The following is a 72,089-nucleotide window of genomic DNA, read 5'->3' as shown; positions in this document are numbered from 1 at the left end:
ATAGCTAAGGTAGTGGACGTAGACTTTGGTTGAGAAAGTCAAACCACTCTAAATCGCTGTGCAATTTCTTTCAATTTTCTACAAAAGCTTCCACCAAAATTTTTATTGCCAATTCACCCCCCTCTTGGCCAATTTCGTCAATCGATTAACTCAACAATTAGTATCAGAGCCTAACTCATTTGAAGGTTTAATCGCCTCTTGAGTCGATTCGGGAAGAGTTACATTGATAATCAAAGTCATCAATGGCCTCTACTTCAAACTTTGACTCCGGTCTCGATTCGATGCCCGTCAACAAGCCTTCTTTCTTCAATGGGGCTAATTATGCCTATTGGGAAAATAGGATGATGTACTTCATTCAAGCAAGTGACATGGGAGCATGGAATGTCGTAGAAGAAGGATACTTCAAGCCTCTCACTCATCCAAGATTATGGAGTGAATGAGAGACAAAAATGTTCCAGCTCAACTCCAAAGGCATCCATATCATATTTTGTGCTCTTGGACCAGATGAATACGGAAGAGTTTCATCTTGTAAAACTGCCAAAGAAATATGGGACAAACTTCAAGTCACTCATGAAGGTACCGATGAGGTAAAGAAATCTAAAATTAGTATTCTAACGCATAGCTATGAAAATTTCAGGATGAAACCAAATGAAGATATCAAAGCTATGACGGATAGATTCTCAACGATTGTCAATGGTCTCAAATCATATGGAGAGATCATTTCAAATGAAAAGCTTGTGAGGAAGTTAGTCTACTCCCTCCCAAAATTGTGGCAATCAAAGAAGACGGCAATCATCGAGTCTAAGGATCTAACATCCTTAACTCTTGAAGAGATAATCGGTTCACTCCTCACTCATGAAATGATGCTTGAAGATGAGGTGGACATTGATAAGATTGAAGAGACACTAAAAGAGAAGGAGAAGAAGAAAAACATTGGAGTTGCTCTCAAATCCACAAAAAATGAGAGTGATTCGAATGAAGATGACGATGACGAGGAAATGGCATTGTTTGCCAAACGGTTCAGAAAAATGATGAAACTTTACTGAGGAAGAAAATTCAAACGAAATAAAGGCCTCAAAAATGAACCAAAAGAGAAGGACCCGATCATTTGCTATGAATGCAAAAAGTCGGGGCATGCAAATATGATTGCCCACAACTGAAGAGAAAGGGTCAATCAAAAAATAAGCACAAGGCTCATATGGCTACATGGAGCGATGAAGAAGGTTCCGATGAAGAGCAATAAGAAGTAGCAAACTTGTGCTTGATGGTATTCGGGGAAGATTCTAAGGTAACCTCTAACTCATCTGATTTTGATGATTTATCCTATGATGAGTTATTAGAGGAATATAATGGGTTGGCTACGGATTATGAGAAATTGTTTTTAAAATATAAAAATGATGTTTCAAAATTGAAAAATAAAAATAAACTCATATCCAAAATCAACAACGATCTTGAAAGTAAAATCAAAGATTTGCAAATCAAACTAGAAGATTTTGAAAAGAAAAATTTGGATTTGCAAAATTTACTTTCAAAAGTCAATGATGATCATCAAAAGAAAATTGATGATCTTAAAACTTCTTTTGATAAAGTTGGAACAAAACGTTTTGAAAATGGAGAAAATTCAAAATCCAACTTTGTTAGAAAAAGTTTTAAAAATTACAATTATAGAGGTCCCCAAAGAACCTCTAATGGAAAAATCGTTAGAAGTATATGGGTTCCTAAAGAGCTCATTACTACTAAAGATAAGGATATTCTACACAAATGGATACCTAAGGGGACTAGGATTTTAGAAACTAATGAATATGGACCCAAAAGAATTTGGGTACCAAAAATTAGAAATTAATCTATGTTTGTAGGAAAAGGAGCATTGCTACAAGGCACGGGAAACAAATCCAAATTCATGGTACCTTGATAGTGGATGCTCAAGATACATGACCGGAGACAAAAACCGGTTCATTGAGCTTAACGCCAAAAATGGAGGAGAAGTGACTTTTGGTGATGATTCAAAAGGTCACATTGAAGGTATTGGTAGTATTGGTAATACCTCTTCCATACAAATTAAGAATGTTTTATATGTGAATGGATTAAAGCATAATCTATTGAGTATTAGTCAATTTTGTGATAAGGGATTCAATGTCATGTTTGATATTAATGGTTGTAAAGTCATTGACATTGCATCTAATCGGATTATGCTTATTGGTCATAGAATATGAAACATATACATGGTGCATTTAGATTCTATTGATATGACTAATTTGTGCCTAGTTGCTAAGGATGAACATGATAGTTGGTTATGGCATAGGAGACTAGGACATGCTAGTATGAGTGTTTTGCAACGGCTAACTTAAGGTGATTTAGTTCGAGGGTTGCCTAAGCTTAAATTTGATAATGATAAAATCTGTGATGCTTGTACTAAAGGAAAACAAAAGCGAGTTTCTTTTAAATCCATTAATGACGTATCAACTAGTAGAGTATTACAATTGATCTATATAGATCTTTTTGGGCCAACTAGGACTACTAGCTTGGGTGGAAAACAATACGCATGTGTCTTGGTAGATGACTATTCTTGATATACTTGGGTTCTATTCTTAAGTACTAATGATGAAGCATTAGAAAAATTAATCACGTCTTCAAAAGTAATCCAAAACGATAAAGGTTACTCTATAACTAGGGTTAGGAGTGATTATGGCACTGAGTTTGAAAATCTTGGATTTATTGAGTTTTGTAATTCTAATGGTATTAGTCACAATTTTTCAGCACCTAGAACCCCTCAACAAAATGGAGTTGTTGAGAGGAAAAATCGAACTTTAGAAGAAATGGCTAGAACCATGCTTTGTGAAAATAATTTGCCAAAATATTTTTAGGCGGAAGCCATAAATACCCGCTTGTTATGTTGTAAATAGAGTAATGATTAGGCCTATTTTAAAGAAAACTCCATATGAAATTTTCAAAAATAAAAAACCTAACATTAGCTATTTTCATCCTTTTGGATGTAAATGTTTTGTTTTAAACAACGGTAAAGAAAACCTTGGCAAATTTGATGCTAAAAGTGATGAAGGAATTTTTATGGGTTATTCCTTAAATTCTAAAGCTTATCGAGTATTTAATAAAAGAACTTTAGTTGTAGAAGAGTCTATACATGTTGTTTTCGATGATAATCCCCTTCCGAGGAAGGATTCTTGTGTGAATGATGATGTAGGTATTATAAATACAAATGAAGTTAGACATGACGTTGAAGAATCATCATCAAAGGAAGAAACAAAAGATGGGGTAACTCATGATCCTCTTGAGAATCCAACCATTAAAGAAAGGGAAATATCTTATCCAATAGAGTACAACTATGTCAATGATGGTGATATTATAAGTGATCCATCCAAAGGAGTAACAACTCGATCTTCTCTTAGAAATATTTGTAATTATGTTGCATTTACTTCATGCATAGAGCCTAAGAATATTAAAGAAGCATTAAAAGATTAACATTGGATTATGGCTATGCAAGAAGAATTAAATCAATTTGAGAGAAGTAAAGTATGGACATTAGTTGAAAGGCCTAATAATAAATCTACTGTAGGTACTAGATGGGTACTTAGGAATAAGCTTGATGAGAGTGGTAATATAGTGAGAAACAAGGCTAGACTTGTTGCTCAAGGGTATACTCAAGAAGAGGGCATAGACTATGATGAAACATACGCTCCCGTAGCTAGGATGGAAGCAATTAGAATGTTATTAGCATTTGCATGTTTTCATGAATTTAAATTATATCAAATGGATGTTAAAAGTGCATTTTTAAATGGTTTTATAAAGGAAGACGTGTATGTGGAACAACCTCCAGGTTTTGAAGATTCAAAATTTCTGGATCATATTCTTAAATTGACAAAAGCGCTTTATGGTTTAAAACAAGCTCCTAGAGCTTGGTATGAAAGATTGTCAAATTTTTTAATTGAAAAAGGTTTTTCAAAAGGGAAGGTTGACACTACATTTTTTTAAAGCACAAAGGTAAAGATTTTTTAGTAGTTCAAATTTATGTTGATGATATAATATTTGGTTCTACTAATGATGTTCTTTCCCAAGAATTTTCTAAGCTAATGCAAAGTGAATTCGAAATGAGCATGATGGGGGAGCTCTCATTTTTCTTGGGACTCCAAATCAAGCAAAGAAAAGATTTCATCTTCATCAATCAAGCTAAATACGTCAAAGACATGCTTAAGAAGTTTGGACTGGAAAATGGCAAACCTCATGACACTCCAATGAGCTCTTCAACAAAGCTTGACTTAGATGAAGGAGGTAAGTGTGTAGATGTTAAATTATATAGGTCAATGATTGGATCTCTACTTTATCTAACTGCAAGTAGACCGGACATTATGTTTAGTGTTTGCTTATGTGCTAGATTTCAATCATGCCCTAAGGAATCACATTTACTAGCTGTTAAGAGAATCTTTAGATACCTTAAGGACACTCCTAGTTTAGAACTTTGGTATCCTAGAGACTCTAGCATTAGCTTGCATGCTTTTTCTGATGCGGATTATGGAGGATGCAAATTAGATAGGAAAAGCACCTCCGGTACTTTCCAATTCCTTGGAAATATGCTGATTTCTTGGTTTTCAAAGAAACAAAATTATGTTGCATTATCTACCACTGAAGCCGAATACATTTCAGCTGGTAGTTTTTGTGCACAAGTTTTATGGATGAAACAACAACTTTTTTATTATGGAATTGAAGTTGGTACCATTCCTATCAAGTGTGACAATACTAGTGCTATTTGTCTCACTAAAAATCCCATCCAACACTCTAGAACTAAGCACATTGAAATAAGACATCACTTCATTAGAGACCATGTCACTAAGGAAGATGTAGTTCTAGAATTTGTTGATACTTTGCACCAATTAGCGGATATCTTTACAAAACCTTTAGACAAGGAAAGATTTTGGACACTTAGGAGAGAATTAGGTTTGACCAACCTATCTTCACTTAGTGTTTAAAATAATTTTAGCACTTTTAAGACTAAATGAAAAATGCTAATTTTTTATTGAAGTCATTGCTATTAGTTAGGGGGAGTTTATGATTCTTGATGAAAAATTAATTTTATGTTCAAATATCATTTAAAGAATAATTTGATTGTTTGAACATGATTAATTTTCAATATATGAGTTGCCAATACCACTAGAGAAAATTAATTTAGCATTTTGTGTGTTTAAAATCAGATTTTAGCATTTTGGTGCAGAGGAAATCGATACCCCCATGAGGGAACCGATTCCCCCTTTGAAGGGGAACCGATTCCCCCCACAGGGGAATCGATACCCCCTGGGGTTCTGGATTTTAACACGGGCAGAACCTTTAAAACCTTTAACCCTCTTCTTCTCTCATTCACGTCATTTCTCCTCTTCTACTCTCTTCATATCTCTATTTTGCCTCAAATCAACGATTTTAATCGGAATTCACTTCAAACATCATCTTCTAAACCTGCTAGCATCATTAAAATCGTGCAAACAACATCAAAATCCACTCAATCTCATCTTTCAAGGTAAAATTTTCTAAACTCTCTATTTCATTGATTTTGAACATAGGACTAGTTTTAATTAGTTCTAGGTAGAAATAGTGATCGGGCATTGATTGTTTAGTGATTAGAAACTATATATTACAACTAATTTCATCAAAACCACAATAATTTTCCAAAATATTTAAAATTTTCGAAATTAAAAAAAATTGTTTTTCAAATTATTGTGTTTTGATTGAATTATGTTGTTGTTATGAAAACTATACATATATTGTTTTTCAAAATCTTATTTTTCAATAGTTTTCAAAAACTTTACCAATTAGGATTAAATTAGAGAACCTTGAAATATTGAGGACTCAATTGAGTTTTGGGATTGATTGAATTACATACATGTGTTTTCTAAATTACAGGTTATCCATTCTATTCCGATTTCCTAAACCATGTTCAATCCTAAACGTGCTAGGCCATCATCTAGTCGCTCACACCGTCAACCAAATCCACCTCCAAATCCTCCTCTTATTCCTGAAATTCCAATTCCTAATCCTAATCCAGTTGATCCCAATATAACGATCCAAAACTCATCCTCCAATCATCCTGGTCCTAGAAATCATCATTTTTGGTATTATCAATATTTCGACTCTTACAAAATTAGAGAAGAACGTATCCCTTCTCGTCAAGCTATGTTATATATTAATTTTAAATATCTTCCTCTTTTACAAGAGTGGAAATTTGATAAACTCTTTGAGCTTGAACCCATTGTCTACCATCAACTTGTTCGTATCTTCTATTCTAATGCAGTTTGTGTTAAAAGCCGAATTGAAACCCAAACCATAGGAGTTCATTCCTACCTCCTAGGAAAATTCTTATATATTGACTCGGCTTATATAGCCAATGCATTTGGATTAGATAATGATGGTATTTCAAATGAAAAATAAATCTTAGAATCTCGTTATAAAAGAAGGGATAGAGCAAGTGTCTTAGACCTTCATGAACGTTTTCTTCATCTAATGATTTCTTGGTGGTTTCGACCATCTGGAGGTCGTTATTCTACTCTTAGAGCCTTGGATCTTTGGTGGTTACATTGTTTCGAAAACAGTATTAAAATAAACCTACCCCATATCATTTTTCTGAAATTGTTGAAACCGTAAATCTTGTTCCTAACAAGAAACTCTGTTCATCTCTAGTTTACGGTTGCATTTTGAGTAATCTATTTTCTAAAGCTGGGCTTAGAGTAGGTCTAGATGCCTCCTTTCCTCTAAAGAAACAAATTAATCTTCTTTCTTTATCGAGAGCGGGATGGATAAAGAATAAGGAAACCGGTGAATGGGTTCAATCGTCTGAAAATACTCTGAGAGCTAGTTCTTCACGAGCTCAACCAGAAGCTGACGACGATCACGAACTTCAACAATTAATGCGAGACATCAATGAAGCCGAAGATGAGCCTGAACAGCCCGAGGAGCAAGCACAACAAACGCAACAAATGCCTCCATATTTTCAATCTTTTATGGAGACATTCGATTTCCGATATGCTACCATGTATTCGCGCTTTACTTCTATAGAGTCCCATTTATCCATAATAGAAGCTCGATAATTAGAAATCCTCCGAGAGATGCGCACAAACAATGCTTCGATGAATGAACATATTGATGCACTCTCACATGAGATGGCCGCTATGCGAGCTCGTTTTCCTCCTCCCGATCCGGATGTTTAATTCTGTGTTTAGCTTTAGAACTTTGAACTAAAAGATTATTGATTCAACATTTTGAATATTTTGGATTGTTTGATTTTGTGGATTGTTAGACTTTGGATTTGTTTGGATGTTTGAACTTATATATTGTGTGGTTAAATTTATTCATTATTGCATCATTTACATCACTTTAGCAATATGAACAATTTTGCCATATCACAATAATTATGAATATTGATTATGGAACTAATGGCTAACATTTCTCTTGATTGTGATCTTAGCAGCTTAAACTATATATATTCAATTGGCTATATGATTTAAAACCTTGTTTAAAATCTTTTACAAGTCTTTTTGATTTAACAAAAAGGTGGAGAAGTGTTAAGTGGTTTAAAGGGGGAGAAGTGTTAAAGTAAGGGGGAGTAATTTTTCAAAAACGTCGTTTTTGATTTCAAAATCTTAAAATTACTAAAATGTTTTGTTATATCAAAAAGGGAGAGATTGTTGAAAACATTTTGATATTTCGATATAACAAATTAAGTTAAATGAATTTTAAGATTTTCCAAAAAGGTTTTCTAAGTATATTCGATATAATTATTCGAATATCAAAATATTACTCCAAATCTTTCAAATATCATTTTTAATCCTTACTCAAGTGTAAAATTAAGTTTTAATCTTAAAATAATTTCAAAACGATTTTACAAAATATTTTGAACCATCTCAAAGCCAAAAATTCTAGATTGCTCAGAGGGAACCGATTCCCCCCCAAGGGGGTATCAATTCCCCCTGAATGGTTTGGCTCCGAGAATTCCAGTATGCTCGGAGGGAATCGATTCCCCCCTTTTGTAACGGTCAAAATATTTGAATTTTACACTTAGGGAACTGATTCCCCTTAAGGGGTACCGATTCCCCCATGCTCCAAACTGTTTTATTAATTGATTTCATTCTAAAACGTCTATATTATCTTCATTAATGATCCCCAACGTTCAGAAGTGATTCAAGGTGTATTTAAGCAAGCTTAGAAGCCATTGATCAACAACAAGAAACATCAAGCAACTAGAATCAAGAGATAATCAAAGAGAAAGCATCAAACCTCAAGTTTGAGCATTTTAAGCCTATTTTTCATTCAATATTCATTTTTCTTTCAAGAACACTTATTGTGCTCAATTGTATTCATTCTTGAGTGTTCTTTTCTTTGTTCTAGAATTGTGCAAACAATCTACCTTGTGAGGATTTCCTTGTAAGTTTGAAAATTTGTATTGTTCTCTTTGGGAGAGAGTGTTCTCAAGAATTTGGGGTATAATTCTTGAGGGTTTGTAAGGTTACTCTTTGTCCTCAAAAGAAAGACAAATTAGTGAATTTATGGAAAATCCTTAGTGTGGATAGCTAAGGTAGTGGACATAGACTTTGGTTGAGAAAGTCGAACCACTCTAAATCGCTGTGCAATTTCTTTCAATTTTCTGCAAAAGCTTCCACCAAAATTTTTATTGCCAATTCACCCCCCTCTTGGCCAATTCCGTCAATCAATTAACTCAACACATTCCATTAATCTTTTTCAAATTCTCAACACGCTCTTCCTCTGACTTGGCTTTGACAATCATATCATCGATATAAACTTCTATTTATTTATTCATCATGTCGTGAAACAATGTTACCATAGCCCTTTGATAAGTTTCCCCTGCGTTCTTTAGTCCAAATGGCATCACTTTATAACAAAATGTTCCCCATAAGGTGACAAACGTTGTTTTCTCCATATTATCAAGGTACATTCTGATTTGATTATAGCCGGAGAAACCATCCATAAATGAGAATAGAGAATTCTTAGCAGTATTGTCCACTAATGTATATATGTTTGGCAAAGGAAAATTATCCTTTGGACTGGCTCTATTAAGATCTCGATAGTTAACACACATACAGACTTTACCATTCTTCTTTGTTACAGGGACAATATTTGCTACCCATTCAAGGTATTTGGCTACTTTAAGAAATCCATCATCAAATTACTTTTTTACTTATTCCTTGATTTTGAGTAGAATTTCAGGTTTCATTCTTCTCAACTTTTGTTGCACTGGCTTACATTCTGATCTTATTGGTAACTTATGTACTACCAATTCTGTATACAATCCTAGCATATCTTCATATGACCAGGCAAATACGTCCTTATACTCTTACAGCAATTTAATCAAATTCTATCACCCTTTATTAAATAAAGTGATGCCAATCTTCACCTCCTTTTTATCCATATTAGACCCCTAGATTTAAGATCTCAATAGGTTTCTTATGTGGTAGAATTTGCTTATCCTCTTTTTCCACCATTTTTAACAACTCAGAAGGTAAATCACATCCTTCACCATAACCCTCAACTTTCTCATGACACATAGGCTGCTCAAAATCAATTTCTGGGTCAGTATCATCGGCATCTATGTCATTGATATTTGAGTTCTCTAAAAAATATTTGAAAACTACATGTAATTCTTCCGCAGTCCAATTATTTAACTCAAAGTCCGATGATGCGAGGTAAATGCTCATAGCTTTATTTTCTACAGATTCATCATTTGATATGATATTGATACTCATTTCTTTCAAAGTATCTTCAACAATCAGTCCTTTGCTCTGTTGATTCTCTTGAAAAGTATGTCCTCCAGACACAAAAGTATTATTTAATGGTGGAAAGGTCATTGGTTCCCATGTAAGGTCTTCTCCAGCTAACTTTGCCTTTCTCAGTTCTTGACTCTTTCTAATGCCCCTCTGTCTCTCTTTTATTATCAGTTGATATCCCAAACCAAATCGATCTTTTTTTGGGGATAGGAAGAACTAGATTAATTGGTCCTTGCAAATGATTTCCTAATCCTTTTCCAGCCTTTACCCCTTTTTCCTAAGGTCATTATGAGTCCTATTTTTGTGCAGTTCGAAATTTTGGGTTTAGGCATCCTTTTGCTCTCATTCACAAATGTTGCGTTGACAAATACCAATGATCTGAAAGAGCACTCAATAACTTCTTCATCCAATTCAACATATGGAGCAGTGGTAGAGACTGAAGCAATGATGTCTTCTTCAGTATTAAGACATATCAGCCTACCATCTATTACAAATTTTACTTTTTGGTGTAATGTGGATGGAACTTCCCCTGCTTGATGAATCCAAGGTCTTCCCAACAAACAATTGTAAGTGGGTATAATATCCATTACAAGGAATTCTAGCTCATATGTTGTTGGACCAATAGTTAAGGGAATATCGATTTTTCCTAATACCTCTTTCTTGGTTCCATCAAAAGCTCGGACAATACTCTGACTACTTCTTATGAGTGTGCTATCAATTGGTAATTTCTTCAAAGGCACTAATGGCATTACATTCAAAGTTGTGCCATTATCTACTAACACTCGAGATAAAATATGCCATTTGCACTTAACTGTAATGTGCAGAGCTTTAGGGCTACCATTCATCCCAGAAGGAATTTCATCTTCGGAGAAAGAAAGGAAATTGTCAGCTTGTATATTTGTAATCAACCTGTCCAATTTGTTTACAGACAATTCCTTTGGTATAAAAGTTTGATTTAACACTTTTAACAAAGCATTACGATGTGCTTCAGAGCTTAATAAAAGTGTTAAAATTGATATACAAGTTGGAAATTTGTGCAACTGTTCAACAATACTATATTCATTGTGCTTGAGAAACTTCAAGAATTCTATAGCTTCATTTTCAGTTACAGGTTCATTGATGATAGTTTCATCCTCTTTTAACTGTAGCTCAACCTCTTCATTTCCTCCCATCATCTCCTTCATTTGGCATTCATAATTCCATGGACTTTGCTTGTCATCCTTATAAGAAAATGGGGATAGTGAAGTGATGACCACCTTTGGAGATTTCTTATCTGGTACCTGAGTCCTTGGTATGATAATTAAAGGATGATTAGAGTTTTAAACCAATCTAGATGATCCCTCAGAGGCGCAAATATCCATTTCTTCTTCTGATACTTTCTTGAAAAATTCCATCTCCTTTTCATCCATCATTTTTTGTATTAAAACCTGAAAATCTGAGCATTGTTGTATAATATGTCCTTCATAACCATGATAATGACATATATTTCCACAATTTAATTGTTCTACTGACAGATTAGATTTTAACAACCCAACTTTGATCATTTGAGTCCATACCCATAACATAGGTGATTTTACTTCACTGAGTTGCTTTATCACCTTCTTTCATTTTTCCTCTATAACTACATTGATCCCTGTTCCTGTATGATTTAGTAATGGGTTTTGAGCCACATTTAGTTGCACTTTATCACCAAAATTTATGATATTCTTTGTTCTTAAGCTTTGAATAATTCTTTTGAATGTGATGCAATTTTCTATAGAATGTCCACGAGCTCCTGTATGATATTCGCATTGCAAGTTATCATTGTACCACTTAGGATATGGGGGTTGTATGGGTGATACATGATAGGGTGATATTATATGTTTTTTCATATAATATCTGGTATAATTCCTTGTATGCCATCGGAATTGGGTCAAACTGAGGTTTCTCTCTTTCCACCCTTGGTTCCCTTGTCCCTTGTTTGGCAAAGTTTTGTGTAGAAGATCCAATATCCTTAGGTCGAGACACTGTAATATTATTGGACTCATATTTCCTTGCATCATTTACCTCACTTTCTTTCTTTTTCAAAAATGGCTTCTTGCTGAATTCACCACTATCAAGTTCCCAATCTTAAAAAAACATAATTGACTCATCTTCTTCAATGGGTGGATGTACTTGTATAGCTATGTCTCTTCAACTCTAGACATATTGTCTAACATTTTCCATGCACTGCATTACCAGTCGATTAGGTCTTTCTTGTTTGTTGAAGTAAGCCTAACTGCAGATTCTCATAAAGAACTTTTCATGGTGTATTCTCTTCACATGATTTCCTAGGTTTGAGTTCTAGGTTGACTATATGTTGGGTTTGGCTCTAAGGTAAAAAGGATCATCAAATTGTCCTTGTTGGTGCCCCCTTGGGCTTTTAAACCCTTAATCCTAGTCCATTACAGACTTTTAGATTGAGTTCAATTTGAAGGAACACACTTTCTTATGTTTATACGGAGGTGAAAATCATACGAGGAACATAAGGTGTGAGCTCAAGGAATGGTCTCTTATCCCATACGGAGGTGAAAACCAAACAAGGGAGTAGTTTCTCATTCAAGCTAAATGGTATAGAGCGCGGTTTTAGCTCATGTCATGATAATGCAGTGCACAGTGTGTGAGGAAAACCAGAAAAGAGAAAGATAATCATATAATCACATAACTCACAAAATTTACTCCTCGATTCCAATAAAGACTTAATTAATCTGAAAACACTAACAGACAAGTTAGTACAACTATTTATACAAAAATGGATATTAAATAATCAAGGGATTAAAAACTAAATTAAAACAAACTTAATTTTATTGCAAAGACAATTAATTAATAAATTGGTGGTTGAACTCTCTTTTGTTTAAAAAATCCCCAGTGGAGTCGCCAAGCTGTCGAGACATTTTTCTACCCGGCGACGTAGAGTGCAAATAGTACACCCCAAAGAGTGTAACTAGTCTCGAAAAAGTAAGTGTTTATCCTCCTTGAATCAGATGAAACGCCAAGTTGTAGAGTCGCCACCAATCTTTTAATTTGGTAAGATTGGTCACCAAAATGTCATATTATTCTAATAAAATTCCTAAGAATAATATTAAAATAATACAACTCGGGTCTACTTACCAGAAAAATGAGTTCAGGAGTCGGTTACGTATGGGGAAGGATTAGCACCCCCATAACGCCCAAAATTAGTACCGGTGTTTATTTATTAGTGTCTTTGCAATAAATTATGAATTTGTTCTTTAAATTTAAATTTACAAATAACTTAATGTAAATAATTACTAAATAATATTTAATATACATATTAATAAGCCTATTATAATATTTAGTATTAAAACTATATAGATTAAATTATAAAATTAATGAATCTAATATAAAATATAAAGACTAATAATATAATTAATCCTATAATAATAATAAATGATTAAAATATGAAATAATAAAATTAATTAACATGATTTAAAATATTATTAAAGCTATGTACTATTAATGTAATTTACCCTAAATTATTAATACGGGATATAAATATAAATAATTAAAATATAAAGGACTAAATAGGTTATTTTACCTAAAATATGTATAAACATGATAGGGACTAAAATACAAATAAAATAAAATTAAAAGATATAGAAACCTGATTTCGGTGATTATAATGGAAGATTACAGAATTGAAAGGATCACGGACATGGTTTGCCCCTCTTCGAATTACACAAAAGCCCTCCCTTAAACGGTATCGTTTTAGGGAGGTATAAAAATACCGTAACCGGCCATTTAGGCCATTTCTTCTCATTTCTTTCCTTTCTTTTCTCTCTCTAAAATATGAGAGATTTCATTCTCTCTGCCCTCTCTCTAAACACACTCCATCGAAGGGATGCTAGCTACCAGCGACCACCGTATGCCGTCAAGTCTGACCACCGCCAGCCACCATCCATGATGGCCGGAAATCAGAAAGTTGCCCCGAATTAAAGTTCTCATTGTCCTCTAGCCGATTATGAACCCCTTTTGTCCTCAAATCTCCCTAATCGACCTATATCTGGGCTTATATCTCCGACGTTTCAACTCTCCGAAAACATGTGGATGCTCTTACTGTTGGGTAAGATATCTCGATCTCTTCTCTTTATTTCCTTTCTTGGTTTGTGTTGGTTGCTCCTTTTTTTTGTTCGAATGGCTTTATTGTTTCTAGATTTCTCTGTCTGCTCTCTGTTTCTTATTGTTTGTCGTTCTTGTTGTTGTGTTTGTGTGTTCTCTTTTGTTTGCAGGATTGGTCGAGTCCTTTTATAGGGCTCAAATCTTGGCTGCAATGATGAGGCTTCGGTGAGGTGTGTGGCTGCCATTTATCTTCTGGAGTTTTCTATTCGAGGCGGTGGTGGCGTGGCACGGCTGACTGGAGCATTCGGAGGCGGCGGCCGGAATAGGCCCTATGGTGGTAATGATATCCTAGGGCTTCTGCTGGCTACATCTGGGCCCTCGGATTTACTTTGATCGGACTGTTAAGATCAACTGGCGGCTGAAGGAAATGTGATAAAACCCTATATACTAAGCTCGGGCCTTCTGGTCATCTGAGCCTGGATCTTGAACCAGGTCTGGGCCTAGCTTGGGTTGTTGGGTTATTTGGGTATTGTTGTATTTGGGTTCTAGTTTGGGAAAATGGGCTCCGGGTTTAATGTAACTGGGCCTTCATGTTATGTAATAATAATAGTAATATAATAAATAATGAAAACGAACAAAAACTAGTGTCTACAAAGTATTCAGAAGGTTTCATTTGATGCATTGCATTGTTGTAAGTGAAGAACATATTTGTGTTAGACTAGTGAGGAAAAGCTAGTTGGACTTGATTTGATTAGAGAAATCAAGGAAAAAATATGATTGATCTGAGATAAATTAAAAATACCTTTCAATCAGCATAAATCCTACGTAGATTTAAAGGTAAGGACACAGTTTTCGGTGGACAATAAAATCTTTCTTTAGGTGTCGCTTTGAAAGAAAGTGTTGGGCTTTGGATGCGAAAAAAAATTGAGTTAGTGATTGATTGAATCGTACGAGGTGTTGGAGAGAACTAAAATAGTGTCTTATCTATTGGTATTGTCACCTAAGGTAATATGTATCTATAATGTGTTTCATGTCTCGATGCTGATAAAATATAGCTAAGATCCTTCACATATTATTCTGGTGGAGTATATCGATGCACGAGAGGTGAAGTAACTCTGAAATAAGAGTTCCACAGGTAAAATCATTGCTAAATTTCTGATATGAAAAACCTTTCGGCTTTTCTCATGGCTTCAAACGCTGTCCTATTCTCCGCAATAAACCCACACCAGAAACAAACAATCAAATGCAAGCATTACTAATTTCTCCGCATGATTGGTAATTGAAGCCAAAACTCAAAGCCTGCAAAATTGTTTAATTAGCCCCACGGTTAAATTTGATCGGTACAATATTCTCCTTGTTAATGGACTTGTCACCACCAAATCAGCCGGCTAGGCGGCTTTTACTAAATGCCAACTTCCCCACGCAAACAAAAAGCTATCTTTGTTAATGGTGATTTTAAATAACACCAGTGACTACTGACCTCTCCATCTTCGTTCTGCAACGGCGCCTAGGAGCAAAAGCTATCAAATTTCAGCAACCCCTATTGCAGTAGTTGGACATTTGTTGTTTCTAGCAGTGACAATCCTTGTAATAGTTTGGCTTCTCAAGTTCCGTTAAGGCCTTGCTTTTGAATCTGCTAATAAATCCTAGATTTTCAATGTGAGTTAAATCTGTCTTCTTTTCTTGTCAAACTAAGATTCAGTTGATTTGTATGGATCAATTTGATTCTGCATACAATAGACAGATCCAAGTTTTCACTTTTCTTTCCCTCGTATCTGCAGCTTCATCCATTTCTAATGGTGATTGGATTCATATTAATGGTTGGAAAAGGTAAGTAGTAAGCGTAAACGCTTTTTTTTTTTTTGTATCTTGCCGTTGTTTCGACTCTTTATTTTTCTTCAAATATATATCTATGTTTAACATTCATGCAAGATACATTTTCTGATTGTGTAAAAGAGAAAGATTTCGTTGGAATTAAGAACAATCTTCGCATATTATTTTTTTTTTCCTAAAAATACTCCTTTTTCACTGATACCTACTAAAGAGTAAAGACCCCATCCGGAGGGATTCTCCTACAGAATAATAAATCATTCGACTGATCATAAACCCTTTACAGAACCTTTAATAAACTCGAGATTTGTTAGGACTAAATATATTAAACTTAAGAGATTTATTAGGACTAAATATATTGACTGACTGTAGCATTTTTTTTATAGCTTTGTTGATTTACATATAGTATTCATGACTTTAAGACGAACACAAGAACACACAAAGGATCAATATATAAACTCATTTTAAAAATGGGGTCAAGTGCACTTGCCCCTGCCTGTGATATGTAATATGGGATATTTTGGAACCTCTTCTTCATCTTCAACCACACTCTTTCTGTAAGACTTCTCCTTCATCTTCATCGTTGAAATTACAGATAAATGACCATCAAATTATCAGTTGCACGATTCTTCGTCTAAATAAGAATGAGTGAACCGTGAATGATCAACACTCAACATAACTCATTTATTTCTCAGCAGAAATGTCATTGAAAAGTGATTTGCATCATATTAAGGAACATCCCAAAAGCTTTTTAACTGAACATATACCCTATAAAACAGCAATCATGGAATACAAGAATCCCAGAAGACAGAGACATGAAATTACAAAGAGCAGTCCATGTAACATTCCAAACCATAGCTCTTGGTTGTGGCATCTTTAGGATCTTTGTGATTTTCAAATTCCAGGATGAAACCAACTGTCCTAATATGTACACCTTACATTCTTGGCTAGGCATGACTCATGAGCGCCATCTGCTTATTTAGTTTACAGGTATCTAAATTCAATCAATATATTAGTTATTAGCAACTTGAAACAAACATATATCCCAATCTTCTTTCTGCTGTTTGTTTTTGCAGTATTTCCTTGGTTTTTTCTCCTATGTGTTCCCAGGTGCGAAATCGTACAGTAGAGCAGCGTATCGGCCATGGCACACTTTTGGTGGCTTGGTTATTTTCTTGTTGGCAATCACCACGGCGGAGATGGGATTGCTTCGTAGATTCCTTTGGTTAGAGCTTGTTCGAGGCCAGGAAGCGCTTATCATCAACTTCATCGGACTGTTGCTCTTCCTTTTTGCAGTTGCTGTTGGCCTCACTTTTGTTCTCCCAAGATAACCTTTCTGCTGGAAAAACATAATTTTTTTAATTATCACAATCTATTCTCTTGATTCTATTTTGGTCATCCAACTATTTTTTTTCACACAATCGTACTTAACGTTACATTTTGGTTCTGTTTTGATCATCATTCGTTAAAAAACTAAATGTGATACTCACGTGTCATGAGGTAATGTCACGTCATCGTTGAAAAAAATTAGCATGTCAACAGTTCTATTTATTTTTTGACGACAATTGATCCAAATAGAGCCAAAATATAACGATGGATAAGATTTAAAAAAAATAGTTGAATAATTAAAATAAAACCTTGGAAATAAGTAGGTGACTAAATAAGTAGCCTACCCTTTTTTATTATCATTCAGTGGACAATTTTATGAAATAATGATGAAAACACAGGACATAGTTTTCCATGAAATAAGCCATGCAAATGGACTTTGGATTTTAATTCATGATGGGCTTCAACAAATAACCACATAGACCAACTTGGATATAGCCGAGTCCACTTTCAACATTTTTTTATTCCTTTTGGGCAATGAAGTGGGAATTTAATCTTGTCATATGATGTGTTCAATAACATCAAAGAATCTATTCTAGGTAGATTAATAAGATCTTGTCGAATGAATATATATCTTCTTCTGTCTTGTCCACATTTCTTAACATTCCATGCGGTAGGACTAGAATTATAATAAATCTGTATTTAAATTTACACTTAATAATTATATATATGCTATGTAATGCATTTGAATAAAATTATTTAGTAAACAAAGAAGAAAAGATGCAATATATAAGCAAACTAGAAAGTAGAAATACATTTAGCTTTTTTATATTTTCTATCTATATTTGAGTTAAAAGTTTAAAACACAGTGAAAATAGGTATTTGGTATGGCAATTATTAGCAATACAAGGAATCTGGACAAGAGGTAAAGGTTAAATAGAAGCTCAAATGTATGTCTCACCATTCATCATCGAGTTTTCAACTTGCATTATCATCGTCTTAATATTCGATTGCCCAAATCAATTTAAAGCAAACAATAGAATTCTTGTAATTAAAAATTAAAAAAGAAAGATGGATGATAAAGATAAGTAAAAGAAAATCGAATGAGATAGGAAATCTCAGTTGAAAACACAAATGAAGACTTGTCATCTTAGGGGTTGGACCCATTCCCTTTTGCCTATAATTTTATTCTTTCTCGGCTACTTGCTTGCTTTTTACACTATATATTTATTCATTAAAAACAAGAAGAACAGCTCGGCCCACTTAATTAGTATTATCAAAACATGAATCATATCTTTGATGATCATAATTAAAACCGAGGTTGTGAGAGAAACAAAACGGTAAGCTGTCCTACGTTAAGAATGTATTCCACCTTTAATTAATGAAAAGAAATAAGATATTGTTTATGGCAAAAAGGTGATAAAAAAGTAATATAGTCAAAGAGAGAAAGGTTCTTCATTGTAGAAAATAATAATTGATGATATCCAAACAAATTAAAGGAAGTGATTCAATAAGAATTTGGAAATAGTATCTTAACAATATTCACCCAATTGAAGAAACTATTCCCAATTTACTTTAAGGTAAATTACACTTTTTCTTACCAATGTATCCATTTAGATTTTATCTAAATCACTTTAAAACTCATAAAACTCCAAAATACTTTATAATGTTCATCATTCGATCAACATACAATTAAGATATACAACTTGGTTCCTCCCCACCATTGGGATTCGGAAGAAGATGCATCATCATCGATAAATCAAAGGTAATTCAAAACTATGAGTTTTTTCACGAAAGATGAAAGTTTTGGGGTCATTTTATAATTTTTAGAAGAAAAATGTACGGTCATAATGTAGTTAAGTATTTAGCGGAATTGAGAATTAAGTGAGTAAATTGAAAATATTTAAACTTTAGTTAGCAAAATAGGAATAAGAAGAAAGATGAGTGATGAAAATTGCAATTTACTCATTATTTTATTGTTTTTTGTTTAATCCTACACAATTTTAGTGGAACCAAACATTTGACTAATTTTGTTATACATGGAGAAGGAACAACCCAAGACATGATTCCTTGGTATGAAAACTCAATGTGTTTGATTCCAAATCAATATTTTGCTTTTAGGATTATATTATATGTTACATCAACCAAAACACCACAGCACATATGTTAGATACTCAAGATTACACCAAAGATTTGATTAAGATTGTTTTTAGACATGCATTTCCACTTGCCTTTCACATTTCAAGTTCAACATACATGCCTACTCCAAATTTGTCCATATTTTTTTTATAACCACCGGTATATGATCTATTGATCGACTAATCAGGATCGGATACTACAGAGGCAATGACGACCATCCCAACCTAGTTTGCTCCATTCGCAATCGTCAGGATTCGAACACCTGATCTTATTTAAAGGATCTAGTGTCTCAACTCATTAGACCAACCGATTGTTAATACAAATTTGTACATATTAACAATACGGTTCCCACGTAACTTGGTGTCCAATCATACTTTTTTTCTATGATTTATCGTTTTAAGAAAGCAAAAAGTACAATTGCATTTTAATTTCAATCTGTATTTCGTGAAGTTGGAGTAAAAAAAGAGAAGCGATTACAGTCATGAACCATGGGACATCATTAAGGGACCAGTCGGGAATCATTAAGGGACCAGTCGGGACATCACATGGCACAATGAAAGCCAAAAGAAAAGAGTGAACAATAGGACCACAACAGAGATCAAGCCTGAGACCATCAAGGTAGTCAGGGTCTGGCCATAAACGGATATATAATTTTATATTATGGATGAATTTATAAGATTTAAAAGGACAAGTTTATAAAATTTTGAAAAATAAAAATAAATCATAATAAAAATATAAAAAATATATCTAAATTATATAAAAATTTAAAATTCACATTGATAACCTCTTCATCCACCCCTAAACCTGGCTTGAGAGACCCCAGGGCCTGGGTTCCTGTTGAAGGAAGTGTGGAACTGACCTTGTGAAAGAAACAAGACATGATCATCGTTTTTACTCAACAGAAGAAAAATGAGCTTAATTCAATGTGATATCCCGAAACAATGAGTTATAATTTAAAATGGTATTTGAATTTCTAAATATTCTAATTAAGTCCCAAAAGTATTTACATTGTATCAATCCCATTTTTTTTCCTTTCAATGTAATTGTTATTAGATGTTTAGTATCGATTCCTAAACTGGAATTGATCTCCACATCAAATCAAAAGTCAGAGATTTAAATCTAAATTAACAGATTAAATTTACGGGGGGAAATTAATCAATACATACTAACAATTTTTAACTTCAGTTAAAACGGTTTCACGTTGTGACAAATTTAAAATCTGACTTGTAAGCAGAAGACCTTGTGTAATTAATCCAAAAGATAATTTACATCCTTCTAGGGGAAATGATGCGTGTGGGGCTGCTAATGCAGCAGCAAGCGCACATGGCCGACACCACATCTCCCACACACTTTGAGTGGGCGCAGTAAAATTGCTTAAGATAAAAAAAATTAAGGAAAATAATGGTGAAATTCAATTAATAGAAAGACTCTTAATAATACAAAGTATATTTATTATGCATACAGGATAAATAAATACATTAAAATTGTATAATTATTCTGTTTACCATGGATGAAGTTAAGAACTTCTACAAATTAAGTTTAAAAAACTGTAAATATATTAAATAAAAATCATCCTAATACAGTCATATTCACAATGATCAAATATTGTCCTTGAGTCCTTGGCTTTTGGGTACACCATAAATGGTCCCCGTGTAATCTCCAACTTATTCCATCAAAAGATATTCCTTTATAAACAAGACCCAACATCTTCCATTTCAAATCTCATTATTATTACAAAGATATACCAACTCTTCTTTGTCCTTTTCTTTTTTTGTTATTTCAATTTTTTATTAATTTATTTTTCCCTCATATCATTTCCTTATTTTAAAAAATCTAGCAAATATGCAAACATTAAACCGTACCGACTAACATGCCTACTTGTAGGGGAATGAATTGGTCTTCCCTTTCCAAATCCTGAAAAACTCTTTCTCAATCTCATTTTCTCTGCCATTTTTCCGAAAAAAAAAAGTGGGAAACCAATTTTTTTATGTCGTTATTATAGAAACCAAGTGAATAATAAAAAAATCAATTTCAAATAAAATATATATTTAACTTCGTATGTTTATGTCGTGGCTATGGAAAGTTATGACATGTTTGGTTAATATTTCAATGGAATCACTGATGAAATTAATTTAAAAAAAAAATTAAAAGCGTCTAACATCGAGAGTGATAGATCGATCATATTATGAATATCATGTTGGGTATTTAAAGCAACCCTAATTACTATAGATAAATATATCTAAAAAGTTTATGTGTTATAGGAAGTAGATCGAATTGGTCTTTCTGTTATTAACTGGATTAATTTCATCTTTAAATTATTAGAAAATACAAATAAATCTAAGTATCTAATCCAATTAAATTTTATCAATTTAAATAAAGTATAATGATAAAGTTAATTACATTTTATAAATTTAATCATTAATATTTTATTAACTAAATTTTATCCAGTTAAATTTATATTTTTAATAATAGATTTAGTTGTTATGCAAAAAAAAAATTGATGCTACAGTTACTTGTTCCGATGGTTGTGCACACCTAGAGTAGTCGTAGCTGTAAAGACTTTTATACCATATGTTCACATAGTCAAGTAGTGCTAATGAAAGAAAAAAAATGATTTCACACATTAATCTTACAATGTGTTATGTATGGCTCATAAAAAGTCTCGTTGTGGGGTTACGAATTATGTGGGTTGGGGGTGTGGGGGCGCAGCCCCCGCGGTACGGTACATGGTTAATTTTGTAATTATGTACCAGGGTTTTCTATTATAAATAGAGATGTAACCTAGACCTAAAATATCATTGAATAAAAATTCTAGCGCCGCCTAGGAACCGAGGACGTAAGCACATTGCCGAACCTCGTAAAATTCTCGTGTTCTTTCGTTTTCTTTACCCGTTTTCGTCAACAATTAGTATCAGATGTCAGGAGCAAAATTCGAAGTCGCGAAATTCGATGGTCAGGGTAACTTCGGATTATGGCAAACGAGGGTGAAGGATCTATTGGCGCAGCAAGGGATCTTGAAGGCTTTGCGATCTACAAAGCCGGCGTCGATGGATGAGGAAGATTGGGAAGAATTGCAGCAGCGAGCGACAGGAACCATACGATTATGCTTGGCGGACGAGGTCATGTATCACGTCATGCATCTATCGTCTCCAGACGAAATTTGGAGGAAGTTGGAAAGTCAGTTTATGTCCAAATCCTTAACGACAAAACTGTATCTGAAGCAGCGGCTGTATGGGCTGAAGATGCAGGACGATCACGATTTGGCGCAACACGTGAATGTCTTCAATCAAATCGTTTCTGATCTGGCTCGGCTTGATGTGAAAATTGAAGATGAAGACAGAGCGATGATTCTGTTGTGTTCGTTGCCTCCCTCTTACGAACACATGGTGACTACTCTTACATATGGGAAAGAGACTATCAATGTTGAGGAGATTACTGCAGCCTTGTTGGCTCACAACCAGCGGAAGCAGAATGCAGGGGAAAGCTCTCAAGCCGATAGCTTATATGTCAAGGGTAATCGAGATCGTGGACGGAAGCCAGAGAAGGCAGGGTCCGGGAAGCGGAATTCCAGATCCAAATCCAGGGATAAGAAGACGATTCACTATTACAAGTGCAAGGAGGCGGGACATATGAAGCGAGACTGTCCGAAGTTGAAAAAGCAGACCGATGAGAAGCGTGATGGCTCATCCAAGTCTGTGAACGTGGTCGAGGATGATACTTCTGATTGCAGTGAGGGTGATATGCTTTCTATTTCAACGACACAATTGACGGATGCTTGGATTCTTGATTCTGGATGTTCTTATCACATCACGCCAAATAGGGAATGGTTTTCGACATACAGGCCGGTTAATTCTGGTTCGGTTTATTTGGGTGATGATCGATGTTGCAATATTGTTGGTATTGGTGATGTCAGAATTAAGATGCACGATGGCTCCGTTCGGACGTTGAGTGGTGTTCGACATATCCCAGACTTGAAGAAGAATTTGATTTCCTTGGGCACTTTGCACAAGAATGGTTTTATCCCTAAGGCTGACGAGGATAGGGAAACCATTCGGATTGTTAAAGGAGCATTGACTGTGATGAAAGGCAAGATGACTGCAGGGAATATCTACAGATTGTTAGGGAGTACCGTTGCAGGTGGAGTTCACTCTGTTGAGTCCTGTGATGATACGACAAAATTGTGGCATATGCGCCTTGCTCATCTTAGTGAACGTGGTATGGCAGAATTACACAAGAGAAACTTGTTGCATGGTGTCAAAAGCTGTAAGCTCGATTTTTGCAAGTATTGTGTTCTTGGTAAACAGACTAAAGTCCGTTTCAAGACTGCGAAGCACACAACTCAAGGGATTCTTGATTATGTACATTCTGATGTATGGGGGCCTTCCATGACATCGTCTTTGGGTGGATCTAGGTACTATGTTACTTTTATTGATGATTTTTCACGGAAAGTTTGGGTGTATTTTTTGAAACAGAAATCTGAAGTTTTTGAGAAGTTCAAGTTGTGGAAAGCTGAGGTAGAAAACCAAACAGGACGAAAAATCAAGTGTTTGCGGTCTGATAATGGTACGGAGTACACAGATTCACAGTTCCTACAATTCTGTAAGGAGCATGGGATTCAGAGGCATTTTACAGTGCGCAAGACACCACAACAGAATGGTGTTGCGGAACGAATGAACAGGTCGTTGAATGAAAGAGCCAGATGTTTGCGGTTGAATGCGGGGCTTCCCAAACACTTCTGGGCTGAGGCTGTTAACATGGCGTGTTACCTTATCAACAGATCGCCAAGGGCATCGCTGGCTGGGAAAGTTGCAGAAGAGGTATGGACTGGTCATGATGTTAGTTTTGATAACTTACGGATTTTTGGTTGTCTTGCTTATGTGCATGTACCTGCTGATGAGAGATCCAAACTTGATGCAAAATCGAAGGAGTGCATTTTTCTGGGTTACAAGAAAGGTGTCAAAGGATTCAAGTTCTGGGATCCAGTTGCGAAGAAAGTTGTGATTAGTAGAGATGTCGTTTTTGATGAACAGTCTATGTTGCAGCAGAAGCAAGACACGACAGTGGTAGATTTCGAGCAGTTTCCAGTTGAGAAACCAGAAACTTCTCAACCGACTTCTGGTGGTTCCACTACGGATGATGCAGGATTATAGTCTCGCCAGAGACAGGGTGAGACGGACGAATATAAAGCCTCCGAACAGATTGGGTTTTGAAGACTTGGTATCTTTTGCACTTACTGTTAGCAGTGATGATCCAGTTACTTTTCATGATGCCGTTACTAGTCAGGAAAACGACAAGTGGATGGCAGCCATGGTTGAGGAGATGGAGTCTTTGAATCACAATCGCACATGGGAGTTAGTTCCCCTTCCTGAGGGTAAGAAGCCGATTGGTTGCAAATGGGTGTATAAGAAGAAACCAGCAGTAACAGAAAAAGAGGGGGAGAAGTTCAAGGCTCGTTTGGTAGTGAAGGGTTTTTCACAGCAGAAAGGAGTTGATTATGATGAAATCTTTTCTCCTGTGGTCAGGCACACTTCAATCCGAGCAGTACTTGCATTGGTGGCTAGTTGGGATTTGCATTTAGAGCAGATGGATGTTAAAACTGCTTTTTTGCATGGTGATTTAGAGGAGCAGATCTACATGCGGCAACCTGAAGGTTTCACTCAACCTGGAAACGAGCATTTAGTTTGCAGATTGAAGAAATCTTTGTACGGGTTAAAACAGTCTCCGAGACAGTGGTATAAACGGTTTGACTCCTATATGATCAAGATTGGCTACAACCGATGTGAGTATGATTGTTGTGTCTATGTTAAGAGCCTTGATGATGGTTCTTTTATTTTTCTATTACTGTATGTTGATGATATGTTGATTGCTGCGAAGAACATGGATGATGTTATCGGTTTGAAAACTTTATTGAGTCAGGAATTTGATATGAAAGATTTAGGTGCTGCAAAGAAAATTCTTGGAATGGAAATTTGCAGGGACAGAGACTCAAGGAAACTGCGGCTATCTCAACGGGGTTATGTTGAGAAAATGCTAGAAAGGTTTGCGATGAGCAGCGCGAAACCAGTTAGCACTCCATTGGCGAATCACTTTAAGCTCTCATCAGAACAGTGCCCTAAGACAGATAAGGAAGCTGAAAATATGGCAAAGGTTCCGTATTCTAATACTGTTGGCTACTTGATGTATGCGATGGTATGTACTCGTCCTGATTTAGCTCATGCTGTTAGTCAAGTTTGTAAGTACATGTCTAAACCTGGTAAGCAACATTGGGATGCAGTCAAGTGGATCTTTCGGTACTTAAAGGGTACTGTGGGACATGGAATTGTTTTTGGGAGTCAGCGGGATAATCCTTTGGTTGTAGGATATGTGGATTCAGATTATGCAGGTGACTTGGATAATAGAAGATCTACGACAGGGTATGTGTTTACTCTTGGTGGAGGGCCTATTTGCTGGAAGTCTACTGTTCAATCTGTCGTGGCACTATCTACAACTGAAGCTGAATACATGGCAGCGGCTGAAGCTGCAAAAGAAGCTTTATGGCTTACTGGTTTAGTGAAGGAGTTGGGTGTTCAACAAGGTGGAGTTCAGTTGCTTTGTGATAATCAAAGTGCTATTCACTTGGCTAAGAATCAGGTGTATCGTGCTAGAACTAAACATATTGATGTAAGGTTCCACAAGATCAGAGAGTTGGTTGCATCTGGAGAGGTTTTGTTTCAGAAGGTACATACTGATGAGAATGCCGCTGATATGTTCACCAAGCCAGTTACGACAGACAAGTTCAAGCATTGCTTGGACTTGTTGAATGTTTCGAGTTGTTAAAGAAGCAAGGTAACCCAACCCACATTGAAGTTTCCAAGGGGCAGGATATTCGCCAAGGTGGAGATTTGTTATGTATGGCTCATAAAAAGTCTCGTTGTGGGGTTACGAATTATGTGGGTTGGTGGTGTGGGGGCGCAGCCCCCGCGGTACGGTACATGGTTAATTTTGTAATTATGTACCAGGGTTTTCTATTATAAATAGAGATGTAACCTAGACCTAAAATATCATTGAATAAAACTTCTAGCGCCGCCTAGGCACCGAGGACGTAAGCACATTGCCGAACCTCGTAAAATTCTCGTGTTCTTTCGTTTTCTTTACCCGTTTTCGTCAACACAATGCATATGAAATAAAGATATCACCTTTAAAAAATATTAATACCATTTTAAAATAATTAACAATCTTTTAAAAGAAATTGATACCCATAATTTATCATGTTCACATGAATTTTTTTTATATATTGTTTTTAAATTTTAACATTATATTTTAAGTTTTTAGCAGTCCCTAAACAATTGGAAATATTATGAAAATTGAAAATTTTGTTGCAATGTAACTCAAAATGAAAGGTGAGTATTCTTTTACTTGCAACTCTATGCTACTCAAATTCGAGCGTTGAAATTTGAAACGATTATGTTAATGTTTTTGGTAAATTACATAAACGATCACTTTCGTTTGAGTTTATAAACTTTTTCTAACTGAATTTTAAAAAAAATAAGATTTTGTCACTTTTGTTTCGTTTTAATTAAGATGTTGTCACTGAAAGTTAACGGTCGTTAAATCTTTAACGGTTTGGTGACGGACGTGGCACGGTAAATATATAAAACTAAAATTACATCATTTCCACGTAGATAATACGTGGATTAAGTTTTCATGTCTTTCCCTTCATATTTGTACACTTTTTCTTACTAAATTTAAAAAAATATAAGTTTTTGTCACTTCCGTTATCGTTTTATTTTTTGTCATGTCACTTGGACGTTGAATGTCGTTAGTTTGATAACGTGGCCCGTTAGTGAAATTGATTAAGTTTTTATTTTAACCACTACACTTTAGACAAAATATTGATTATGAGTGTTTTTGTACATTCAAATTAGTTTAGGGACAATATTTCAATTTATCCCTTTTTTAATAGGTTTACTTCTTAATCTCATTGTTGTTTATCTTCTTCCTGCTTCTTCTTCAGACATCTATGCTTTATTGTTCCATTGCCTTCTTTCAATGACTCATGTTGCATTTCAAGAATAATGAAAGATTTTCAACTTCTGAAAACAAATAATAATACCAAAGTTTAGAGAGAAAAAATGAGAGGGTAGACATCTAGAGATAAAATGAAACTGTGTAATCTCAGTTATACAAACTAAAATTCAATTTCCAAAGATTAAGATTACAGAATGTCCAACAAGGAAAAAGAAGACAAATCAATGGACCCAAATAACCCAATAACCGGATATCGCTCTTCGTGGTGATTTTCCCTTGAGAAAGCGTCTCCGGTTAAACATAATTTATAGATCCAAGCAACTCGATAACTAGATCCGTAAATTCATCCACTAGACTCTATCCAAAGTCCACGACATTCAATGTCGAATCTTTTTTTTTCTCAAGAATAAGTAATTTTCTGATTCTAGATCCCTATGAATCACCGTTAACCCTTGCGGCCTGCACAAACTGTCGTGCCACTACGATGACTTGATCGAACAACTCACCGTCAGAGCAAAACTCCAGTACTAAATGAACACCAGTTTGATCTTCATAAACATCGTGAAAGTCAATCACGTTCGGATGCTACGAAACGTTCTCAATGATCTTTCGCATCACGGGATTTCGTTGGTCAACAATGAGTCAGAGATGGAAACATGGTATTGTATCATCAATAACGTCGCCACTAAAGAAGCTCTAGTTTTTTCAGCTTGAGGTGGTGGAGTTGTCGTGGCGGTGAATCTTTTTAGAGTTTAATGGCAAATTCTTTGCATTTTTCATGGTATTCATTACCTCTTTTTTATACATTTTCTTACAATTATGAATCCACCTAATTTGACTTCAAATAATTACAACTAATAACTAGAAACAAGAAAGTCATTGCAATGAAGCATAGATGTCCAAAGAAGAAGCGGGAAGAAGACGATCAATATTAGGGGTTGGGGAGAAAAATATGAAAAATATGTGAATTGAAATGTTGTCCCTAAACTAATTTAAACCTTAAACGAGTCAAATTTGGTCATCCAAGGTGTTTAGTATCAATAATCTACTTGCAGTATCGATACTCTAGGGTCAAGCATCGATACCCCTATGAGTATTGGTACCAAAAATACATTATGTTTCTGAAAACTAAGCCCAATATGGATATTGTCACCCTGAGTATCGACTCTCCCTAGCAGTATTGATACTCCCTGCTTGAAATCCCTAATTTTTCCCCAATTCATCTAGTATCGATATTCAAACCCTGAAATACTTTATTTAAGCTCGAAAAAAACCCAGATTCATCCTAAATGATTTGGTTTGGTTCTTAATCTTGTACTGAAGATTTATAAGGTTATTTAAGAGTCTTAAGGTGTCTTAAAAACACATTCTTTAACCTAGAATGTGATTTGATCAAGAATTCAAAGATAAACCCTAAAATGCTTAAATAACCAAATCTTAGAAAATTCTTTAAATTTATGAAAACTTAACACTCCGAATGATTAAAAATACACTACCATAATGTTTGAATCCCGAAGTGAAGTTCTCTTAGCAATCATCCTCCACTATGACTTGGATGATAAAACCCCCAAATTTTCCTGCAACCAAAGAACCCAATGCTTTGGAATATTAAAATAATGCTTGAAAAGAAGTAATAAATGGCTCAAAAGACTTATCTTTGGTTTATAGAGCATGGAGGGGAAGGAGGAAGAAATGGAAAGAAAGGAAAAAAATGAAACGAGAGATATAAAAGATCCCATCATCTAAAATAAGGTAATTATATTTTTGGTCATTTCTCACCTTTCTACTAGGGGTGTTCAAAAATACCCGACCCAGTTGACTCGACCCGTCGACCCGCCGACCCAAACCTAAAAAATGGGTAATTTTATAATAAAAAGTTTCCCGACAGGGCTGGTATCCGATCTGTGATTTTCCCTAGTAGTTGGACCGGGTCTAGGCCTAATTTTTTTAATAATTGGGTACTCGACTTGGTAATATTAAAAGTTGCCCGACCTGGTAAACCCTATTTTTTTCTTAAAATTGTACTATATACTTTTAAGTTTTAAATTTTACAAAAAGTTTTTATTAATTTTGTCAATATGATATTCAAGAAAATCACGATCGATAAATATAAATCCAAATATTTATCCTTAAAACTAACTTCAAATCACTAATTTTTGTGTATGGATTGTGTATAATGAACTTTTAAATTTTTATTTTTTTCTATGTTTTTTTAAAAATTAAATTAAAAAATTAGAAAAATAAATGAACCATATACCAGGGACACAAAAATATGGGTACCCGGATCGGGTAACCGAACTTAACGGGTCAAGTCAAAGGCTGATAAATATACTACCCAGAGAATTGGGTACCCAGTTTTGAACCACCTACTTTCTACCATTAAAAAATCTCCTTTTTTTATGACTAGTTGGGCCCAATTCCAACCCAATTAAGACCAACCACTTATCTCTCGATAAACCCAAAACTACTAGCTCAAAATTTATGGTGTTATAACTCTCCCCTCGTTGAAAGAAATTTTATCCTCGAAATTTACTTGGACTGAAAGCAACTTACTCTTTGGTTAAACACTGAGGCTCTTATATAACTAATCCTCAAAGAATAAGACCTTGCAACCTAACATGCTACTCGAAACTCGCAAAATCAATATAAGATTTTCCTATGGGCGCAACTTGTGTCGACCCTTAAACAAAACCTTCGAGAAGCACGGATACAAAGAAATCATATTCTTGTTATCTGATACTGCACGCTAGGAACATTTCACAAGGATAACATTATTCCATGATTCACTATTATCGTTATACTCTTCACTGGCTAACTCTACTCAATCAAGTTATCAACTACATTATCTTATAAACCTTTTGACCTACAAGACTGAGTAACTCGACAATTGTATGATGATACCTTAAGAATACTTTCCATACACGGTCTCAATGACGACTACTGAAGATATGGCAATAAGTTTTGACTTTCTAACACCGAGCTCTACGCTTCTGCTGTGTTACTCTGATTCAATACTCAACCACGCTACCTAACTGGTTCTCATTTACCTTGCGACTTACATACGCTCTACTCATATGATCGAGCATCTAAGGTGCTCACAACTAAAAATTGGCCACCTACAAAGTGAAAACAAAAACATTTGGCTCTCTTGGAGAGCACACTTCACAAAGTGGAGGTCTCTAGCAATCAATTCTGACTTAAGGATTCTGAGACTATACTTCTTGCGTTTACTATCTCTTACCACCACTGAGCTATTCGATGACGGTTATTGCTAGTCAAACGTAGTTTAACATACTTGATCTCTTTTAGTTTGAGGAACTAAAATATGTGGTATTATGCGACTCTGCATGCTGTTAGGTGTTGGATATAGTTCGTGCTCATATACCAACACAAAAACACCATTGATGAGGTTTGACTCACTTAACTAATTTATTTACTGATCACACAAAAAGACATCCTGGTAACATCGAGGGGTTCACTGACCACAAGACTCATAACCCACTAATATACATATAGTACCCTCAGTACCTAAGGTGAAATTTTGAAATTGTTGCATCGGAATATACATTGGCTAACTTACTCCTCTTGAGTACTTGGGCCATCTATGCCGAGTTAGCAACTGAAGTGCCCTGGCACTTGCTGAGACATATTCTAAGGTTTATGATAACAAGGTGATCGCTACACAAAACTAAGTTATAAATATGATTACATGAGTAAGGTTCTATGAATACATATGCCCACTGAGCTACGATACAATACTTTGAAGGAGATGTTGGAAGTCATGTTGCAACGGTGCTCCACGAACTGCTCAAGCTACTGCACTGTCAACGAAAAGCATCTGAAGTCTGAGCTTACAAAGCCCAGCAGTATAATCGCGAATCTAGAGCAACATTAAGAATTTCATAAACACAAGCATACTGAAGACATGGTACTAAGCAATAAGAACATGCATGATCTAGATCAAGTGCTACCTACTTAGGGCTTAGCTATTCTACACTGAAGTAGGAGTCTCGCGCTTCCCTAAATCTTCTACTAAGGATTTATCCATGAGTAAACCTCTAGAGGGTCTCTAACCCTAATGATTGTATCTGATATGCATTATATAAATGCAACACTGACACTACTGTGTATTATCTAAACGCAACACTAACACTAATGTACAACACACAAGGATTGGTAGGTATCATAGTGCGACTGAGGGGCTACATTTCAGAGCTCACACACCTCTCTAGCCTACCGAAGATACCCTTGGGTATCTAGGGTAAGATCTAAAGTTGCATTGGAAACGTACACCCTGCTAACTTACTCCATCGAGTCTTAAGGCATCTGCGCCCAGTTGACATCTGAAGTGCCTTGGCACTGATTGGTAAATACATGAACATTCTAACAAACAATAAAATCATTATACTATTACCACAATTACCTCTTAATTACTTGAGGGGACTAATATGTTTCCGTTTAAGACTAATTAGACGAAGGACAGAGGAGATCGGAGATGGGTAGTTGAAATGATGCTTTGTCGACCACCTGCTCTCACCAAAGCTTCACTTCTATTTTTTGGAGGAATGAGAACACTGAAGATAATGGAGAGAAAATACATAAAAATTTAATATTAATAAAATATTAATTAATACCTACATGGTAGTAAAAAATTAATGAAAATTTCTAGTTCATCACACAGTTAAAAGTAAAACGGTGGATGGATTAAAAAAGTTCAATATATAAAATTTAATGATTAAATTGTTTTTTTAAAATATAATTAATAAAATAAGAGAGAATAAAGTTTAATAAGTAAATTTGTAATATACCTTTAAATTGTTACAAGTAATTAAGAGGTAAATGTTAAAAAGAAAGCAAAGAAGAGAGACAAAGCAATAGTTTAAGTGGATTTTGTCCGAGGGGAGACAGCAGCGTATCTACAAAAATCTTAAAATTCGATTCAGTTTACTTTAAAAAGCAAAGGAGAAAGTGGAAACAATTAAAAGTAAAATTGAAAAGTGCATTAAACTATTACCACAACATAAATTAATTTATCAGAAAAACAGATCAAAGCATGACCAAGAAAAAAAAACTCGATATAAAAGAAATTTTATATATCATTATACTATTATTTTAATTTTACTAAATAAGATTTTTAACTTTTAATTAATTTGATAATCAAATATATTTTTATAAATATTATATCTATATATTTTTTATTTTAATATTATATTTTTAAACATTACACGTTTGATATTTATATTTATCAAACATTAAATAAAATGACTAAATATCTAATGCATAATATCTTTAAAATATAGATAAAAAAATATATATATTAAATATTAGATAGTAACGTTTAATACGCATATAATAATTATTTGAACAGTTATTTAATTATGAAGAGAATTTAATTTGATCATTAATATATTAATAATATTATAAACAGAATTTTGTTAACAAATTTAATTATTTAAATAATATTAATTAAGTCAACTTAATGTTTAATAAAAATATTGATGCGGTAATTAAATAAATTTATACAATTACACATTTAATTTTTATTTGTTACTTATTCTATTAATTTGATCTGAATTTTTACACAAATACACATTTAGGAACTCTCAGAATCGTCGATAACTCTGCACCTTAAACCTAACAAAAACAACAAATCAAACTAAAATAGTTACTAGGAATATGTTTAATACATACCTCTCTCGATTTACCTCGGTTGCATTTATTCGTATTTCTCTTATTTCTCTGTCTTGTTCCCACGAGTTATTTTGCATGCTCTTTAGACGAGAGACTTATTGAAATTAAAAATTAAATAATACAAATATTTCAAATCATATGGTAGGAGTGTTTAAACGGTTAATTCGATCATTGATCGAATCGAACTTTCGTTAACCGAATTAGTCACATTTTTTTCTTTAACCGTTATTTGAATCAAACTTTTTTTAAATGTTAACCGAACCGAACTAAGCTCAGATAATTCGGTAATAAAATTTTTAATTAGATTAATTTGATTTTGATATAGGTATATTTTTATTTGGTGTTTTTCCCGATATATCATCCTTTGACTTTATATTTCCCTGTCAGGCACCCTTCAGACTATTTTTCTCGATCTAACACCCTTTGTAGTAAGGTGCGTCCCCTGCAGCGCACTTTACGCTGATCTGGCACTTTACCCTTAGGTTTAATTACCCACCTATCCCGGCCGTTCACACCCCACCCCCTATAAATACCCCCTTGAACTAGAAGGCATATCGACATTGAGATCGAAAAAACTCGCAGTGGAATTCCTCCCCTTGGGACTTGAAGTAAATGTGTTATATGGAAACTGCACAGATTGTTGCGTCGATGGCATCTCCATATTAAGGTCAAAGAAATTTGCAGATGAATGCCTTCCCCTTGAACTGTACGCGATGTTGCCATACGGATTGTTCGTGGATCCACCTCGGTACATATCGTAAGGAGTTGCGAATGAATGTCTCCCCATTGAAGTTGATGTGACGGCACCATGATGCGGATTTCCCATGATGGCGTTAAAATCATTACACACTACTGTAGTCGGGCTATCAACTTGATCAACTTGTTCAGCCAGCCCATAGTGGGAGCTTAATGACTGACCCCGAACAGCACGCACTTGAACAAACTTTGCATACATCTCAATATCGGCGTATGAATAATTACTTTGAGAATCAACCATCATTTCAACATCATCATTGTTCGATAGTTCGAACGCTGTATAAGTTAATGACAACAATGATGTTGGAAATCTGTACTGCAACGACGATATTCTTCTATTACTTCCAACATGAACCTTCCTTAAATGATATTTTAACACGCTCATTTGATACAAAAACAATGTCAGTTTCATCTTTTCAAATTTCTCCATCATAATAAGCAATAGTTGAAAGTCGCGCCATTCTTAGAGTTTAAAAGTGCGACAATATTATATCTGTAAAAAAAACAACTTAAACAAACCTGATTAAATAAATAATATATAAACGAAAATATAACACAATAAAATTTTTACACATGAACGTAAATAATTTAAATAATATAATTTTATATTATTACCTGCACCGTAAAAATATTTCGACGTATGCTCCCGTTTTCCAATTTTACAAACACAGAAATTAATTGAAAATAATTAGTATAATATTTTTTTTTTTCAAATAATCATATATAATTATAAAAAAAATAATATAACAAAATGACCTTATAACGAAAGATCGAACGAACTTCTGAATCAAATATAAGAGGATTGTCGGGTGTTATTTACTGGTTGAAAGGATTGTTGGTGAGAGAGTTTACGGGGAGAAGGCTGTTTATAGCCGAGAGAAGATGCTTTAAAGCCTAGAAGTTCGGGTAAATTATGCAGGGATCGCGCCTTGCATTATGCATGTCTGATAATTGAGCATGTGATAATTGAAAAACGCGGCCCCTGCACCGCGCTATAGCCTTACGTGGAGTAAGGCGCACCTCAGGGGTCACGCTATAGCCACGTGTATCCAACTCAGCATAAAGCGCGCTGCAGGGGGCGCGCCTTACAGTAAAGGGTGTTAGATCAGGAAAAATAGTCTGAAGGGTGTCTGACAGAGAAATATATAATATATAGGTGATATATCGGGAAAAACGCCTTTTTATTTGGGTTAAAATTTAATTATATCTTAATAATTTAATGGGTCTAGTGTGCTTAAAAAATAATTAAGCCTTAATTTTTAATGGATTTGAGCTTAAAATATATACTTAGCATATATAATATATTTAATATATAATAATTTTGGTTAATTCGGTTAATTAATTGATTTTGAAACTAGATTAACCGTAAACCGAATATTGAAAAAAATCATTAATTGATCGAACTAACTCATTGGGTGGTCGTTTTAATTGAACTAATTCGGTTCAATTGGTAATTCGGTTAAAATTGAACAGTGAACATCCTTATTATATGATGACATATGACACTATCTGATTAGATATTAAATTTATTAAACTAAAATTGAGATGAAACTAATAGAATATATAAATAATAAAGGTTACATGTGTAACTGTACAAATTTGTTTAACTACCACATTAATATATATTTATTGTTGACTACATATGATTATATTGATATTATTTAAATAATTAAATAATATGAAAAATAAAATTAATACATCTGGTCAAATTAAAACTTTTTCCAAATGACTATTGAAGTAGATTACTCATGAATATATAGATACTACATTTATAAAAATGACAAACTTAGGTACTAAATGATATAATAAACCTAAAACACTATTCGTTCAATGTAGGCAAGACATTGTTCCCTTTCAAAATGACCCTCCCCCCCCCCCCCCCCCCCCCGGCAACAATTTCTTTCTCCAAAGATCTCACTTTCCTTCTCTCTTTTTTTCCTTTTTCCTTTATTTGTGGCCTTTGCTTTGTTGTGATTTGCTGGGAGGTTTGTAGCTGGTCAATCTGCAGAGCTTGATTTTAATATACAAGAAAAACAGTGAACGTGCTCTTCTTAATTTGTCTTTGTTGTCTTAAACTACAACACCACCTCCACGCTTGGAAGTTAACATGATTAGCGTTGTTGTTTCTCTGTGAAGTTCCATTATTTTATATAGCAAACGGGGAAAAACCAACCATTTTAGAGGGAGATAATGAGATATCTTTGGAGTTTGAGCCATGTTTGTCTCTGAGAATTGAAAAGTTTTCTCTATTTTCTTTGGAGTTTTAGCTTAGCAAGTACCATTTTTGTTTCTGTTTCAGAAGAGAAAAGAGAGGGTATTTGTTGAAATCACCATTGCTTCAAAGAAAGTTGCCTTATGTGGTATATGCATGTGTGCTTAGGATTTATTGGGGCTTAGATATGAAGCTGGGATAGTATTGTGAATTTGTTGATGGGTCGAAAGTTGCAACAGAGCCAGCACCAGCACCACTCGGTGGCTGTGAAAGTGAATGAACAAATGGGGACCAAAAGAGGGTACACATTTATTCAGTCTAACAGGGCTTGGTTACCAAAATTTCTATTGCTTTGGGTCATGGTGATGGCTTTTATCAGCACTTGGATCTACAAAAAGATGGATGCCGACAACAAAGTGAGGAGGAAAGAAGTACTGAGCAGCATGTGTGATCAAAGGGCAAGGATGTTGCAGGATCAATTCTGTGTTAGTGTTAACACTGTTCATGCCTTGGCCATTCTTGTATCCACTTTTCTTTACTTCAAGAATCCATCTGCTATTGACCGGGTCCGTAAAATTCAATTCGGTTTAACTTGTAGTTTCTTGAAAAATAAAAGATGAGATATTAGATTGTTTCTGTCTTTGATTGTGTTCTTTTTGCAAGAAATGCAGGAGACCTTTGCAGAGTACACTGCAAGAACTGCTTTCGAGAGGCCATTGCTTAGTGGGGTGGCCTATGCAGAAAGGGTGGTACATTCAGAGAGGGAGGAATTTGAGAGGCAGCATGGCTGGACAATTAAGACAATGGAGAGGGAACCTTCTCCTATCCGAGAGGAATACGCTCCGGTGATATTCTCTCAAGAAACTGTTTCGTACATCGAATCACTTGACATGATGTCAGGGGAGGTATAACATTTTCTGTTTATAAGCCTAACGTTTCTCTGATATTTAGAATTAGTTTCATTGTTAGAATGGACTGGCAATATCCAAGTTTCGATATGCAGGAGGATCAAGAAAACATCTTGAGGTCAAGGGCTACTGGGAAAGCTGTCCTAACTAGCCCTTTTAGGCTACTTGGTTCTCATCATCTTGGTGTTGTGTTGACATTCCCTGTGTATAAATTCATGCTCCCAACGAGACCAACTGCGGAAGAGCGCATTGAAGCCACTGCAGGGTATGTCCTAACATTATCGTTCTATTGGAATGATACATTCTTTGTTTGAAATGCTTTTGTGTTTGTTCTTGTTTGTAAGCTTTTGCCTATAGAGTTAGTGAATATAGTTGACATAGTTTTGAAATTTATGGGTCGAATGAAAAAGTTACGTAAGATAGGTCGAGAGTGTTGATAATAATTAGGAAGTTACATTTTTTTTCAACTGCAGTTGTATTAGAATGCAAATTTCAGAAGGAAACGTTTCAATCCTTGTTCATGTAGTTAATGCTGATAAAGTTACTAGACTTCCAATTAGCAAACATGGTGTGTTCTTATGTATGAACAAACTTCGAAATGAACACAGATACCTTGGTGGAGCCTTTGATGTGGAATCTCTTGTGGAGAATCTACTTGGACAACTTGCTGGAAATCAGGCAATTCTAGTCAATGTGTACGATATTACCAACTCTTCGGATCCCTTGATCATGTATGGTCACCAAAATCAAGATGGTGACTTGGCTTTGGTCCATCAAAGCAAGCTTGATTTTGGTGATCCGTTTCGGAAGCATCAAATGATATGCAGGTATGTGTATTACTGATGCTTCTTCTCAAGGTTGATGTAATGACGGGTTGTTTTTCAATGTACTTACCATTTGGCATTCTGAGCAGATATCATCAGAAGGCACCCACATCTTGGACCGCCCTGACCACGGCATTCTTATTCTTTGTAATCTGCTTATTAGTTGGCTACATTTTATACGGTGCGGCAATTCACATTGTTGAAGTTGAGGATGATTTCCACGAAATGCAAGAACTAAAAGTTCGAGCAGAAGCTGCTGATGTTGCCAAATCACAGGTATGTTTGTCAAGATTTATCTATCAACACCTTGTTGGCCCACCCATTTCCAAGCTAAAACTTAACGTTTTCTGGATACAGTTTCTGGCAACAGTTTCTCATGAAATTCGGACTCCCATGAATGGTATTCTTGGTATGTTGCAAATCTGCGAGACATATGTGTGGACTAACATTTACCAACTTTGTCCTAATATTTTCCAACTAATCTTTTAATGGTTGCAGGGATGCTTGCGTTGCTTTTAGATACGGATTTAAGTTCAACACAAAGAGATTATGCTCAGACTGCTCAAGTTTGTGGCAAGGCACTTATAACATTGATAAATGAGGTGCTTGACCGGGCAAAAATTGAGGCCGGGAAGTTGGAGCTAGAAACTGTCCCTTTCAATCTTCGTTCTATCTTCGATGATGTTCTTTCTTTGTTTTCCGAGAAGTCTAGAAACAAAGGTGTCGAGGTAAAACTAGTGCTTCATTTTTCAGTATGTTTCTCTATGTTAGATATTTCCTAGGTCGGTGGATGCCTACGAAACGAAAAAACTCACTTCGGTTTATAATGCTTGCACTAACTCATTGCCTCCTTTTTTCCGTTTTCCATTCGAACGGTGATGTTCCTCATGCGTGCAATGACTCAAATATGGTGAATTATTGGGAACTGAAGCTGGCAGTCTTCATTTCTGATAAAGTACCAGAACTGATTATCGGGGACCCAGGGAGGTTCAGACAGATAATAACAAATCTAGTCGGGAACTCTGTTAAAGTAAGTAGACTGCTCAACATTCAATCTTTTCGACATTCATTTAGGGGGTACATTCATTTAGTTGGTAACTGTGTGTTTGACAGTTCACAGAGCGGGGACACATATTTGTTAAAGTTCTCCTAGCTGAAAATGAGAAGCCCGTGACAGAGGTGAAATCCGAAAATTATTTGAACGGAGGGCCAGATGAAGGTGTACTGATATCAGGTGCACGCCATTTCAAAACCTTGAGTGGCTACGAAGCAGCTGATGAGCAGAACAGTTGGGATCACTTCAATCATTTAGTCATGGAAGAAGAGTCGCGATATGATGCCTCGATAAACATGGAAGTTGCCGACAAAGCTTCTCGGGGTGTCACTTTGATGGTATCTGTGGAGGATACTGGCATTGGAATCCCTTTAATCGCACAGGACCGAGTTTTCATGCCATTCATGCAGGCAGATAGTTCAACTTCGAGAAATTACGGTGGAACTGGTATAGGCTTGAGCATTACCAAGTGTTTGGTCGAGCTAATGGGCGGTCACATAGGCTTCATTAGTCGGCCACAAGTTGGAAGCACATTCTCATTCACCACCCATTTTGAGAGTTGTAAAAAAGCTTCATATAATGATACGAAAAAACCTGTTTCCGAAGATCTTCCTTCCGGTTTTACGGGATTGAAAGCAATAGTAGTCGACGGAAAACCGGTAAGAGCTGCTGTAACCAGATATCACTTGAAGAGACTTGGTATTCTGGTTGAATTTGCAAATAGTGTCAAGATTGCTGCTTCTGCATCCAGACAAAATGGTTCTTCTTGCGGGTATGTTCTTGTCAATGGTTACTCTTTACTCTTTTCGGATACTTCTAGCAGTGTCTTCGAGTGAACGGAATTCGGCAATTTTTATGCTTTTAACAACATTGAAACGATGACAGAATGCCAACTAAGATCAAATTATTGCGTGGAAAAACACATCGCTACCTTCTATTCATCTTATAAATGTTTAACTCTGTATGGTTGCTTCATTGAATATTGCAGAAGTAAAATCCGGCCGGATATAATTCTTGTTGAGAAGGATTTATGGCTTTCCGGAGAGGATGGTGGATCGAGCTTACAAATGTTCGATGGGAAACAAAATGGGCATGTATTTAAGTTGCCTAAGGTGATTCTACTTGCAACAAATATTACAAGCGCAGAACTCGAGAAAGCAAAGGCGGCCGGTTTTGCAGATACCGTGATTATGAAACCGATGAGGGCAAGTATGGTGGCTGCTTGTCTTCAACAAGCGTTGGGGATAGGGAAGAAGAGGCAGCCTGGAAAACTCATGTTGAATGGATCTCCGGTCATTCAGGGTCTACTCTGCGGCAAAAAAATATTAGTCGTGGATGACAATATGGTTAATCGTCGAGTTGCTGCTGGTGCATTGAAGAAGTTTGGAGCTGCTGTAGAATGTGCTGAAAGTGGAAAAGCTGCACTGAAATTGCTTCAGCTTCCACACTGTTTCGATGCATGCTTCATGGACATTCAGATGCCAGAAATGGATGGGTATGTTATGTATACTGCTTTTCCATGCATGTATGTGCACGTATTATGGCTATCAAGACCGATATTAGTACCATATGGTTCGTTTCTTATAATTCGTTTCTGTCCAATAAACCTGATTAACATCCTAGTATTATAAATCTGAATATCAATCATGAATTGTTATTTTCAGGTTTGAGGCAACTCGTCGAATTCGAATGATGGAGAGTCAGGCGAACGAACGGATGCACGGATGCATCAAAGAAGATTCTGCCAGCAGGGGAGAGTGGCATGTCCCGATATTAGCCATGACAGCTGATGTTATTCATGCCACCTCCGATGAGTGCCTGAAATGCGGGATGGACGGATACGTCTCCAAGCCCTTCGAGGAAGAAAATCTCTACCAGGCTGTTGCAAAGTTCTTCAAATCCAACCCCATTTCAGTCTCGTAGCTACAACTTAGCCCTATTCGGAAACACAGAGAAAACAAAAGTGGCGAAAGATATGCAGGTTGGACTTTTTCCAGCAATTTTCCCCTATCCTATGGCTGCATTTTGGTTTCTGCAAACGAGAAACAGTCCATGGTTATGGTTGTTGACTGCATCGAAAGCATGTCCCGACTACCGATTCTAACCAAATCGAGTTTAACTTGATTGGAATTTGAGTACTTGTATACTACCACAGGGACTCCATGCCCATCTGTTTATATAGATCATTACAAGGGGATGGATTCAAAGGTGTAAATCTGATTTCCTCGAAAGACTTAACAAGCTTTCATCTGCAAAGTGGTTTTTATGCCTATATATATATATGTGTCTTATTTTTTTGTAAAGACTTTGATGTTTAGTTTTCGAATATGAGAAATTAAGAAGTGGCTGCTCTGCGTGAATAGTTATAGTTTAATACATAGAAAGAATTTGACCATAAAAAAATAAGGCATTGATTGCTTTTGTAAAACTCCATTAAATAAAGGGGAAGAGAAACAGCCTTGATAAAGCAGAAAACAAGACATGGAGACAGACCAGATGCATGTTTTCCGCGGAAACATGTCGCTCATATACCTAAAGCCATTTATATGGTCCACTATAGAATCCAACATTTACACCTAAAAAGGTTGTAGTTTATTAATCTTTATCCCCGGCCCACACTCCATAAACAGAGTTGTAATTGACAATAAATGATGACTAAACAAGATTACAGATGGTTATTGTTTGGTTTTAATTGAATTAATTCATCCAGATAAAATTTAATTTAGTTAATTGATCGAGTAATTAGATGTTGCCTGGGTTAACGATTAAGAAATTTTTTGAAGATTGGTTAGCAATCAGTTAATTAATAGAATTAATTAAAAATATTAAATATTTAACATATATTAAATATATACTTTAAGCTCAAATCAGTTAAAAATCGAAATTCAACTATTTTTTAATTACACTAGTCCCATTAAAATTTTAAGATTCAATCAAATTTTAAACCAAATTAAAAAGAAAATAGCTCTATTAAAATCAACTTTCGGTCAATTCAGAAATTGACCGAATCAACCAAATTTTATTTGATTTAATTAATAATTTAAAAGTAAATTAATTAATTGATTTTAATTTAAAGGGACATCTCGTGTGTTATTACGAAGACATACAATGATCAAGACCTCGTTAAAAAACTTCCTTAATTTTAAATGGAGAAAAAAGAGTATCCCAGATCAAGTCGAAATGAAACTATTACAAACGAATGAACAAGTACATTAACTCTTGTCCAATGACATACAGACTATGACACAAATACTACAACCAGAATCGAACTCTCTCACTGACCCGGACTAGGCATAAGAGGGCTAACAATCGGCTAAACCATTTAAAAACTAACGCGTAAGTCATAATTTTTTCTAGGGTTTTGCAACTACGACTGCAATCTTTACCAATTTACAGTTTGGTCACTGGTTTCCATTTAGAAATTTTAGGTCAAAATTTCTCAATTACTAGGTTTTAAATTGGGGATTTTTCGGTGTGTTACAACATTCGTAAAGCATGCACAATCAATATCTCCCTTCCTATTTATCCCAATTTCCTCTGGGTGGCGACAATGTATGCCGAAGAAAATAATTTTTTAGCGATAAATAGAGTTGTCAATGATTTTTGTGTGTGGTTACTACTGGAAATATTTTGCAAACTTAAATAAATTAAGTGTTCCGATCCTAAATAAATAAAATTTTCTAAAATAATTATAAACAATATAATTTAATTATATTCCTACTAAAATTTAAATTAAATAATAATAAAGGTCATTATATTTTTTTTATATTTATTTAATAAGAATAATTTAATTAGTGGTGTGCATCGGTGTGTTATATTAGTGGTTGTTTCGGTGTGTGATGTGTGCTCTAGATTCATACTGAATTTGATCTAACTCATATTAATGAAGATGTAAAATTTAAAAAAATTAGAGAAAGTAGGAAATCTAATTTGATTGAAATTAATAAACATATTTTATTTTATGTTGATTAAAAGTAGAAAACGAGTCTGTTTGGTTTTATAAAATATTGGCTATTTTTATTTTCATTTTCTTAAAAAATAGAAAACATTAAAAAAACTGTTTAGTTGTAAAATAAGAAAATGATTTTTGAAAAATGAAAAAAATAAGTGAAAATATGAAAACATTAAAAAGATGTTTTCAGTATTTTCATTAAAATTGTTTTGGAAATTTGAAAAATAATTTGAAAACTTATATAATATATGGTTTTTAAAAACATTTCGAAAATATATAATTATGGTTTTTAAAACATTTTGAAAATATATAATTATGGTTTTTTAAAACATTTTGAAAACTTATAATATATATATAAATAAAATAAAATAAAAAATATCTGGAAGAAAATGAGTGTCTACACACATATTTGCACGCATATCACATAATCCACATTTCTGACATTACATCTTGCATCACATAACTTATTCTTTCTTAATCACAATAAACACAACTAATTCCATATTTAAACATATTTTCAAGTTATTATCAAACAACCAAGTAAACAGACAAACAAATCAAAAATATGTAGCACCGATAGAGACACACCTTGAAAAATAGCTAAGGACGGTGATATTACTTTCCACGGTCGGCCAGTCGATCCGAATCAGTGCCTACAACAATATTTAACAATTAATAAATTATTTTAAACTTCCCAATAAGGCTAACAAACTAAAATAATAAATTCACACTCACAGGTAACTCAAACAGCTCGAGTCGGTTCGATGTTAGGAGGTAACGGTGACGAAGGCGGTAACTCGATTCTCGGATCAGAACTTCCTGCGAAAATCACGATGCATAATTTCATATTCCAATGACGAATTTCAGAACTTAAATAATAATTTTTACGGTGACAGAAATATTTTTTTCTGGTTCGAGTCGGTGAACCGAAATTGGAGGTTCGCTCGATTATGGATACTGCCAATACAGAAAACTGGGACTGCCAGCGATGAGGGTGTACCGATAGCAGCCCCAAGGGACGGCGAACTCACAGCCACACTCACCGTGGCCTTAAACGGTGGGCCACCAAGGCCATTTAGCTGCCGAAAGGCGAAAGTATATAAAGAAAATAATACTGACGAGGGTCTACCTAGTGAATTTCCGACCAGATAGACTTTCCCCACGTCACTTCCAGCCATGTCATGGCCACAGACGGTCAAAGTAAACCGCGACAACGGCATATTCGTGAGCAAAGCTCATTGGTTTCGAGCGAATGCGACTTCGGGTCGACGACAGCAGGAACGGAGTTAAAGGAGACGGTCGACGAGCTTACCTGACCGGTCAGATGGCGTGAAGGGCAATGGAGGAGTGAGCGGCGGTGGCTTAAAGGGAGATAGGATCACTGCTAGGGTTTTTTTTTAGGTTCTGCTGCTAGTGTTTTAAAAATAAAAGGGGAGGGATGCGCAGAGTTATAAACGAGGAAGGGGAGAGTTTGATATCAAATAGAATTATGCTAATTTGAAGGTAAGTCATAATTTTTTCTAGGGTTTTGCAACTACGACTTCAATCTTTACCAATTTACAGTTTGGTCACTGTTTCAATTTAGAAATTTTAGGTCAAAATGTCTCAATTACTAGGTTTTAAATTGAGGATTTTTCGGTGTGTTACAACATCCGTAAAGCATGCACAATCAATATCTCCCTTCCTATTTATCCCAATTTCCTCTTGGTGGCGACAATGTATGCCGAAGAAAATAATTTTTTAGCGATAAATAGAGTTGTCAATGATTTTTGTGTGTGGTTACTACTGGAAATATTTTGCAAACTTAAATAAGTTAAGTGTTTCAATCCTAATTAAATAAAATTTTCTAAAATAATTATAAACAATATAATTTAATTATATTCCTACTAAAATTTAAATTAAATAATAATAAAGGTCATTATATTTTTTATATTTATTTAATAAGAATAATTTAACTAGTGGTGTGCATCGGTGTGTCATATTCGTGGTTGTTTCGGTGTGTGATGTGCGCTCTAGATTCATCCTGAATTTGATCTAACTAATATTAATGAAGATGTAAAATTTAAAAAAAATTAGAGAAAGTAGGAAATATAATTTGATTGAAATTAATAAACATATTTTATTTTATGTTGATTAAAAGTAGAAAACGAGCCTGTTTGGTTTTATAAAATATTGGCTATTTTTATTTTCATTTTCTTAAAAAATAGAAAACATTGAAAAAACAATTTCGTTGTAAAATTAGAAAATGATTTTTGAAAAATGAAAAAAATAAGTGAAAATATGAAAACATTAAAAAGATGTTTTCAGTATTTTCATTAAAATTGTTTTGGAAATTTGAAAAACATTTTGAAAATATATAATTATGGTTTTTAAAACATTTTGAAAATATATAATTATGGTTTTTAAAACATTTTGAAAACTTATAATATATATATATATAAATAAAATAAAATAAAAAATATTTGGACGAAAGTGAGTGTCTACACACATATTTGCACGCACATCACACAATCCACATTTCTGACATTACATCTTGCATCACATAACTTATTCTTTCTTAATCATAATAAACACAACGAATTCCATATTTAAACATATTTTCAAGTTATTATCAAACAACCAAGTAAACACACAAACAAATCAAAAATATGTAGCACCGATAGAGACACCTTGAAAAATAGCTAAGGACGGTGATATTACTTTCCACGGTCGGCCGGTCGATCCGAATCAGTGCCTACAACAATATTTAACAATTAATAAATTATTTTAAACTTCCCAATAAGGCTAACAAACTAAAATAATCAATTCACACTCACAGGTAACTCAAACAGCTCGAGTCAGTTCGATGTTAGCAGGTAACGGTGGTGAAGGCGGTAACTCGATTCCCGGATCAGAACTTCCTGTGAAAATCACGATGCATAATTTCATATTCCAATGATGAATTTCAGAACTTAAATAATAATTTTTACGGTGACGAAAATATTTTTTTCTGGTTCGAGTCGGTGAACCGACATTGGAGGTTCGCTCGATTATGGATACTGCCAATACAGAAAAGTGGGACTGCCGGCGACGAGGGTGTACCGACAGCAGCCCCAAGGGACGGTGAACTCACATCCACACTCACCGTGGCCTTAAACAGTGGGCCACCAAGACCGTTTAACTGCCGAAAGGTGAAAGTATATAAAGAAAATGATGCTGACGAGGGTCTACCTAGTGAATTTTCGACCAGATAGACTCTCCCCACATCACTTCCAGCCACGTCATGGCCACGGACGGTCAAAGTAGACCGCGACAACAGCACATTCGCGAGCAAAGCTCACTGGTTTCGAGCGAACGCGACTTCGGGTCGAGGGCAGCAGGAACGAAGTTAAAGGAGACGGTCGACGAGCTTACCTGACCGGTCAGATGGCGTGAAGGGAAATGGAGTTGTGAGCGGCGGTGGCTTCAAGGGAGATGGGATTACTGCTAGGGTTTTTTTAGGTTCTGCTGCAAGTGTTTTAAAAATAAAAGGGGAGGGCTGCGCAGAGTTATACACGAGGAAGGGGAGAGTTTGATATCAAATAGAATTGCATTAATTTGAAGGTAAGTCATAATTTTTTCTAGGGTTTTGCAACTACGACTTCAATCTTTACCAATTTACATGTTGGTCATTGGTTTCAATTTAGAAATTTTAGGTCAAAATTTCTTAATTACTAGGGTTTTAAATTGGGGATTTTTCGGTGTGTTACACCATCCGTAAAGCATGCACAATCAATCTCTCCCTTCCTATTTATCTCAATTTCCTCTTGGTGGTGACAATGTATGTCGAAGAACATAATTTTTTAGCGATAAATAGAGTTGTCAATGATTTTTGTGTGTGGTTACTACTGGAAAGATTTTGCAAACTTAAATAAGTTAAGTGTTCTGATCCTAAATAAATAAAATTTTCTAAAATAATTATAACCAATATAATTTAATTATATTCCTACTAAAATTTAAATTAAATAATAATAAAGGTCATTATATTTTTTATATTTATTTAATAAGAATAATTTAAATAGTGGTGTGCATCGGTGTGTTATATTAGTGGTTGTTTCGGTGTGTGATGTGCGCTCTAGATTCATCCTGAATCTGATCTAGCTCATATTAATGAAGATGTAAAATTTAAAAAAATTAGAGAAAGTAGGAAATCTAATTTGATTGAAATTAATAAACATATTTTATTTTTTGTTGATTAAAAGTAGAAAACGAGTCTGTTTGGTTTTATAAAATATTGGCTATTTTTATTTTCATTTTCTTAAAAAATAGAAAACATTAAAAAAACTGTTTAGTTGTAAAATTAGAAAATGATTTTTGAAAAATGAAAAAAATAAGTGAAAATATGAAAACATTAAAAAGATGTTTTCAGTATTTTCATTAAAATTGTTTTGGAAATTTGAAAAATAATTTGAAAACTTATATAATATATGGTTTTTAAAAACATTTCGAAAATATATAATTATGGTTTTTAAAACATTTTGAAAATATATAATTATGGTTTTTAAAACATTTTGAAAACTTATAATATATATATATAAATAAATAAAATAAAATAAAAAATATCTGGAAGAAAATGAGTGTCTACACACATATTTGCATGCACATCACATAATCCACATTTCTGACATTACATCTTGCATCACATAACTTATTCTTTCTTAATCATAATAAACACAACTAATTCCATATTTAAACATATTTTCAAGTTATTATCAAACAACCAAGTAAACAGACAAACAAATCAAAAATATGTAGCACCGATAGAGACACACCTTGAAAAATAGCTAAGGACGGTGATATTACTTTCCACGGTCGGCCAGTCGATCCGAATCAGTGCCTACAACAATATTTAACAATTAATAAATTATTTTAAACTTCCCAATAAGGCTAACAAACTAAAATAATAAATTCACACTGACAGGTAACTCAAACAGCTCGAGTCGGTTCGATGTTAGAAGTTAACGGTGACGAAGGCGGTAACTCGATTCCCGGATCAGAACCTCCTGCAAAAATCACGATGCATAATTTCATATTCCAATGACGAATTTCAGAACTTAAATAATAATTTTTACGGTGACAGAAATATTTTTTTCTGGTTCGAGTCGGTGAACCGACATTGGAGGTTCGCTCGATTATGGATACTGCCAATACAGAAAACTGGGACTGCCGGCGACGAGGGTGTACCGACAGCAGCCCATAGGGACGGCGAACTCACAGCCACACTCACCGTGGCCTTAAACGGTGGGCCACCAAGGCCATTTAGCTGCCGAAAGGCGAAAGTATATAAAGAAAATAATGCTGACGAGGGTCTACCTAGTGAATTTCCGACAAGATAGACTTTCCCCACGTCACTTCCAGCCACGTCATGGCCACGGACGGTCAAAGTAAACCGCGACAACGGCATATCCGCGAGCAAAGCTCATTGGTTTTGAGCGAATGCGACTTCAGGTCGACGGCAGCAGGAACGGAGTTAAAGGAGACAGTCGACGAGCTTACCTGACCGGTCAGATGGCGTGAAGGGCAATGGTGGAATGAGCGGCGGTGGCTTAAAGGGAGATGGGATCACTGCTAGGGTTTTTTTTTAGGTTCTGCTGCTAGTGTTTTAAAAATAAAAGGGGAGGGCTGCGCAGAGTTATAAACGAGGAATGGGAGAGTTTGCTATCAAATAGAATTGCGCTAATTTGAAGGTAAGTCATAATTTTTTCTAGGGTTTTGCAACTACGACTTCAATCTTTACCAATTTACAGTTTGGTCACTGGTTTCAATTTAGAAATTTTAGGTCAAAATTTCTCAATTACTAGGTTTTAAATTGGGGATTTTTCGGTGTGTTACAACATCCGTAAAGCATGCACAATCAATATCTCCCTTCCTATTTATCCCAATTTCCTCTGGGTGGCGACAATGTATGCCGAAGAAAATAATTTTTTAGCGATAAATAGAGTTGTCAATGATTTTTGTGTGTGGTTACTAGTGGAAATATTTTGCAAACTTAAATAAATTAAGTGTTCCGATCCTAAATAAATAAAATTTTCTAAAATAATTATAAACAATATAATTTAATTATATTCCTACTAAAATTTAAATTAAATAATAATAAAGGTCATTATATTTTTTATATTTATTTAATAAGAATAATTTAATTAGTGGTGTGCATCGGTGTGTTATATTAGTGGTTGTTTCGATGTGTGATGTGTGCTCTAGATTCATACTGAATTTGATCTAACTCATATTAATGAAGATGTAAAATTTAAAAAAATTAGAGAAAGTAGGAAATCTAATTTGATTGAAATTAATAAACATATTTTATTTTATGTTGATTAAAAGTAGAAAACGAGTCTGTTTGGTTTTATAAAATATTGGCTATTTTTATTTTCATTTTCTTAAAATATAGAAAACATTGAAAAACTGTTTAGTTGTAAAATTAGAAAATGATTTTTGAAAAATGAAAAAAATAAGTGAAAATATGAAAACATTAAAAAGATGTTTTCAGTATTTTCATTAAAATTGTTTTGGAAATTTGAAAAATAATTTGAAAACTTATATAATATATGGTTTTTAAAAACTTTTTGAAAATATATAATTATGGTTTTTAAAACATTTTAAAAATATATAATTATGGTTTTTAAAACATTTTGAAAACTTATAATATATATATATATATATAATACAATAAAAAATATCTGGAAGAAAATGAGTGTCTACACACATATTTGCAACCACATCACATAATCCACATTTCTGACATTACATTTTGCATCACATAACTTATTCTTTCTTAATCATAATAAACACAACTAATTCCATATTTAAATATATTTTCAAGTTATTATCAAACAACCAAGTAAACACAAAAACAAATCAAAAATATGTAGCACCGATAGAGACACACCTTGAAAAATAGCTAAGGACGGTGATATTACTTTCCACGGTCGGTCGGTCGATCCGAATCAGTGCCTACAACAATATTTAACAATTAATAAATTATTTTAAACTTCCCAAAAAGGCTAACAAACTAAAATAATAAATTCACACTCACAGGTAACTCAAACAGCTCGAGTCGGTTCGATGTTAGCAGGTAACGGTGACGAAGGCGGTAACTCGATTCCCGGATCAGAACTTCCTGCGAAAATCACGATGCATAATTTCATATTCCAATGACGAATTTCAGAACTTAAATAATAATTTTTACGGTGACGAAATATTTTTTCTGGTTCGAGTCGGTGAACCGACATTGGAGGTTCGCTCGATTATGGATACTGCCAATACAGAAAAGTGGGACTGCCGGCGACGAGGTGTACCAACAGCAGCCCCAAGGGACGGCGAACTCACATCCACACTCACCGTGGCCTTAAACGGTGGGCCACCAAGACCATTTAACTGCCGAAAGGCGAAAGTATATAAAGAAAATAATGCTGACGAGGGTCTACCTAGTGAATTTCCGACTAGATATACTCTCCCCACATCACTTCCAGCCACGTCAAGGTCACGAACGGTCAAAGGAGACAACGACAACAGCACATTCGCGAGCAAAGCTCACTGGTTTCGAGCGAACGCGACTTCGGGTCGAGGGCAGCAGGAACGGAGTTAAAGGAGACGGTCGACGAGCTTACCTGACCGGTCAGATGGCATGAAGGGCAATGGAGTAGTGCGGTGGTGGCCTAAAAGGAGATGGGATTACTGCTAGGGTTTTTTTTAGGTTATGCTGCTAGTGTTTTAAAAAATAAAAGTGGAGGGCTGCGCAAAGTTATACACGAGGAAGGGGAGAGTTTGATATCAAATAGAATTGCGTTAATTTGAAGGTAAGTCATAATTTTTTCTAGGGTTTTGCAACTAAGACTTCAATCTTTACCAATTTACAGTTTGGTCATTGGTTTCAATTTAGAAATTTTAGGTCAAAATTTCTCAATTACTAGGTTTTAAATTGGGTATTTTTCGGTGTGTTACACCATCCGTAAAGAATGTACAATCAATCTCTCCCTTCCAATTTATCCCAATTTCCTCTTGGTGGCGACAATGTATGCCGAAGAACATAATTTTTTAGCGATAAATAGAGTTGTCAATGATTTTTGTGTGTGTTTACTACTGGAAAGATTTTGCAAACTTAAATAAGTTAAGTGTTCCGATCCTAATTAAATAAAATTTTCTAAAATAATTATAAACAATATAATTTAATTATATTCCTACTAAAATTTAAATTAAATAATAATAAAGGTCATTATATTTTTTATATTTATTTAATAAGAATAATTTAATTAGTGGTGTGCATCGGTGTGTTATATTAGTGGTTGTTTCGATGTGTGATGTGTGCTCTAGATTCATACTGAATTTGATCTAACTCATATTAATGAAGATGTAAAATTTAAAAAAATTAGAGAAAGTAGGAAATCTAATTTGATTGAAATTAATAAACATATTTTATTTTATGTTGATTAAAAGTAGAAAACGAGTCTGTTTGGTTTTATAAAATATTGGCTATTTTTATTTTCATTTTCTTAAAATATAGAAAACATTGAAAAACTGTTTAGTTGTAAAATTAGAAAATGATTTTTGAAAAATGAAAAAAATAAGTGAAAATATGAAAACATTAAAAAGATGTTTTCAGTATTTTCATTAAAATTGTTTTGGAAATTTGAAAAATAATTTGAAAACTTATATAATATATGGTTTTTAAAAACTTTTTGAAAATATATAATTATGGTTTTTAAAACATTTTAAAAATATATAATTATGGTTTTTAAAACATTTTGAAAACTTATAATATATATATATATATATAATACAATAAAAAATATCTGGAAGAAAATGAGTGTCTACACACATATTTGCAACCACATCACATAATCCACATTTCTGACATTACATTTTGCATCACATAACTTATTCTTTCTTAATCATAATAAACACAACTAATTCCATATTTAAATATATTTTCAAGTTATTATCAAACAACCAAGTAAACACAAAAACAAATCAAAAATATGTAGCACCGATAGAGACACACCTTGAAAAATAGCTAAGGACGGTGATATTACTTTCCACGGTCGGTCGGTCGATCCGAATCAGTGCCTACAACAATATTTAACAATTAATAAATTATTTTAAACTTCCCAAAAAGGCTAACAAACTAAAATAATAAATTCACACTCACAGGTAACTCAAACAGCTCGAGTCGGTTCGATGTTAGCAGGTAACGGTGACGAAGGCGGTAACTCGATTCCCGGATCAGAACTTCCTGCGAAAATCACGATGCATAATTTCATATTCCAATGACGAATTTCAGAACTTAAATAATAATTTTTACGGTGACGAAATATTTTTTTCTGGTTCGAGTCGGTGAACCGACATTGGAGGTTCGCTCGATTATGGATACTGCCAATACAGAAAAGTGGGACTGCCGGCGACGAGGTGTACCAACAGCAGCCCCAAGGGACGGCGAACTCACATCCACACTCACCGTGGCCTTAAACGGTGGGCCACCAAGACCATTTAACTGCCGAAAGGCGAAAGTATATAAAGAAAATAATGCTGACGAGGGTCTACCTAGTGAATTTCCGACTAGATATACTCTCCCCACATCACTTCCAGCCACGTCAAGGTCACGAACGGTCAAAGGAGACAACGACAACAGCACATTCGCGAGCAAAGCTCACTGGTTTCGAGCGAACGCGACTTCGGGTCGAGGGCAGCAGGAACGGAGTTAAAGGAGACGGTCGACGAGCTTACCTGACCGGTCAGATGGCATGAAGGGCAATGGAGTAGTGCGCGGTGGTGGCCTAAAAGGAGATGGGATTACTGCTAGGGTTTTTTTTAGGTTATGCTGCTAGTGTTTTAAAAAATAAAAGTGGAGGGCTGCGCAAAGTTATACACGAGGAAGGGGAGAGTTTGATATCAAATAGAATTGCGTTAATTTGAAGGTAAGTCATAATTTTTTCTAGGGTTTTGCAACTAAGACTTCAATCTTTACCAATTTACAGTTTGGTCATTGGTTTCAATTTAGAAATTTTAGGTCAAAATTTCTCAATTACTAGGTTTTAAATTGGGTATTTTTCGGTGTGTTACACCATCCGTAAAGAATGTACAATCAATCTCTCCCTTCCAATTTATCCCAATTTCCTCTTGGTGGCGACAATGTATGCCGAAGAACATAATTTTTTAGCGATAAATAGAGTTGTCAATGATTTTTGTGTGTGTTTACTACTGGAAAGATTTTGCAAACTTAAATAAGTTAAGTGTTCCGATCCTAATTAAATAAAATTTTCTAAAATAATTATAAACAATATAATTTAATTATATTCCTACTAAAATTTAAGTTAAATAATAATAAAGGTCATTATATTTTTTTTATATTTATTTAATAAGAATAATTTAACTAGTGGTGTGCCTCGGTGTGTCATATTAGTGGTTGTTTCGGTGTGTGATGTGCGCTCTAGATTCATCCTGAATTTGATCTAACTCATATTAATGAAGATGTAAAATTTAAAACAATTAGAGAAAGTAGGAAATCTAATTTGATTGAAATTAATAAACATATTTTATTTTATGTTGATTAAAAGTAGAAAACGAGTCTGTTTGGTTTTATAAAATATTGGCTATTTTTATTTTCATTTTCTTAAAAAATAGAAAACATTGAAAAAACTGTTTAGTTGTAAAATTAGAAAATGATTTTTGAAAAATGAAAAAAATAAGTGAAAATATGAAAACATTAAAAAGATGTTTTCAGTATTTTCATTAAAATTGTTTTGGAAATTTGAAAAACATTTTGAAAATATATAATTATGGTTTTTAAAACATTTTGAAAAAAATATATAATTATGGTTTTTAAAAACATTTTGAAAATATATAATTATGGTTTTTAAAACATTTTGAAAACTTATAATATATATATATATATATAAATAAAATAAAATAAAAAATATCTGGACGAAAATGAGTGTCTACACACATATTTGCAGGCACATCACATAATTCACATATCTGACATTACATCTTGCATCACATAACTTATTCTTTCTTAATCATAATAAACACAACTAATTCCATATTTAAATATATTTTCAAGTTATTATCAAACAACCAAGTAAACAAAAAAACAAATAAAATATATGTAGCACCGATAGAGACACACCTTGAAAAATAGCTAAGGACGGTGATATTACTTTCCACGGTCGGTCGGTCGATCCGAATCAGTGCCTACAACAATATTTAACAATTAATAAATTATTTTAAACTTCCCAAAAAGGCTAACAAACTAAAATAATAAGTTCACACTCACAGGTAACTCAAACAGCTCGAGTCGGTTCGATGTTAGCAGGTAACGGTGACGAAGGCGGTAACTCGATTCCCGGATCAGAACTTCCTGCGAAAATCACGATGCATAATTTCATATTCCAATGACGAATTTCAGAACTTAAATAATAATTTTTACGGTGACGAAATATTTTTTCTGTTTCGAGTCGGTGAACCGACATTGGAGGTTCGCTCGATTATGGATACTGCCAATACAGAAAAGTGGGACTGCCGGCGACGAGGTGTACCGACAGCAGCCCCAAGGGACGGCGAACTCACATCCACACTCACCGTGGCCTTAAACGGTGGGCCACCAAGACCATTTAACTGCCGAAAGGCAAAAGTATATAAAGAAAATAATGCTGACGAGGGTCTACCTAGTGAATTTCCGACCAGATATACTCTCCCCACGTCACTTCCAGCCACGTCATGGTCACGAACGATCAAAGGAGACCGCGACAACAGCACATTCGCGAGCAAAGCTCCCTGGTTTCGAGCGAACGCGACTTCGGGTCGAGGGCAGCAGGAACGGAGTTAAAGGAGACGGTCGACGAGCTTACCTGACCGGTCAGATGGCATGAAGGGCAATGGAGTAGTGCGCGGTGGTGGCCTAAAAGGAGATGGGATTACTGCTAGGGTTTTTTTTAGGTTATGCTGCTAGTGTTTTAAAAAATAAAAGTGGAGGGCTGCGCAAAGTTATACACGAGGAAGGGGAGAGTTTGATATCAAATAGAATTGCGTTAATTTGAAGGTAAGTCATAATTTTTTCTAGGGTTTTGCAACTAAGACTTCAATCTTTACCAATTTACAGTTTGGTCATTGGTTTCAATTTAGAAATTTTAGGTCAAAATTTCTCAATTACTAGGTTTTAAATTGGGTATTTTTCGGTGTGTTACACCATCCGTAAAGAATGTACAATCAATCTCTCCCTTCCAATTTATCCCAATTTCCTCTTGGTGGCGACAATGTATGCCGAAGAACATAATTTTTTAGCGATAAATAGAGTTGTCAATGATTTTTGTGTGTGTTTACTACTGGAAAGATTTTGCAAACTTAAATAAGTTAAGTGTTCCGATCCTAATTAAATAAAATTTTCTAAAATAATTATAAACAATATAATTTAATTATATTCCTACTAAAATTTAAGTTAAATAATAATAAAGGTCATTATATTTTTTTTATATTTATTTAATAAGAATAATTTAACTAGTGGTGTGCCTCGGTGTGTCATATTAGTGGTTGTTTCGGTGTGTGATGTGCGCTCTAGATTCATCCTGAATTTGATCTAACTCATATTAATGAAGATGTAAAATTTAAAACAATTAGAGAAAGTAGGAAATCTAATTTGATTGAAATTAATAAACATATTTTATTTTATGTTGATTAAAAGTAGAAAACGAGTCTGTTTGGTTTTATAAAATATTGGCTATTTTTATTTTCATTTTCTTAAAAAATAGAAAACATTGAAAAAACTGTTTAGTTGTAAAATTAGAAAATGATTTTTGAAAAATGAAAAAAATAAGTGAAAATATGAAAACATTAAAAAGATGTTTTCAGTATTTTCATTAAAATTGTTTTGGAAATTTGAAAAACATTTTGAAAATATATAATTATGGTTTTTAAAACATTTTGAAAACTTATATAATATATGGTTTTTAAAAACATTTTGAAAATATATAATTATGATTTTTAAAACATTTTGAAAATATATAATTATGGTTTTTAAAACATTTTGAAAACTTATAATATATATATATAAATAAAATAAAATAAAAAATATATGGACGAAAATGAGTGTCTACACACATATTTGCACGCACATCACATAATTCACATTTCTGACATTACATCTTGCATCACATAACTTATTCTTTCTTAATCATAATAAACACAACTAATTCCATATTTAAACATATTTTCAAGTTATTATAAAACAACCAAGTAAACAGACAAACAAATCAAAAATATGTAGCACCGATAGAGACACACCTTGAAAAATAGCTAAGGACGGTGATATTACTTTCCACGGTCGGCTAGTCGATCCGAATCAGTGCCTACAACAATATTTAACAATTAATAAATTATTTTAAACTTCCCAATAAGGCTAACAAACTAAAATAATAAATTCACACTCATAGGTAACTCAAACAGCTCGAGTCGGTTCGATGTTAGCAGGTAACGGTGACGAAGGCGGTAACTCGATTCCCGGATCAGAACTTCCTGCGAAAATCACGATGCATAATTTCATATTCCAATGATGAATTTCAGAACTTAAATAATAATTTTTACGATGACGAAAATATTTTTTTCTGGTTCGAGTCGGTGAACCGACATTGGAGGTTCGCTCGATTATGGATACTGCCAATACAGAAAAGTGGGACTGCCGGCGACGAGGGTGTACCGACAGCAGCCCCAAGGGACGGCGAACTCACATCCACACTCACCGTGGCCTTAAAAGGTGGGCCACCAAGACCATTTAACTGCCGAAAGGCGAAAGTATATAAAGAAAATGATGCTGACGAGGGTCTACCTAGTGAATTTCCGACCAGATAGACTCTCCCCACATCACTTCCAGCCACGTCATGGCCACGGACGGTCAAAGTAGACCGCGACAACAGCACATTCGCGAGCAAAGCTCATTGGTTTCGAGCGAACGCGACTTCGGGTCGACGGCAGAAGGAACGGAGTTAAAGGAGACGGTCGACGAGCTTACCTGACCGGTCAGATGGCGTGAAGGGCAATGGAGGAGTGAGCGGTGGTGGCTTAAAGGGAGATGGGATTACTGCTACGGTTTTTTTAGGTTCTGCTGCTAGTGTTTTAAAAATAAAAGGGGAGGGCTGCGCAGAGTTATACACGAGGAAGGGGAGAGTTTGATATCAAATAGAATTGCACTAATTTCAAGGTAAGTCATATTTTTTCTAGGGTTTTGCTACTACGACTTCAATCTTTACCAATTTACAGTTTGGTTACTGGTTTCAATTTAGAAATTGTAGGTCAAAATTTCTCAATTACTAGGGTTTTAAATTGGGTATTTTTCGGTGTGTTACACCATCCGTAAAGAATGCACAATCAATCTCTCCCTTCCTATTTATCCCAATTTCCTCTTGGTGGCGACAATGTATGCCGAAGAACATCATTTTTTAGCGATAAATAGAGTTGTGAATGATTTTTGTGTGTGTTTATTACTGGAAAGATTTTGCAAACTTAAATAAGTTAAGTGTTCCGATCCTAATTAAATAAAATTTTCTAAAATAATTATAAACAATATAATTTAATTATATTCCTACTAAAATTTAAATTAAATAATAATAAAGGTCATTATATTTTTTTTATATTTATTTAATAAGAATAATTTAACTAGTGGTGTGCAACGGTGTGTCATATTAGTGGTTGTTTCGGTGTGTGATGTGCGCTCTAGATTCATCCTGAATGCAATCTAACTCATATTAATGAAGATGCAAAATTTAAAAAATTAGAGAAAGTAGGAAATCTAATTTGATTGAAATTAATAAACATATTTTATTTTATGTTGATTAAAAGTAGAAAACGAGTCTGTTTGGTTTTATAAAATATTGGCTATTTTATTTTCATTTTCTTAAAAAATAGAAAACATTGAAAAAACTGTTTAGTTTTAAAATTAGAAAATGATTTTTGAAAAATGAAAAAAATAAGTGAAAATATGAAAACATTAAAAAGATGTTTTCAGTATTTTCATTAAAATTGTTTTGAAAATTTGAAAAATAATTTGAAAACTTATATAATATATTGTTTTTAAAAACATTTTGAAAATATATAACTATGGTTTTTAAAACAACAACAACAACAACAAAACCCAATTCCCATATGTATGGGGTAAGGGGGAGGTAGGGTAGTAGGCTGCTCCCAACGCCAGGTTGAGAGTAGCTTCCGTGGAAGACCTCCGGCAGTCAGAAAATTAAAAATATAGATAAAATGCAGTGCATATATAAATAAATACATAGCTAAACAATATTCATATGCAGTCATTAAAATCATATGTGCGTCTGTAACGGGAATTAATCCCTGCATAATAATCCCTGCGAAAGAATCTCTACATATAGACAGAAACATAAGACCCGGCTAAATTTAAAAGAGGAAACATGAAGAGAATGATACACAGAAGTCAACGATAGCAAGCACAGTTCTAATCCTTTATAAATACCAATAACAGAAACATATAAAAAGTAGAAGTCATGGAAAATACTACAAAGACATTAAAAGAAGACAGAGATGATACACCCTATAGATGTGACCCACACTAATCGACTACCCTAGTCTTTAGCCTCCATATTTTCCTATCAGAGGTCATGTCTTCGGTAAGGGCTAAATCCCTCAAATCAGATCTCAAGCAGTCTTCCCACTTCCGCCTTGGTCGTCCTTTCCTTCTGGCACCGTCGACTGTAATCGATTCTACCCTCCTGACCGCATCCGACGGTAGTCGTCTAAGGACATGCCCAAACCAACGTAGTCTTCCCTCCCTCAATTTTTCGGAAACAGACACCACCCCCAAGGACATCCTAATAGCAGAGTTAGTCGTCATATCCCATAGAGTCCTACCACATGTCCATCGAAGCATCCTCATTTCTGCGGCCTCAATCCTCCTTACGTGATCCTTCTTGGTTGCCCAACATTCTGATCCATACAACAGTGCTGGTCTTATTGCCATTCTATAAAATTTTCCCTTAAGTTTTAGAGGCACCTTCTTGTCACACAGAACTCCAGTAGCGGCCCTCCACTTTAGCCATCCCGCCTTTATACGGTGTGTAACGTCATCATCGACACCCCCATCTTTATGTATCATAGACCCTAGATACTTGAAACAATCCTTTGAGGGGAGAACGTGTCCTTCTATGCATACTTCTACATCTTCATCGTTTTGGTTCCCATTGAAGTTTGAACATAAATAATCTGTCTTTTCAATATTGATCCTTAAACCTTTTTCTTCCAAAGCAGTCTTCCAGGTAGCCAGTCTACTATTCAACTCAGATTTTGTTTCAGCAACTAGGACAATGTCGTCAGCGAAAAGCATACACCAAGGTACACCGTCTGGTGTCGCACAGTAGATGTCGTCCATAATCAAGGAGAAGATGTAAGGGCTAAGAGCCGACCCCTGGTGGAGTCCGATTTCCACCGGGAATGCCTCGGAGTCGCCAACTGTAGTCCTGACGTAAGTAGTAGATCTACAGTACATATCACGAATCGCCCGGATATAAGCAGTTGGGATCCGTCTCGTTTCCAAAGTCTTCCAGATCGTATCGCGGGGTACACTATCATAAGCCTTCTCAAGGTCAATGAACGCCATGTGAAGATCTCTAGACTTTTCCCTATATTTCTCCATAAGCCGTCGAAGTAGATGAATCGCCTCCGTGGTAGACCTGCCTGGCATAAAGCCAAATTGATTTTCCGAAACCCTAGTAACTTGTCTCAACCTAGTCTCTATCACCCTTTCCTATAGCTTCATGGTATGGCTGAGTAGTTTAATACCTCTGTAGTTACCACAATGTTGGGGATCTCCTTTATTTTTATAGATTGGTATCACCGTAGACTCTCTCCACTCCTCTGGCATCTTGGCAGTCTCTAAAATAATATTAAAAAGGTTGGTCAACCACTTAACTCCCTCTTCTCCTAGGGCAACCACACAGTGATAGGAATTTGATCAGGACCGACAGCTTTGTCCCTTCCCATCTTTCTAAGGGCCATTTTGACTTCCTCAAACCCAATCCTACTTGTAGGGCAGTCATTGGTCGTAGTATGATAGTCGGCTAACCCATCAACGATACTATCTCTACATGGAGAGGCACCGTCATTAAATAAGCCAAAGAAGTAACTACCCCAAACCCGCTTAATATCGTGATCTTTCGCTAAAAGAACACCATTGTTGTCCTTAATAAACCTAATGTTACCTAGATCCTTTTTCCTAATCTCCCTAGATTTTACAAGTCTGAAGATGCCATTTTGTCCTTCCTTGGTGTCTAATCTCTTGTACATTTCCTCGTATGCCTTATCCTTTGCTTTAGCTACCATTTTCTTGGCTTCCCGTTTTGCCTCCTGGTATCTTTGTTTAGCTCTTGACCTTTCTTCGTCGTCATTGCATTGTAGAAACTCCTTGAAGCAAGTTTGTTTTGTCTTCACCTTAGTTTGGACTTCGTCGTTCCACCACCACGATTCTTTATGTTCCTTGGCCTTCCCCGTCGAAAACCCAAGGGTGTTTTTGCCAACCTCTCTGATGGAATTTACCATATTTTTCCATAACATATCTGCATTATTTGAGTTTGTAGTTTTAAAACTTGTATTAGACAAAACCTTACTCCTAAAGTCATCAGATGTCGCTCCATGTAAGTTCTTCCAGAGGATCCTAGGTTTACCAAGTTTAGCCCTCCTATGAGTGCTCCGCCCGTGGGGTGCGCGGAACACCAGAACCAACAATTTGTGTTGTGATGCACATGCCTCTTCAGGGAAGACCTTACAGTCAATGCAAGCCCATCGTTCCCGATTTCTAATCAAGATGTAGTCAATTTGGGTACAATGTCCCTCGCTATGAAACGTAATCAAGTTCGCATCTCTCTTATTAAAGAATGAGTTAGTGATCACCAAATCGTGAGCAGTAGTAAAATCAAGCAACGTACGCCCCTCATCGTTCCTGCTACCATAACCGAAACCCCCATGAACACCGTCATACCCGTCGGTTGCACTGCCTATATGGCCATTGAAGTCTCCCCCTATGAAAACTCTTTGGTCCTCTGGAATGCTCCTAAGTATATCATCTAACTGATCCCAAAAGCAACGTTTCTCCCCCTCCCCTAGGCCAACGTGTGGGGCGTACACTGAAAGTACATTCACTACTTCCTCTTCTATATTGACCTTAATCATCATGATCCTATCCCGGTATCTGCAAACTTCAACTACATTTTCCTTGAGCCTAGAGGATGCCAAGATACCCACCCCATTTCTAGCGTTATCTACGCCTGAATATATGGTTTTTAAAAACATTTTGAAAATATATAATTATGGTTTTTAAAACATTTTGAAAACTTATAATATATATATATATATATAAATAAAATAAAATAAAAAATATCTGGACTAAAATGAGTGTCTACACACATATTTGCACGCACATCACATAATCCACATTTCTGACATTACATCTTGCATCACATAACTTATTCTTTCTCAATCATAATAAACACAACTAATTCCATATTTAAACATATTTTCAAGTTATTATCAAACAACCAAGTAAACAGACAAACAAATCAAAAATATGTAGCACCGATAGAGACACACCTTGAAAAATAGCTAAGGACGGTGATATTACTTTCCATGGTCGGTCGGTCGATCCGAATTAGTGCCTACAACAATATTTAACAATTAATAAATTATTTTAAACTTCCCAATAAGGCTAACAAACTAAAATAATAAATTCACACTCACAGGTAACTCAAACAGCTCGAGTCGGTTCGATGTTAGTAGGTAACGGTGACGAAGGCGGTAACTCGATTACCGGATCAGAACTTCGTGCAAAAATCACGATGCATAATTTCAGATTCCAATGACGAATTTCAGAACTTAAATAATAATTTTTACGGTGACGGAAATATTTTTTTTGGTTTGAATCGATGAACCGACATTGGAGGTTCGCTCGATTATGGATACTGCCAATACAGAAAAGTGGGACTGCCGGCGATGAGGGTGTACCGACAGCAGCCCCAAGGGACGACGAACTCACATCCACACTCACTGTGGCCTTAAACGGTGGGCCACCAAGACCATTTAACTACCGAAAGGCGAAAGTATATAAAGAAAATAATGCTGACGAGGGTCTACCTAGTGAATTTCCGACCAGATAGACTCTCCCCACATCACTTCCAGCCACGTCATGGTCACGGACGGTCAAAGTAGACCGCGACAACAGCACATTCGCGAGCAAAGCTCACTGGTTTCGAGCGAACGCGACTTCGGGTCGAGGGCAGCAGGAACAGAGTTAAAGGAGACGGTCGACGAGCTTACCTGACCGGTCAGATGGCGTGAAGGGCAATGGAGTAGTGAGCGGCGATGGCTTAAAGGGAGATGGGATTACTGCTAGGGTTTTTTTAGGTTCTGCTGCTAGTGTTTTAAAAATAAAAGGGGAGGGCTGCGCAGAGTTATACACGAGGAAGGGGAGAGTTTGATATCAAATAGAATTGCATTAATTTGAAGGTAAGTCATAATTTTTTCTAGGGTTTTGCAACTACGACTTCAATATTTACCAATTTACAGTTTGGTCATTGGTTTCAATTTAGAAATTTTAGGTCAAAATTTCTCAATTACTAGGTTTTAAATTGGGTATTTTTCGGTGTGTTACACCATCCGTAAAGAATGCACAATCAATCTCTCCCTTCCAATTTATCCCAATTTCCTCTTGGTGGCGACAATGTATGCCGAAGAACATAGTTTTTTAGCGATAAATAGAGTTGTCAATGATTTTTGTGTGTGTTTACTACTGGAAAGATTTTGCAAACTTAAATAAGTTAAGTGTTCCGATCCTAATTAAATAAAATTTCCTAAAATAATTATAAACAATATAATTTAATTATATTCCTACTAAAATTTAAATTAAATAATAATAAAGGTCATTATATTTTTTTTATATTTATTTAATAAGAATAATTTAACTAGTGGTGTGCATCGGTGTGTCATATTAGTGGTTGTTTCGGTGTGTGATTTGAGCTCTAGATTCATCCTGAATTTGATCTAACTCATATTAATGAAGATGTAAAATTTAAAAAAATTAGAGAAAGTAGGAAATCTAATTTGATTGAAATTAATAAACATATTTTATTTTATGTTGATTAAAAGTAGAAAACGAGTCTGTTTCGTTTTATAAAATATTGGCTATTTTTATTTTCATTTTCTTAAAAAATAGAAAACATTGAAAAAACTGTTTAGTTGTAAAATTAGAAAATGATTTTTGAAAAATGAAAAAAATAAGTGAAAATATGAAAACATTAAAAAGATGTTTTCAGTATTTTCATTAAAATTGTTTTGGAAATTTGAAAAATAATTTGAAAACTTATATAATATATGGTTTTTAAAAACATTTTGAAAATATATAATTATGGTTTTTAAAACATTTTGAAAATATATAATTATGGTTTTTAAAACATTTTGAAAACTTATAATATATATATATAAATAAAAAAAAATAAAAAATATATGGTCGAAAATGAGTGTCTACACACATATTTGCACGCACATCACATAATTCACATTTCTGACATTACATCTTGCATCACATAACTTATTCTTTCTTAATCATAATGAACACAACTAATTCCATATTTAAACATATTTTCAAGTTATTATCAAACAACCAAGTAAACAGACAAACAAATCAAAAATATGTAGCACCGATAGAGACACACCTTGAAAAATAGCTAAGGACGGTGATATTACTTTCCACGGTCGGCCAGTCGATCCGAATCAGTGCCTACAACAATATTTAACAATTAATAAATTATTTTAAACTTCCCAATAAGGCTAACAAACTAAAATAATCAATTCACACTCACAGGTAACTCAAACAGCTCGAGTCGGTTCGATGTTAGCAGGTAACGGTGACGAAGGCGGTAACTCGATTCCCGGATCAGAACTTCCTGTGAAAATCACGATGCATAATTTCATATTCCAATGATGAATTTCAGAACTTAAATAATAATTTTTACGGTGACAAAAATATTTTTTTCTGGTTCGAGTCGGTGAACCGACATTGGAGGTTCGCTCGATTATGGATACTGCCAATACAGAAAAGTTGGACTGCCGGCGACGAGGGTGTACCGACAGCAGCCCCAAGGGACGACGAACTCACATCCACACTCATCGTGGCCTTAAACGGTGGGCCACCAAGACCATTTAACTGCCGAAAGGCGAAAGTATATAAAGAAAATGATGCTAACAAGGGTCTACCTAGTGAATTTCCGACCAGATAGACTCTCCCCACGTCACTTCTAGCCACGTCATGGCCACGGACGGTCAAAGTAGACCGCGACAACAGCACATTCGCGAGCAAAGCTCATTGGTTTCGAGCGAACGCGACTTCGGGTCGACGGCAGAAGGAACGGAGTTAAAGGAGACGGTCGACGAGCTTACCTGACTGGTCAGATGGCGTGAAGGGCAATGGAGGAGTGAGCGGCGGTGGCTTAAAGGGAGATGGGATTACTGCTAGGGTTTTTTTAGGTTCTGCTGCTAGTGTTTTAAAAATAAAAGGGGAGGGCTACGCAGAGTTATACACGAGGAAGGAGAGAGTTTGATATCAAATAGAATTGCGCTAATTTCAAGGTAAGTCATATTTTTTTCTAGGGTTTTGCAACTACGACTTCAATCTTTACCAATTTACAGTTTGGTCACTGGTTTCAATTTAGAAATTTTAGGTCAAAATTTCTCAATTACTAGGGTTTTTAATTGGGGATTTTTCGGTGTGTTACACCATCCGTAAAGCATGCACAATCAATCTCTCCCTTCCTATTTATCCCAATTTCCTCTTGGTGGCGGCAATGTATGTCGAAGAACATAATTTTTTAGCGATAAATAGAGTGGTCAATGATTTTTGTGTGTGGTTACTACTGGAAAGATTTTGCAAACTTAAATAAGTTAAGTGTGCCAATCCTAAATAAATAAAATTTTCTAAAATAATTATAAACAATATAATTTAATTATATTCCTACTAAAATTTAAATTAAATAATAATAAAGGTCATTATATTTTTTTATTTATTTAATAATAATAATTTAATTAGTGGTGTGCATCGGTGTGTCATATTAGTGGTTGTTTCGGTGTGTGATGTGCGCTCTAGATTCATCCTGAATTTGATCTAACTCATATTAATGAAGATGTAAAATTTAAAAAAAATAGAGAAAGTAGGAAATCTAATTTGATTGAAATTAATAAACATATTTTATTTTATGTTGATTAAAAGTAGAAAACGAGTCCGTTTGGTTTTATAAAATATTGGCTATTTTTATTTTCATTTTCTTAAAAAATAGTAAACATTGAAAAAATTGTTTAGTTGTAAAATTAGAAAATGATTTTTGAAAAATGAAAAAATAAGTGAAAATATGAAAACATTAAAACGATGTTTTCAGTATTTTCATTAAAATTGTTTTGGAAATTTGAAAAATAAGGAAACATGATATTTAGATTTTTTAACTTAACTTACACAAGTTCAAATCATTCTAAAAATAATTTTTAAACTATATATTATATATATTTTCAAAATGTTTTAAAACTATATATTATATATATATTTTCAAAATGTTTTAAAAACTATATATTATATATATGTTTTCAAAATGTTTTAAAAAATATATATTATATATATTTTTTTCATAATGTTTTCAAAATTATATATTATATATATTTTTCAAAATGTTTTAAAACTATATATTATATAAGTTTTCAAAATGTTTTAAAAACCATATATTATATATTTTCAAAATGTTTTTGAAAACCATATATTATATAAGTTTTCAAAATGATTTCAAAACTATATAATATATACATTTTTCAAAAACCGTTTTCAAAACTATATATATTATATATATTTCAAAAATCATTTGCAAACTATAATATATATATATATAATAAAATAAAACAAAAATCCGGAAGAAAATGAGTGTCTACACACATATTTGCACGCACATCACATAATCCACATTTCCGACATTACATCTTGCATCACATAACTTATTCTTTCTTAATCATAATAAACACAACTAATTCCACATTTAAAAATATTTTCAAGTTATTATCAAACAACCAAGTAAACAGACAAAAAAATCAAACATATGTAGCACCGATAGAGACACACCTCGAAAAATAGCTAAGGACGGTGATAACATTTTCCACGGTCGGTCGGTTGATCCGAATAAGTGCCTACAACAATATTTAAAAATTAATAAATTATTTTAAACTTCCCAATAAGGCTAACAAACTAAAATAATAAATTCACACTCACAGGTAACTCAAGCAGCTCGAGTCAGTTCGATGTTAGTAGGTAACGGTGACGAATGTGGTAACTCGATTCTCGGATCAGAACTTAGTGCGAAAATCACGATGAATAATTTCAGATTCCAATGATGAATTTCAGAACTTAAATAATAACTTTTACGGTGACGAAAATATTTTTTTCTGGTTCGAATCAGTGAACCGACAGTGGAGGTTCGGTCGATTACGGATGCTGCCAGTACAGAAAATTGGGACTGCCCGCGACGAGGGTGTACCGACAGTAGCCCCAAGGGACGGCGAACTCACGACCACGCTCGTCGTGGCCTTAAACGGTCGGCCACCAAGGCCTTTTAGCTGCCAAATGGTGAAAGTATATAAAGAAAATAAGGCCGACGAGGGTCTGCCCAGTGAATTTCCGACCAGATAGACTTTCCCCACGTCACTTCCGGCCACGCCATGGCCACGACGACACATTCACGACCAAAGCTCGCTGGTTTCGAGCGAACACGACTTCGGGTCGACGGTAGCAAGAATGGAGTTAAAGGAGATGGTCGACGAGCTTACCTGACCTGTCAGATGGCGTGAAGGGCAATGGAGGAGTGAGCGGCGGCAGCTTAAAGAGAGATGGGATTGCTGCTAGGTTTTTTTGAGGTTCTACGGTTAGGGTTTTAAAAATAAATGGGGAGGGCTGCGCAGAGTTATAAACGGGGAAGGAGAGAGTTTGATATCAAATAAAATTGAGCTAATTTGAAGGTAAGTCATAATTTTTTTCTAGGGTTTTGCAATTACGGCTTCAATCTTTACCAATTTACAGTTTGGTCACTGGTTTCAATTTTGGAATTTTAGGTCAAAATTTCTCAATTACTAGGGTCTTAAATTGGGGATTTTTTGGTGTGTTACACCATCCGTAAAGCATACACAATCAATCTCTCCCTTCCAATTTATCCTAGTTTCCTCTTGGCGGTGTCAATGTATGTCGAAGAACCTAAATTTTTAGCGATAAATAGAGTTGTCAACGATTGTTTTTTATGGTTACTACTGGAAAGATTTTGCAAACTTAAATAAGTTAAGTGATCCAATCCTAAATAAATAAAATTCTCTAAAATAATTATAAAAAATAATTTAATTATATTCCTACTAAAATTTAAATTAAATAATAAAAAGGTCATTATATTTTTTCATATTTATTTAATAAGAATAATTTAATTAGTGGTGTGCATCGGTGTGTCATATTAGTGGTTGTTTCGGTGTGCGATATGCGCTCTAGATTCACCCTGAATTTGATCTAACTCGTTTTAATTAAGATGTAAAATTAAAAAAATAGAGAAAGTAGGAATCTAATTTGATTGAAATTAATAAACATATTTTATTTTGTCGTAACCGGTTTTCGTCCGGGCACGAAAGTTTTACTCGGCGGGAAAAGTGATGTGAATAAATGGTTTTAAAAATAATTTGGGAGTCGCCACCGGCCTTTTGGGTCGGGTAGGTCGAATACCTAAAAATCATCTTTTAAAAGAGTTTTTAAAAAAACATCATTTAAAAGATAAACTGGTCTGTGTTTTAACCAAAAATTTGTTTTTTTATTGATAAAAAGGGATTCGTGGTCGGTTACGTTTAGGGAAGGATTAGCACCCCTACAACGCCCAAAATTGGTACTTATTAATTATAAATTGTCTATATTATTGGAAATTTAAAAATTTAAAAATATATTTAAGTCATGATCCTGTTATTTACTATAATTTTTAAGGAAATCTATTAATTTATACATATTTATAAATAAAAGATTTATTTATTTAGAAATATCAGAAAAGAACTTCTAGGTGCCTTAAGACAACTCTTTTCTTCGATATTAAAAAATAAATAAATGACTAAAACATTTTCTAAAAATAGTTTAAAAAATAAATTAACATATCTAATTTATAAAAGTAGGATATTTATTTATTTAAAAATATCAGAAAATGGACATCCAGTTATTTTAAGACTGCCCTTTCTTAATATTGAAAAATAAATAAATATTAAAATAGGATTAAAATAATTTAAAATATATATTAAAAATAAAATATAATGATTATATTTAAATATATAAAATTAAAACTTAACTAAACAGTGACTAAAATAAATAAAATTAAAATTATAGTATTAAAATATAAAAAACAAAACTTGTAATTAAAATAAATGAAGGTATTAAAATTAATGACTAAATTATAACATATTAAAATTAAAAAAACCTAATTTAGTTATTAAAAAAAATAATGGCTAAACATATTATTTTACCAATTTATTAATTTAGGGACTAAAATAAATATCTATCAAATTCAAATATTAAATTAAAACAAATTAAAACATGCTTGCGGGACTAAAATAAAATTAATTAGAATTATAAGGGACTAAATATGTCATTTACCCTAAAATATATATAATATCTACTGGAAAGGACTAAAATAAAATAAACTAAAATTAGTAGACCAAATTAAAATGCTCAAAAATGTAATTTCAGTGACTAAAACGAAAGGATTACAAATAGGGAGTACTACGGAAAGGGTTTTGCTACGTGGGGAATTACGTAGACACCCCTCCCTAAAACGACGCCGTTTGGGAGGGGTATATAAGACCCAAATGGCCAGCCCTTCGGGCCATTCTCCTCATTCTTTTCTTTCCCTCTTCTCTCTCTAACTGAGAGAGTTTTGAGAACTCTCTCGCTTCTCTCTTAATTTCCTTCGCCGGAGGGAAATCTGGCACCGTCGACAGCTCTATGCCGCTGTCAACCGTCGCCGCCGGCCACCGCCTCCGGTGGCCGGAATTTACAAATTAACCCAAACGGTTCGTTTTTGAACCCTAAAATCGATTCTAGCGTTATTTTTTTCCTAAAACTCTCTATTTTACCTTAGATCTAAATAAACCGATGTGGTTACCTTCGGTTAAATCTGTATCTCCGGCGGCTTTTGAAGTTTCTGAAGGTGGTGGTAAGGCTCTCTACTTCTTCTCCTTTTGTTCTTCGGTTTGGTGTTATTTGGGATCGTTGGTTTAGATGCTTTGGTTATTGGTTATTTGTTGTTGTTCTCGTATCCGTTTCTGTCGTGGTCTCTGCTCTCTTTTCTGTATTGGTTGCTGTGTTCTCCATTCTTCCTTTTTTGCTCTCTATCTCCCCCTTTTCTTTGCAGGTGGTGATGGCTTTATAGCCACCACCGAGGCTCTCATCGGACTGGTCTCAAGAAGGGCCCTTCGGTGAGTCACCAAGCTATGGCGGTGACTCACCATAGAGCTCGACGTGTGGAGGGCTTCGTGGCATTTCTGGAGTCTTCGGTTGGTGTCGTGGCAGCGGCTGAAGCGTCACCTGGCAATTGAAGCGTCGGCAGCAGAGGCAGCGGACGTGTGGCCTTCTAGAATCAACGGCGGCGGCTGGGACGTGGCCCTAGGGTTATGATACCCTAGGGTTTCATGCTGGACTCGTCTGGACCGTTGGATCTAGGTTGGATCCAACGGCTGCTGATGCTGGCGGCTGGCTGCTGAGCTGATGAAAACCCTAGTTGTATTTTAGGGTTGTTGTTGGGCTAGCTGATCGGGCATGGTTTGGGCTTCGGGTTTTGTAAATGGGTTATGGGTTCTTGTAATTATTTAATAATAATATTATATATAATAATAATAAATAATAATAATAATAATAATTAATAATAATAATAATAATAATAGAATGAAAAATTGGTGTCTACAGCTGCCCCTCTTTGCTCATTTTTGTGTTAACAAAAATAGAGCAAAGACGAAAAAGACAATAATTTTTCATTCGGCTTATTTTATATAATATGGAAATGTTGAAAACATTCTGCCCAGAGGTCTTATGAATGACCCTGAGGGTTTAAGATCAAAATGCTCCCGAAGGCTTTTTGAAAACATCATGCACTGTAGGGCTTACGGATGACCCTGAGGCTTTAAGATCAAAAAGCTCCCAAAGGCTTTTTGAAAACATCATGCACTGTAGGTCTTACAGATGACCCTGAGGGTTTAAGATCAAAAAGCTCCCGAAGGCTTTTTTGAAAATATCATGCACTGTAGGTCTTACAGATGACCCTGAGGGTTTAAGATCAAAAAGCTCCCGAAGGCTTTTTGAAAACATCATGCACTGTAGGTCTTACAGATGACCCTGAGGGATTAAGATCAAAAAGCTCCCGAAGGCTTTTTGAAAACAACATGCACTGTAGGTCTTACAGATGACCCTGAGGGTTTAAGATCAAAAATCTCCCGAAGGCTTTTTGAAAACATCATGCATTGTAGGTCTTACAGATGACCCTGAGGGTTTAAGATCAAAAAGCTCTCGAAGGCTTCTTGAAAAAATCATGCACTGTAGGTCTTACAGATGACCCTGAGGGTTTAAGATCAAAAAGCTCCCGAAGGCTTTTTGAAAACATCATGCACTGTAGGTCTTACAGATGTGGGAAATAGTTTACTAAGTAAGAAACTATGAAAATCATTTTCTTACTATTCAACAATTTCATTTTTAGAAAAGATTGAATGAGAAACTATGGAAATCGTTTTCTCATTATTTTAATTTGTTGATTGGGTAACATGCCCCATAGTAATACTTCTTTTGTGGATTGCGTCCATCTATTCTTTAGATGTTTGCGTGATTCTCGCATTTGAGGTTTTGAATACCTTCTTATTGTAAGGTATTTTTTACCATGAATCTTCTTGTTCTTACGAAGATCTGTAAAACTTCATGTTTGAATGCACTCAGATGTATCAATGTAATGCATTATCTATTGTGTAAATGATATTCTTATGAATGCATGAATGTTGATGCAATCTTCATTTGTCTTCAAAGTGGTGAACTCGGTCTTCCTTCAGTTCATCATTTATTGCCAGGGTTACCTCTGGATATCAGTGTAGCAACTTATGCCATAAAGCTGAAGAACCATTTGATCAACTGGTATCTTTGTGTCTTCTTTGCTTCATTAAAGTCTCAGAAGAAATGTTTCATTTGTGGAACTCTTGTCGTAGTCAAAATTATAACCTTGATGCCCCATTTTGTCTTGGATAAAACCAACTTTCTTTGCTTGGACTTGTGTAGAAATCCCATAAAGCTTTCATCTTTGAAAAGAGAATCTATCATCTTTGAAGAGTGTAGATGTAGATATGTCTGACTCAGCGGGGATTAATTAGGGGAGTAGAGTCTGTTCTGATTTGTCTCTTGAAACACATCACAAGGAAGATTTATCCTAATTCCTTTCATGTCTCCACATATAATCAAATCTCGAATAAGGCAACTTGGACCATATCATGTCGAGATGCTTAACAACAATCTGTTCCACCTTAGTTGGCTCCACTAGTTTCTCGTTGTTAAAAATTTCAGCTCTCCTTCTGTGGAAAGAAATCTTCATCATATCTCACTTCTAACATTGGGGTCGAAGAAGTCAAACTTCATCTTGGATCAATAAAATGGAAAATATATGATCTGCAACATTGGTTCAGCATCAGAATAACTGGTTCGTAAAACATTTGACAACACATGCATCATCTCATGTGGTTTCTTCTTAAATTGCTGGTCAAGGAAGCTCTTTGCACAGTGTTTAAAGCTTTTGTATGATGTCACAAGACCACTTGAGAACAAAACTCAATGGGAATATAAGTGAGATGTTGGTGTGTTTCATGACCAAAAAGTTGGTCAAATTCACAAGATATGCTAGTGTTGAATTGAACAAGAGGTACCAACTGATCTTGATATCATCTCGGGTAAGGGCAAGTGTGATATCGATCACGTTTTCTTCCATAATGAGCATTGTAGGAAGTAGAAACACATCAATTGTGGGAGCCATGTACAGAAGAGGTTCATGGAATTCTTACTGCTGGGGATGAAATGCACATGATAAAACCCAATAGATGAAAACTCAGTTCATCTTGACTGATAATGATAACCCCAGTAACAACGGGAAAGGGTAATATATGTAAGTTGAGCCTGTTTCTTCAATGTCATCAAGTAAGCAAAACTGATGTGAAAAACAGCTTCGTAACCTCAACAGTATGGTTGAAACTAACTGCCAGGAATCTCAAAGAAATGTTTTCAATCATCACCAACACAGAGAATGCAAAATTCAAAGCTGAGATCTTGAGGAACTGAACCCTGGATCGAGTAGTTTGCTGAGTAGATATTTTTGCAACAACATGATCATAATGCAACTGCCTGATAAACGAAGCAATTATGTATAGTCAACTCTACTGTCACT

At 34.7% G+C, this 72,089-nt stretch overlaps 1 protein-coding gene and 1 pseudogene across 1 annotated transcript; both read left to right on the top strand.

Moving 5' to 3' along the window:
* Positions 1–15,356: 15,356 nt before the first annotated feature.
* Positions 15,357–17,032, top strand: LOC120125040 (annotated as a pseudogene).
* Positions 17,033–35,516: 18,484 nt separating this feature from the next.
* Positions 35,517–40,940, top strand: LOC120124803 (histidine kinase 4-like). Its single transcript, XM_039143377.1, has 11 exons — positions 35,517–36,398; positions 36,504–36,737; positions 36,836–37,005; positions 37,349–37,567; positions 37,654–37,840; positions 37,922–37,973; positions 38,063–38,292; positions 38,496–38,594; positions 38,678–39,390; positions 39,607–40,113; positions 40,283–40,940. The coding sequence occupies exons 1-11, from the start codon at positions 36,051–36,053 to the stop codon at positions 40,539–40,541; spliced, it is 3,018 nt and encodes a 1,005-aa protein (XP_038999308.1). The 5' UTR covers positions 35,517–36,050; the 3' UTR covers positions 40,542–40,940.
* Positions 40,941–72,089: the final 31,149 nt, after the last annotated feature.

Source organism: Hibiscus syriacus, unplaced genomic scaffold (genome assembly GCF_006381635.1).
Source record: "Hibiscus syriacus cultivar Baekdansim isolate YM2019G1 unplaced genomic scaffold, ASM638163v2 tig00110429_pilon, whole genome shotgun sequence".
NCBI lineage: Eukaryota > Viridiplantae > Streptophyta > Magnoliopsida > Malvales > Malvaceae > Hibiscus > Hibiscus syriacus.
This window is presented reverse-complemented; position numbering and strand designations above follow the sequence as displayed.

Coding starts and splice junctions, on each gene's coding strand:
- LOC120124803 (XM_039143377.1), top strand. CDS start 36,051: ATGGGTCGAAAGTTGCAACAGAGCCAGCACCAGCACCACTCGGTGGCT. Junction 37,974..38,062: donor TCCCATGAATGGTATTCTTG/GTATGTTGCAAA, acceptor TAATGGTTGCAG/GGATGCTTGCGTTGCTTTTA. Junction 40,114..40,282: donor CAGATGCCAGAAATGGATGG/GTATGTTATGTA, acceptor TGTTATTTTCAG/GTTTGAGGCAACTCGTCGAA.